The 61,390-nt window shown below is 39.9% G+C and overlaps 1 long non-coding RNA gene and 1 pseudogene across 1 annotated transcript; both read left to right on the top strand.

Annotated features, from left to right (window-relative positions):
- The first annotated feature begins 259 nt into the window (after positions 1 to 259).
- On the top strand, positions 260 to 1,250 carry LOC116558191 (annotated as a pseudogene).
- Positions 1,251 to 4,678: 3,428 nt separating this feature from the next.
- Positions 4,679 to 55,708, top strand: LOC116558292. Its single transcript, XR_004271944.1, has 5 exons — positions 4,679 to 4,923; positions 19,920 to 19,954; positions 21,186 to 21,248; positions 54,775 to 54,868; positions 55,673 to 55,708. It is a non-coding gene; the product is annotated as an uncharacterized LOC116558292 (long non-coding RNA).
- Positions 55,709 to 61,390: the final 5,682 nt, after the last annotated feature.

The raw sequence follows: 61,390 nt of genomic DNA on the forward strand, positions 1-61,390 counted from the left end.
TAAGGGACACAAATTTTGTGCTTTCACCAATTAACCACTGAGTTGCTATTGTTTCCTTTGGTTTTTACTTTTGGCCACATAGCCAGGTTTCTGGTTCCCCCACAGTAGGTGTTTTCACATGAGATTAGGGTCATTTTGGAAAGAATAGTTGCAAGGTTTATAGGGTAGTTGTAGTAAGAACTTAGTTTATTTTACATTTGGCTAATTGGCCCATGCTGTATGGTTATATACTCCTGAATTATAGATTAAAAGTCTCTGTAGTCATCTCCGAAGAGCAAGCTATCACTAAACATGCCTGTTTATAAAAATAAAATAAAATAAAATGAGAGATCTGAGCTGTCGGCAGAAGCAGCTGAGGCGGGGGCGGGGAGGAACTCGGGAAGGAGAGACATTTGCATTGGCGGAACCCTTCAAACAAGTAATTAGTTGTCCTGTCTGTCTAAATGATCTTGAAGAACCTGTGCAACTGAAATGTGGATATGCCTGCTGCCTCCAGTGCATCAATTCACTGCAGAAGGAGCCACGTGTACTGTGCCCCTGATGCACTGTGGTCTCTCAGAAGAAAGACATCAAGCCCAGGTTCAAGCTGAGGGCACTGGTTTTCATCATCAAGGAACTAGAGCCCAAGCTGAAATCGATTCTAATGATGAACCCAAGGATGAAGAAGTTTCAAGTGGATATGGCCTTGGATGTGGACACAGCCAACAACCGTCTCATCATTTCTGAAGATCTGAGGAGTGTCCGATGTGGGGATTTCAGACAGAATCGGAAAGAGCAAGCTGAACGGTTCAATTCCGCACTGTGCAACCTAGGGACCTCTTGCTTCAATTCTGGTTGCATTACTGGGAGGTGGATGTGGGCACCGGCAAAGGATGGGATGTGGGCATTTTTAAGGAATCTGTGAATCAACAGGGGGACATTGTGCTTTCTTCAGAGCTCGGCCTCTGGACTGTGAGTTCCAGAAAAGGAAAGATCTTTGCCACCAGCACTATGCCTTTGACTTTTCTCTGGATCAGTCCCCAGTTGCACAGAGGGGGGATTTTCCTGGTTGTAGGTATGCAGTTCATTTCCTTTTCTAATGTTAGTGATGGGTGCCATATCTACATTTTCAACAAAATTCCTGTTATAGAGCCACTGCGCCCTTATTTTTCTGATAAACATGAAACTCAAGATGATCAGAGCTTCCTATTTGTCCTGTGATCATTCCAGACAGTGCCAGTCCCCCAATTTATTCCGGGGAAAAGAAATAAACATTTGAACATAATCATCGATACAAAGTTTCTGTATGCACGTAGGCAGAGCTAAGAACATTTCTGCTAGATACACATAGGTACAAAGGGATAGAAGGGAAATGTCAGTCATTTTGTAAACCATGAACAGCAAGCAATAATATTAATTAAGGGAAAATTACATTTTACTTATAAACTTTGCCACTGTTTTCTTTTGGGCTTATGTTTATATTTCCATTCAATAAATATTTTGAAATTTCAGAAAAAAAAAAAGGAAAGAAAAGAAACTCCAGCAACTTGGAGCTCACAGCGGTACAGGCAGCCACTCCAGCTTACCAAGACGTTGAGTTAAGTTCGTGCAGAGGAGAACCTGGGCTTCTCAAGCAAGAGCGTAGTTTCCTGATTGTGATTAACAAGGCTCAGAGCAACTGTGTTGTGAGCTAGCTTTTTTTTTGTCCCAAATTTTCTGGTTATTATAGGAAATAGCTTACAAAACAGAAAATTTTTTCTGGTTCTGGATGATTTCTCAGACTTGTTTGCCATGAAATGTCACCTTCTCAGGTGAGAGAACAGAATTTATCACAATTAAAGAAAGATTTGACATGTGGCTTTAAGTGGTTCAAAAGTGTCTCTCAGCTTTCAAACTCTGCAGCATTTGTTAGACGTGCACATGTGCATGGAAAATTTGTTACGACTGTAAACGTTATGTGTTCTTCAAGAATGATTATATCATTTTTATTACTTTCTGCAGTGTCTGCTGCAAGAAAACTTTCTCGTCTTTGAGAAGCTAATGAACCGTGTTTATGATCTACAAATGTGTACTGTGTAGTAAGGCAATATTCACTGACCTGCTGGGGCCCTATTTCTCCACCTTGTGCTATATTACTATACAAAGTGAGCAAAACAAATTAGAATAATTATTTGAGAGCGAGGCATATGATGCTTCCGAATATAATTGTCTCCAACAAATCGATAAGGTATGAATACGTTCACATCTGATTAGAGTCGATTAGAAAGGGACTGCAATATAAGTCCCTGAACAACCTTTTACATCTGGGATCGTTACATCCACTTTCTAGCAAACTTTAGCAGAAAATATTGTTGCCCTCTAGTTAAGTTATTAGCTGTAGAATGTGGTTCTTGATTGTGTTGGCTTCTGTGAGAAATTTGGAGGAGCTAATGGCATCTTTCTTCTTTATCTAAACACATTGAGAAATAATCAAGGAGACAAACGGGAATTAAATATGGCGCTAGTTTTATCAGTGGATTCCTGATAGCTCTCAAAGCAGAGGGCTCCCTGGCAACATTAAATTAGAGAAGGTATCAGGGCTGACTACCTCTTTCCTCCAATGAAACTTTTCCAATGAAGCTGGAGAAAGTAGAATACTCCTGAAGAGAGAGACCTTTCCTTGGTGAGTTTATTACATGAAGACAAGACACAGAGCAAAGTGTCAGCAAACCATGAAGAACCAAGCAACTGACCCCTTTGTTATTTCGGTGCAATGACCCCCATTCCTGCTTAATATTATCCAATGGAAAGCAATAGTTTACCTCCCTGATCTATGGGAAAAAATGCGTAGTGGGACAAAGAGAAGAACCAGATCTGTACCTCCCCACCTGGCTCCTTCTTGTGGAAGAGAAGACAACACTCTGGTTATTAGCACTTTTCAAAGGATCCTCTTTGAAGCTTCAAGTACTCCTGTTTAAGAAATCCTTGGAGTGTGGGTTAGTCTTAAATTCAAATAAACAAACAAAACTTGGAGAAACTTTCCGATTATAATTAAATTCCATTAAGATAATTAAATGCATCATCTTTTCTCTTTGCCCTTGGAGAATCAAAAATCATCAGGTCCCACTCCTTTAGAAGGAATGAAATCCACATTCTTGTAAAACAGTGCTAACCCAAGACAGAGTAGACCGCGGAGGTGTGGGTGGCAGTGATCAGAGTGGAAGTCCTTCTCCCCTGAACTTCACACTCACATGACAGTTTGGTGTTCCTTATTCACGTAAAACATTTGAAATTAGTTTAAAAATGTTTCAATATCATACAACAATGAGACTAAGACAATTTTTTTAGTCCAAGAATAAAATAAAATCATGATAAAGTAAACCAAGGTCTGAATTTCACATTCTCAGTAATAAGCAATCTAGCCTAGTGGGAACACTTTGGAATATGATTCAGGGACTGAAATCCTTCTCTATGTTGACTAAATGTATGAGCTGGAGCAAGTTACTAAGGGCCTTTGCCCCCATCTGAATGCACTCTAAAAGAAAGCTACAACATTTCAGTTTTAGAAGAAGCTATATCTATAACCTATTCAAATGCCTTTTACTACAGATTAAAGATTAAAAAAAACACTAAGGACAAAGCTTAGGGGGTCTTTCCCAATATCAGATCAATTAAAACACACACACACTGTGGCTCACGCCTATAACCCCAGCACTTTGGGAGGCCAAGGCAGTGGATCACGATGTCAAAAGACAGAGACCATCCTGGTCAACATGGTGAAACCCCATCTCTACTAAAAATACAAAAATTAGCTGGGCATGGTGGCACAGCCTGTAGTCCCAGCTACTCGGGAGGCTGAGGCAGGAGAATTGCGTGAACCCAGGAGGCGGAGGTTGCGGTGAGCCGAGATCATACCATTGCACTCCAGCCTGGGTAACAAAGAGCGAAACTCCTTCTCAAAACACACACACACACACACACACACACACACACACACACACACACACGAATAGGACCAAAATCTCTTGCTTTACAAGCCTTTTCCTCCATTGCAGAGCTGTGAAGGGGACAATATGAGAATGTGCTATGCCAAAGAATGGCATTGTATAAATCTAAATAAGTATTACTAATGCTTGCCTGTGTATCATTGAGGAAAAAGACCCACAAAAATCAGATATTATACATGGAACAGAAAGCTGAGAAACTGAGTTTACAATTAAAAAAAAAAAAACACTCTGTAAAGATTTACTTTAGCATTTATAGATAAAAAGGTCCTTGGAAATGTTTTAAAACTATAATTGATGGTTTCTTCCCATTCAGCATCACTATGACGTTTTTGTCGCTTGTGTTAATTGTGTTTCATTGTGTTAATTCTGACTCCGTTGGTCTCTGCCAGTTCTGTTGAAAATAAAATGAACAAAGAAAAGCTGGGATACAAAAGTTTTCTAAGATCTGTGCTAATGATAGTATCTAGAAGAAAAGAAGAAATAAGACCAGATCTAAAAATCTGCACTATAAAGGCTCAATAGAAATAGCAGCACTTAAACATACATTAATGAGGGCTGTTATTATCTGGTGCTCATGACCCTTGGCCCACTGATAATTCGCCATAGAAAAATTAAAATGTAATAGTACTTTTCTGAGGAGACTGCAGTAACCATCTTTAACAGGCATCTGTGGCACTGTTACCGTGATCTGCAGTTTCCTGGTGACCGCCCTTCCGATGTCCTTCTGAAGAACAATCAACTCTGCCCTTCCTCCGAACCAGACTGACTCAGGCGATCTGTCCTCATTGAATTCAGTGGTGTCCAACCTTTAGGCGTCCTGTTCTTATCTCATTTCTGTTCTCTAAACCAGCCTACATGCACACCCACTGATACTTAAAGAATGATCACAGCACATGTAGCCTCGATTCCTGGTTTACTTGATCAGTGTCTCCAGAAATTGTATACACACCACAATCTGGTGAGTTAAATTACATCTTAAATAAGCTAGAATAACCCATTGTTTTAAAAAGGTTCACAGTAAATCTTTCCCTACCAAGTCTTTAATTTACCTGAATTACAACTCTGAATTGTTACATACAATATTAAGTCTATTTAAAAATCAGCTTAACTGAAAATATCCAATACAGTGAATAGTTTAGGGGAAAGAGAAAGGTATGACACATTGAAGAAATCTAAAGTTTTGAGTTTTGAATCAGCTTTTGGTTTTGCACTTATTAAGTAAGGTTTGTAGCCCCGTGCCTGACACTGGTTCTCGATTATATAGTTTATTGCACAACTAGTAATGTACGAATAAAATAAATTCAAAAAGAAATAAGTGAAATTGATCATGCGGAGGTAGATTCCCAAACAGTTTTCAAAACTGAAACGCTATCTTTATGTAATTTCACTTAAAGTAATCATAACTGTATTATTTATTACTTAGTGCTGGAAGGAAATAATGAAATCTTCTAGAGGAACGGTTTTCAACCATAGTTACATATTAGAGAGCTTTCAAATAATATTTATACTCAGACCTAAATACAAACAAGAGAATCAGGGGTGGAGCATAGACACCAGTTTTTTCTCTTCGGTTTTCTTTTCTTTTTTTTTTTTCCTGATTGTGTTACTTACCAAACTTTGTCATTCCAAAGTCTAACAAAGGTTTCAAGCCAATGGTCTAGAAACAACCAAATGAATTTAATTTGCTTTTGAAAATATTTTACTTCATTTAACTGTGATGATTGTAAAAGTTGCAGAATTTGCAGAAATATTTCATGATATTTGACATTTATCATTTATTTATCACTTTTGCCAACAACAGGAGGAGGTGCTTAATTCAAATTTGAAAATAAATATTGAGTGTGATTAGGCTGAATTGTTTGCTTAGCATGAATTAAATTTAAAGGACTATTCAATTTTATGTGAGGTAATGGAAATACCATTCTATGCCAATGGAAATATTAAGAAGAGGCTGGTTAAGGAAATTTCTGCGTTTTGAGGCAGATGGTTCTAGACCATTGGCTTGAAACCTTTGTTAGACTTTGGAATGACAAAGTTTGGTAAGTAACACAATCAGGAAAAAAAAAAAAGAAAAGAAAACCGAAGAGAAAAAACTGGTGTCTATGCTCCACCCCTGATTCTCTTGTTTGTATTTAGGTCTGAGTATAAATATTATTTGAAAGCTCTCTAATATGTAACTATGGTTGAAAACCGTTCCTCTAGAAGATTTCATTATTTCCTTCCAGCACTAAGATTTTGCCTTTCCTCAGAAGTGTTGTACTTTATTGTAGCTTAAAGAAGAGGAAAAAAAGAGTGCATATTTTAGTTTTGCTAGCAAAGATATTAATTGGGATTGAATGAATCTTCTGATGCAAGTGACCTAAATTGACTTTTAACGAAAAAAATTAAATCTTAATACAAATGTCTGCTATGTTCCATGCAGGTATAACTAGTTTACATATATAAACTCATTGAACCCTAAGATTACAGGCTATTAACTACTGTTAGAATGATTATATGAGGATGACAGCATCAGCAGCATCATTACCCCCATTACAGGTAAACTGATGGGGCTGTTAAGGAATATTTTTGTCTACCAGTAAGTGAAAAAACTGAAACCAGGCAGTTGGCTTTAGAGCTACATACTTACCTCAAACACTGTACTGCCTGTCACAGTTTCACAAACAGGACCTGCCACAACGTGTACACCCAAATCCTTCATCCAGCCCAGTGGCCTTTTCTTAGAACATTATAAGGCACTTGGGAAAAATTTGATTTGTTTTCAATGAATAAGTGATGAATAAGCGCAGCATTCAGCCCTGTCTAAAGGAATGAGCTATAACCTCCAGCATCACCTTGGCATTCCATTAGAAACACCTTGAAGACAGATGGAAATTCACCCCCGTTGTGAAATCCTCCAGAAAATGATATGACACAGTATCCCTGAGGTCATACATTTTAATAACTAACCTCTTCTTCCCCCAAGCTGCTTCTTATATGTAATCCCAATGTCTCATATTCTAGTTTTAACTGTTTTATCTTATTATCTTCTTTGTCTAGAGAGGAGCTTAAAAAATAAAATCTGAGTTGAAAAAGTTTTATTTTCCTTAGCCAGCAGCTGGAATATAGGTGGAGCTTTGTGCTCGGTTCCTACCAGATGGCCGAAAGTGCTGCCCCAGTGGCGGTCAACCATGAATGGGCACCAGCATTGTTCAGGAGCTTTGAAAAGTGACCATGGCCAAGCCCCACCCTACAGCAATTCCATGCCGTGATCATCTGTCCATGTCAAAATAGCCGCGACTTCCTAACTGTTAATATCTCTTCATGCAATGTCTTGTATGCATTGCTGGTGATTTTAATAAACTTTGGTTGACCCTTTAGACCGTATTTGCCAGTGTTAAACAGCATTCCATAGCTAGCTAGTCACTCTGCCTCCCTGTGGGGCCAGTTCACCCAGTGACTATGATCTCTTGCCAAAGGATCACAGACTTCCATAGACCTCAGAGGGCAGAGGGCAGAGGGCAGAGGGCAGAGGGCATTGTGCAAAGTCCCACCATTGCTGATGCTTAAAATACTGCACTCATGTTTAAATTCCTCTGCTTTCGTTAAGGATGGAGGTTCCGTCTGATGTTATCGGTTGTCTTGGTTGTGGCTGTAAGGTGAAAGAGTGCTGAAACACCAGGAGAAGGGACTCGGACTCTTTGCACGTCTGGGTCAAATTCTAACCAGAAAGCAGAGGACTGTGATGCAGTAGCTGAGCACCAGGAATGCAGTCTGCACATGGTGGCGCAAACTCAAATAGAGTTAGGTACTAACAATCAGTGCTTAGGAAACAAGGAGTATGAATTATGAAAATAAGTGTTCTCATTTCAATTGCTTTAAGCATTGTACTTTACTCATATAAATGTTTTATGTCTATCCCCAAAATGTCAGCTGAATCCATTCCTCCTTATGCTCTGTGAAAATGAGGCTTAGGAGAATGTCTCTGCCACTTCATTGCACAGGGTTCCCTTAAAACATGCATATGTCTTCTCCCCAAATAAAAAGCAGATGCTCTCCTTTATCTTCAGAACTGCACCAAGTGATTGATTGCAAAGCTCCTCCCAAATTGTATAGGTGAAAATAATTAGACATGAACTATAAAGTTAATAGGTTGGCAAGCCGCTAGATATTTTATTAAGCTTTTTTATTTATTTACTAGAAGTATTTTTGAAAATCGAAGAGTATAGAATATATGATTGTGCCAACCAACAATCAATGCACGTGTGTTGTAATAGAGGCTGTTTTGTAAAGGAAAAGAAAAGGGAAAAAGGGGCAGAAAAAGAGCCTTGATAGAACAACAGAATCAAAGTAACGACTTGGCTGTTTCAAACAACAGACCTGTTGATTTTCATTTTGGGAACATTACTGTCATTAATTGACTTAAGCCAAAATGATTCCAAGGTATAAAATAACAAACGAAAACACGCCTACCTGTTCCAGGGAAAGCAAAATATCAAGAACACAAAATCAAACAACACAAACATCACAACATTAACAGCAATAACATTAACAATGGGACACGCACAGTCTCAGAGTCAGAGAGAGCAGCCGCCTCTGAAGGATAGCCACATCGTCTGCGCTGCGCACAGGGTGGGGTGAGAACAGGAGAAAGGGTCCACTTCTCATTTCTACCTGTTTTTGTATTTCACAAGAGCTACCCATTCTCTCCTCAGTGATGTATCACTCTCACTTCAAGGTGGACATTTAATATTTGGTTTAGGAAAATGGCATGAAGTTAAAGTATGCCGAGAAATGCTCGAAGCTTCTCTGGGGATGGGAGGAGCAGTTGGGAGGTTTCTGTGAGCCGCAGTTTTATTTATTGGATAGTGGCAAATTTTTACAAAAAACTGCTTTTTAGTTTTAACTTTTCCTTTTCTGTTCTTAAAGGAAGAATAAAGTGGTTGGGTGGGCTCTGTGAGGAATCAAACCTTCCAAACAGAACTCATTTGGAGGCAAGGGCCACTCTGCGAGTGTGCCCAGCATCTCTGGGAGGGCTGTGTCCCTCGTTTTTGTTAGAGGGTCCCACAGCAGCCTTGGTGTTCTCCTGCATGTCCAAGCTGTGGCAACAGAATCTCTGGCAGCCGTTGCCTCTCAGCACCCAGATCACCCAGATCAGCATCTTCTGGCGTACACGGTGAGGACAGACCTGCATATCAGTTTTCTGTATTAGGAGCTAAGAATCTAAATTCAGACAACTTTCATTACTTGTGGGTAAACCACAGTCTGTCCGGGCCACCGTTATCTAGCTGAGGTAGAAGGCCAGTATGACTTATTTCCCCATCCCGACAGGATGAAGCAAAAAACCAGCAGGAACCAGCAGGTAGTGAAGAAGGCAACATCTAGTCACTGTCATTACTCATTAGCATAAGATGCTCCCACCAGCACCACGACAGTTTGCAAATGCCATGGCAACAACCTGGAAGTTACCGTCCCTTTTCATGGAAATGACCTGGAACTTACATGCCTTTCCTAGACAGTTCTGAATAACCCACCCCTGCAATTTGCATTAGCCTGCCCCTCAATTTGGATGTAATTACAGGTGGATATAAATACAGCTGCCTACAGCCCATGCACGGCTGACTCTGGGCGCATGGCGCGTGAGTTAGCCCGGCTCCCCAAGGAGCAGCACCCTTTAAGAAAAGATTACTTCTAACACCTCTGGCTCACCCTTGAATTCTTCCCTGGCAAAGCCAGCAACCAGCTCTGGCTAAGCCCCAACCTGGGGGCTTATCTCTTCTGAATCTTCTGGAACTTTTTGAAATGACAAGAAGTCAATGTGCAATAGATACAAGAGGGTACTTTTCCATCGTGTGTACCCAAAAACCCAGGGACCCTGGGTTACGGAAGGACCTGTAGAGATTATTTTAATTACCCCATCCCTAGCCATTGTTTTAAAGGTTAAAAGACAGAAAACCAAATACCACATATTCTTACTTACAAGTGGGTGCTAAACATTGGGTACTCACGGGCATAAAGATGGCACCAGTAGACACTGGAGACTACTAGAGATGGGAAGGATAGAGTCAGGGAGGATTGAAAAACTGTCGGAAACTGTGCTTGGTACATGAGTGAATCATTTATACCCCAAACGTCAGCATCGGCAATCTACCTTGCCAACAAACCTGCACATGTACCCCCTGACTCTAAAATAGAAGTTGAAAAAGAAAAAAAATGTGCCAGGAAGAAACAGCCTTGGTTACAGAGATTCCTGAGCTGGAAGTGCACTTTGGTTAACTCCCTTCATTAACATGGTAAAATCACTGCCCAAGGCAACGCTTACTCACCTTGTTCTATACATGTGACGTATGTAGAAGCATGATCAGCAGCTGCGCTTGTGCTGCCTCACTCCACCTCTCAGCGGAGAGCACAGTGGCTCATCTAACTGGCTCAAAATAAGTCCTGTTTCGCCATTGTTGGAGAAGGTACTGCTTTGGGGAATTATTCCCAGTGACCTCTTTACTTGCTGCAAGTAATAAGATCCCCTTGTTAAATGCTCCTTCGTTGTGGTGATTGGACAGTTACCCACCGAGCGATGGAACCCACCCGTTGTGTGGGTAACTCTTCCAGCCTTGACATTGTGTAATTAGTGACTTAATTTTCACAACAGTGGCCAGAGGGCGGCAGGATAGCGATCTTCCTTTAGCACGCTCCCATGCACACACGCGTAGTTCCACAGTTGGAGAAACCATGCCGTAAAGTGTTAAGGGCTGTATTTTTTAATCCATATGGACACTGAGCTGAGTCAAGCAGATGGAATTTTCTACGTTTTCATATTTGCTGATTCCATTTTAATGTGAAGCCTCCAGGATAGCTTACCCTGTACCTACAGCATGCATAAAAACAACAGGGTACTAGAATTTTTTTCAGCCACTAATTACGATGATTTTTGCATATTTGATATATATTTAGATGCAGCAAAGGTTATTAACTTGTAAGTGTTCCCATCCTTCTACCCACACCCAATTTTATCCAAAGAGAGTTTCATTTTTTGCCTTTTCAACTTCTTGACCATCCTCAGAAAGCCTCTCCCCTCTTCTAAGTCCTTGCCACACTTGAGTTTTTATTATGCAAAAACTAGGAACTTAGTTGAGAGAAAATTCTAGATGCCAGAGGAAAAGAAGGAGGATTAAAACATGTCAATTGTTTTTTGATTTGTTTTGTTTTGTTTTTGAAATGGAGACTTGAAGTCTCACTCTTTTGCCCAGGCTGGAGGGCAGTTGTGTGATCTTGGCTCACCGCAACGTCTGGCTCCTGGATTCAAGCGATTCTCCTGCCTCAGCCTCCCGAGTAGCTGGGATTACAGGTGCCCACCAGCACACCTGGCTAATTTTTGTATTTTTAGTAGAGACAGGGTTTCACCAGGTTGGCCAGGCTGACCTCAAGTGATCTGCTGGTCTCTGTCTCCCAAAGTGCTGGGATTACAGGTGGAAGCCACCACGCCCAGCCAAAACATGTAAATTGAATTAAATAGCACAGAGATAACAGAGAGAGGAGAGCAAACTTATCAGGATTGGAATAGGAAGTCATTTTGTTTGGGGGCTTTTAAGAGAGACTCATCTCAGTAGTGACAGATTATAATGGAAGAAAATTGGAAGGAAAAGGAGATTTTTTTTACGAAGCTATCTTGGACGGTGCATTCAGATCTTCTTCAGGCTTTTCAAGAAAAGTAAACAAAAGATTTGAGCTGTTTTTGTATTCCATTGACTGTTTCACAGCTCTGAGACTGCGCCACATAACACCTGGTAATTATAAGGGTTTTGGTTCTTTTTAACAAGAGGAAAAAGAAAAGGAGGCTCTGAAGAGAAAAACATTGTTTAAGGCTTGGCATGATGGCGCCTGCCGGTAATCTCAGCACTTTGGGAAGCCAGGTGCTAGGATTGCCTAAGGCCAGGAGTTCAAGAGCAGCTCTTTCTCTACAAAAATTAAAAAAAAAAAAAAAAAATTAGCCAGGTGTGGTGGTGCAGAAGCCTCTGGCCCCGGCTGCTTGAGAGGCTGAGGTGGGAGAATCTCTTGAGCCTGGGAGGTCAAGGCTGTAGTGAGCCATGATGCCACTGCGCTCCAGCCTAGGTGACAAAATGCAAGACCCTGTCTCAAAAGACAAAAACAAACACCCAAATTTTGTTGAGCTCACAATTTGTGCCAAACGTATTTATTATAAAAACATAAACTCCTCCCTCCCAAAGGCAAACTGAAGCAACTAATATTTATTAAATTCATTAACTCTTGATTTCAGATCATATTCTCCATGCTTATGGCATAGACTATATAAACACAATGCCCCCTTTGCTTCTTTCAAATGCTTTTTATTTTTCAGCTAAAAAGTGATAATTATGATGGCCATAGGGAGCTACTTTGTTATTCATGCTTTTGGCACAAATGCATGACTGTCATTATACAAATTAACAACCCAAGGCAAATGCTAATAAGACCAGTGCAGAACTCCGTCCAGTCTCACACAGTGCTTCCTGAGCGATGGGGCCCCAACTTGCCATTTGTAATTCAGAATAATGACAGGGAAGTGATCCCCGGAGTCTTAGCAGTGTCTGATTGGTTGAGAGTTCACCAAGATGGAGAAAAGCAGGGCTACATGGAAAGGGTTAGGAGTCCACCTCTCTGTTTGGAGCCATGGTCAAGTTAGCTATGCAGACAAGGGTGAGAGTTTACTATTTCTGTGAATTAACTATCTGCGAGTGAATTCTGTGATTTCATGTCTTTGGAAAGAAAAAGCTATTATATATTAAGATATTAATTAATAAATTCATCATTTATAAAATTAGAACTCACTGAATCACCTCTCTAATAACATTGCAGAGCAAGCCTAAAAATGTTCAGAGGCAGAATTACTTATGTGTAGTTGACAAGGGTGGTGTTGGAAAACTGCTAGAATCATGGACCAATGTCGATCTGGGAAGATTACTCCACTTGAAGTTTGAAGAAAATGGATAAGGATGTTGACATGATGGATTGTTCAAAAGGAAATGATCTGGGCTTAGAAAGATGAGAGAGGCCCTTGGGAAAATTGATGTATCCACTGAAGGCTTTTGTAAACATCTTCTATGATTGTTCTGTTAAACTTGAAGTGATTGGCATTGTATATCCCTATTATATAATTCTGTTTGAAAATCATGCTTTAAAAAAATCTACATTTAATGTATCCTTTGTTTATTCTAGAAATTAGTACAGAATGCAATTATATCCCAAATCTTTCCAAATATACAATAAAAACTTTTTTCTATCTGTAATGTTTCATTCCTTCCATGAGAATATCTGTTAACAAATCCACCCACGTATGTGTGTGTGTGCATTTGTATGTGTATATATGACTATTTTCTCTGACCAATTATCCCACATTATCCCAGAATATACCACTTCTTTGATCTGATAACTAGTTTTTGGGCTAGCAGTAACGGGAATGATAACGACGGGGTGGATAGCAGGAAACTAGTACCTCTCCTTGTCCTCCCTGTCCTCACCATTCACTCTGATCTTAAATTGCTTCTCAAAGCCTGACGACTGCCTTAGAATCCTAACTGCTGCTTTCCCATCGGGACACATGAATTCCCTACCGTGAAGCCTCGGGTAGTGTCAGCCGGTAGAGGGCACCAGCATTGCAGAATGTGTTGTCTGTTCCAGACAGCTGGAGTCCCTGGCATGTAGCAGTTTTTGTCAGCATTTTTCAGAAAGGAAGCAGTTGGCTTTTAATGCTAGCAGGTGATCATTGGTAGGTGACTGCTGTATGATGTAGCAAAACTTTGCAGGTGATCATTAGTAGCTGACTCTACTATGTAGCAGAACTTTGACCATTAATTTAAGATAAACAAATAAAAAGCGTAGCTAATTCCTAAATCTTAAACCCCTTGCTTGTCAATGATACTAACCCACATCCCACCAGACTCTTTCAGATTTTACTGACAAGGGCCACTCTGAAAAATTCCATGCTGTGGCGGGGACAAGATATGACAGTGTCATTAAAAAGATGAGGGAGGATAGAAGCATGTGTCCCATTAAAGAAAGTATCTTCAATATTGATAACCAGGAAACAAGAATATGTTCATTTCTATGAATGAGAAAACAAGTATGTTGAAGAGATTGTCAAAATACATCATTTCAAGGAGTTAGCGGCCTCAATATTAAATTAAAGCCTCACACCAGTGGGCTTTGAGTGGAACCGGGCTAGAGATTAGGAGGCAGATGACATTCCTTGTTGTGGTGCTCATTTAAAAATGTTTCATTTTGGGTCAGACACAGTAGCTCACGCCATAATTCCAGCACTTTGGGAGTCTGAGGCAGGTAGATCATGAGGTCAGGTGTTCAAGACTAGCTGGGCCAACATGGTGAAACCCCGTCTCTTCTAGAAATACAAAAATTAGCCAGGCATGATGGCATGCACCTGTAATCCCAACTACTTGAGAGGCTGAGGCAGGAGAATCACTTGAACCCGGGAGCTGGAGGTTGCACTGAGCAGAGATCTTAACACTGAACTCCAACCTGGGTGACAGAGCAAGACTCTGTCTCAAAAAAAAAAAAGTTCCATTTTGGCAATGCAAAATAATTGAATTAATGAATGTGACAGTAAGCAAGTGGCGCCCATTAGCAATAGTGGATCATTTCCTCTGCAGATTATTCATGAAACACTTTTTATTAGGTAGTCTGATGGATTTATAAGAGAGAGCCCATAAATTTTAATGGTAGTCTGAAAAAAAAAATGAATTTGGAAGAATGAATTTTCTTTAAATTACCATTATAACCCATTCCAAAGACTAAAAGTTAAAACGACAATTGGATTATCTGTTCCACAGTCCTGTTTCATTAATGCAGACAACTGATATTTGAATGTAATTTGGAAATGTTACTTGAAAAAAGTAACAGCCAAGCAGAATTAAGAGCAGATAGATCAATAGATAAGCCATTAGGTTTTCTATTCGAAATGTCACTGCGCGGTGTTATGGCCCACGTGTTTCTGATTCACTGCTCTTTTCACTCAGTTCATTCTCTTGGTCTCCTTTTCAGCTGATTAGTAGAGCATGGCGCTAAAAATAAAACCAAGGTCATGGGTTTGACTCCCATACCCTGAGGAAACTGAGGGTTTAAGGCTTCGAATTGCTGCATTTTTACAGTCTCCTTGCAGAGACTAGTCCCTTCTCTGCCCAGCTAGCAATGGCTTCTCTGTAAAAACCTTATTCCAGCAAGTCCAGAATTCATCAGTTTTTTTTCTTGTCTGTGGAATGTTTTTCCAAGCCTGTTATCTAGTGGTGAAAGCGTATTCATCGCTTCAGGTACAGGTGAGATACCACATTCCACAGAAAGCCTTCCCTGATCTCCACCACCTCACGAGGCATTTTCCTCCTTTGATCTCTTTCTGCACTGCGTGTCACTTCATGAAAGCTGTCACATATGCCACTTGCAATCACATCTTTTATCTTGTACTATATTATTTATGTATATTTATGTCACTTGAGATTTCATATTTTATCTTCTAATATGTCTTCTAATATATTACTTTTTGTATTTCCCACACTACTGACATGTTGCTTTATGAAAATTAGAGGCTCCAAAAGAAATTACTGGTCAGGTGCAATGGCTGACTCCTGTAATCCCTGCACTTTGGGAGGCCGAGGTGGGTGGATCACCTGACTAAAGTCAAGAGTTTGACACCAGCCTGGCCAACATGATGAAACCCCATCTCTACTAAAAATACAAAAATTAGCTGGGTGTGGTGGTGCACACCTGTAATCCCAGCTATTCAGGAGGCTGAGGCAGGAGAATTGCTTGAACTTGGGAGGAAGAGGTTGCAGTGAGCCGAGATCATGCCACTGCACTCCAGCCTAGGCAACAAGAGTAAAGCTCTGTCAAGAAAGAGAGAAAGAGAGAGAGAGATTATTGCTTATATTAATACATTAGTTAACAAATTCATTGATGTTGAGAGAGATTGACCTGGTTCAGCTCTTGAAAAACCAATTAAGTAACACATTAATGTAGCAATAGGTCTGTATGTAAAGGAAAGGGCTCTTTTTATTTTCCTTTTTCCTTAAATGACAGTTGCCGTGTGTACTCTGGACTGAGGGCTAATGAATTACCATGCTGATTACAGCAAACAAAGTCAGGAATAAAATATGAACACCCGCTATTCATACTTATGCCTTGATTTATCCTTAGCACATGCAGCATGCAAAGAACGAGTGGCAAGCTGGCTATTTTACATTTCAGACCCGTATTTTCTCTCTCTCTGGAGAGGAATAGAGGGAATTCTCTAGGAAGGAGGGCAGTTTGTATGGCAGACGACTGCATTACACTGAAAGAACACAAGAGGGAGCCCGTTTTCAACTCAGACGTAGGAGAAAAAAAAGTCTGTCCTTAGTTTGAAAAGGCTGAGTTCCCTAACACTTTTGAGGGATTCACATTTCGCCTTTTTAAATTAAAAAAAAAAAAAGGAAAATAAAAATTAACAGTGATATTATGATATATAGTGAGTTTTGAAGAAGTATGTTTAGCTTATATCTAATAAAAATATTTTCCTTAAATTTTGTTTTTCCTTTTTTATGCTAGAAGCAACAAACAGAATCCATTTTGTTTAGCAGTACATATGTATCTGTACCTACAAGTATGAATTTGCCCTGTGTTTGCGATCTGGCAGTTCATGTGGTTTGCTGTGTGCATTATGATTTGAGGGAAATTCAGGGAATTTCAAGGGAAATTCAGGGAGATCTGAATTTAATATTATTTACCCCATTGCCTGACTTGAGATGACTAATCACGTTCTCCCTTTTCTCAGTTTGCATAATCAGAAGGTCAAATTGGATGATTTCAAAGGTTCTTTTCAGATTAGTTTACTGCATCTGTGAACTAGGACTGTTTTATTAAATCTTTAATAAATATTTAGGATTTTTAGAATATGGCTATCAAATGGATATAGCTTAGTTTACTTAGTAAAAGAGTCAGAAGAAAATTACATATGTTGAAGATACAATGTTTTAGCAACCAGGAGGGAGTATATAGGTATGTGGTGAACTTTGAGGTCAAAATATTTTTGTGTGTTTTCTAAACAAATATATTACTCAACTGGTCTTGAGGTGATTCATTTTTGGTTGCTGGGTTAGTTTTATAAATACATGAAAACATTGCTTGATCTTTCTTTTTGATTAGAGTCTTGGGTTAAATGACCCAAGGAAACGATCGTTTCTTCTTCTTTTTTTAAATTTTTTATTTTTGGTAAGGAGGTCATAATGGCTAGGTTTTGTCGTCGTTGTTGTTGTTAGCAGTATTTTTTAAATGTCTGTATTTAGAGGAGTAAACACAGCTTCACTAGAGTAAGATACTGTTTAAAGCTCTTACATAATGACTGTCTGAACTGTCTAAACCGCTCACCACACTGCTGGGCTGAATGGCTTTGCTCGTGTCTTCGGCCCGTGGGCGTGGCCGTCACGCTAGCTCTTGCACTTGCGCTGCGCCTCGGTTTGCAGCAGACACGCTTCTTATTTTCGGGAGGAAAGTAACAGAAACGCAGTGGCTTTAGTAGTTTTGGGAAAGGAAAGGCGAAAGGAGAATCTGGGGACCACATGAGTGTAGCGCGTTGGTGATGTTATTGAAAGAGGAAAGTCGGCCGGGCGCGGTGGCTCACGCCTATAATCCCAGCGCTTTGGGAGGCCGAGGCAGGCGGATCACAAGGTCAAGAGGTTGAGACCATCCTGGTCAACATGGTGAAACCCCGTCTCTACTAAAAATACAAAAATTAGCTGGGCATGGTGGTGCGCGCCTGTAGTCCCAGCTACTCGGGAGGCTGAGGCAGGAGAATTACTTGAAACCAGGAGACAGAGGTTGTAGTGAGCCGAGATCGCGCCATTGCACTCCAGCCTGGGTAATAAGAGCGAAACTCCATCTCAAAAAGAAAAAGAAAAAAAAAAAAAGGTGGGTGAAAAATTACATATGGAAAATAATGTAAAGTATGTAACCATCATGTAAACAATTTGGAGCAGATAGTTAATCTAAGGCTTAACTGTACACTTCCTCCTTTCATTCACTCATTGCCCACTTGAGCACCTTCTATGTGTCAGACACTTTACCAGGCCCTTGATATTGACATTGAATTTGACTTGTTTCATGGGGCATCTGAATAGGAAAGTAAACAGGTAAACACATTAAACTGGAAAAGAATAAGCATATACCAGAGAGAGTGGGGCACACTTGAGGCCTACTGGTTTTTCAGGCAGGTTTAGGCAGGAATGGCATTGCAGGCAAAAGAAGATGTTTTGCAAGCACGCAGGGATAACAATGGCACAGCGTGTTCAGGGAACTAAAAGTTGTTTGGAATTGTTGAAGATCAAAGTTCAAGGGAAGGAGTGGAAGGGGGTGAGGCTGGAGAATCAGGGCTGGGTCAAACCGTAGGAAGCTTTGTAAGCCATGTTAAAAATGTGTGTCAGTTTATGTTAACAGTGACACGTCTCCCGTGGGGAAAATGTGTCTTATATGGGGGGAAAGAATGGTGAGACGAACACTGGAGAAGCTCTGGGAGATGGATGTGAGTGGGATAAGAATGAAGGTATGGAGACCAGATAGGATGCTCTAGACCAGAACTGATGAGGGGTGATTGAGAATAAGTTTTCTATAAGAGCAAGCTGCACCCCACCTACATTTACTGTCTTGATTTTGCACCAATATACTACTTATCACAGTGATCTTACATTCTGAGTTTGAGAATATTTTCCTAATTTTGAATGCCTTTTCACTCCCCATTTTGTCCTCTTATCTGGTAAGAGAGGCAAAAAGCCATCACTAAGCCCCTTTTCCATATGGGGAGACTAAGCAGAGAGTCGGGGGTGACACTGGGATTAAAACTTGCACTATTGCCTCTGAATTTGTATCATTTTTTTTCTTTTTCTTTAATTTTTTTAGAAGCCCCTCTCCCAAGCTGCCAAAGAAAGATGTTATGTTGAAGTAAGGCAGGGGCCAAAATGCCATTCATATGGTTGCTTAAAAAACAAACAAAAATCAAGAAAGTGAATTTCGCTGGGCGAAAACCTCAGCTGCCAAACACATACACACGTGTACATATATGTGCACGTGTGTATGTGTGTACATATATGCACACGTGTGTACGTGTATATATATGTGCATGTGTATATGTGTGTGTGTGTGTGCATTTAGGTGTGTGCTTTCTTTTTTCTTTTCTTTCTTTCTTTCTTTCTTTTTTTTTTTGAGATGGAGTCTTGCTCTGTTGCCCAGGCTGGAGTGCAGTGGTGCAATCTTGGCTCACTGCAACATCTGCCTCCCAGGTTCAAGAATTCTCCAGCCTCAGCCTTTCAAGCAGCTGGGATTACAGGTGCACGCCACCATGCCCAGCTAATTTTTATATTCTTAGTAGAGACAGGGTTTCAGCATATTGCCCAAGTTGGTCTTGAACTCCTGGCCTCAAGTGATCTGCCTGCCTCGGCCTCCAAAAGTGCTGGAATTACAGGCCACTGAGCCCGGCTGGTTATGTGCTTTCTGATACAGGTGAATATGGGTGTACATGGTCTAACGTTGTTCTTGATTTTCTTCATGCATGGATTAGGAAAAAACACTGTAGAGTAAGTTCAGAGGCACCTAGTCTCTTGGAAATGGAGTTCTGTAGGTAGCTTTCAAATGAAAAGCACTGAACAAAAACTGTTATTGCCACCCATGTGTTTCTCTACTGCTGGCTGACAGAGTCTAACCACCAGTCCTATTACCCAGAAAGAACAGTCCTATTACATTTCCTTAAAGGCCAAATTTGTCCATGGGGATTTTTTTTAACTTTTCTTCGTGTGTGTGCAAAACCTGCCCAACCTGAAATGTCTTTGTTAGTGTTAGCGCCTGGTGACAATTATACATTTTTCTCTTATTATTGGATATGAAGAGGCAGGTTGTATAACCAGGCATCGTTTTCCTTGCTAAAAATAACCTAATCTCCCTTACCAGGTCTTTGGGCACTCAACAAGGAAATTTCTACTTTGGTAAGTTTGCTTTTTGCTTATCTGAAGTCATGTTCCTGAAAGGGTCATCAGTCATGAGGATTCTGACACTGAGTGCTAGCAGTATCTGCAACCACATAGGTCAAGAAATAAAAATTCTCTGGAAAAACTAATAAATGCCTTACAAGCTTCCCAGATGTCTCAGTGTGCCATGTAATAACCAGCACCAACTGCTTTGACCTCCTGATTGAATCAGCTGTTGAGCCCCTGCTAATGTATGTTGGAATTATCTCAGAAATGCCACAGAGAAAAACAGGGACTGTCCTGGAGGTGTGCTGAATGTAGTCTCTCTTTCTCTCTTTATTCTAACTACAGTTAGATCAGAAAATAGTTTATTTATCTGATGAAGGTGGACCTGGCTTAGAAACACATGCTATACTGACTTAAAAATGTGGAAGGCATGATTTCTCTAGTGGTAAAAATATGCAGGGGAACCACAGCTGTGAAGCGTGGGGATGAAGATTTAAGGGAAGGGTTATTCTTGCCCTGGCTCCTTGTTCTCTTGTGTCTGCTTTAGCATCTCTGCACTTTTAGGACCCTTTTTACACCAAGATCAGAATTAATGGAGCTGTTTGCTCGAGCTCAATTATAGAGTGCTCACCTGAGAAAGTGTAAGGAACAGAACTGTAAATCTTATAATCAAATATTGAATTATGTCTAATTTATTTACTTAGGGAATTGAGAGCCCTGAGTTCTACCATCAAATGTGTAAAGATTTATGTTGAAAGGACACTTTTAGGAGCAAGAGGAACAAAGCTAGTAGTGGTTTTTCTACAGTAGAAATGTCTCCTAAATAGCAGAGTTGTTGAAGGCTAAACCTAATTTAGAAAGTAGAAGCGAAGCTGCCTCTCTATGCCAGCCTATGGGACACTGCAGCAAAATCACCTTCAAAAGTTATTGCCAACACTCTCTGGCCACCTGTCAAAAATGAAATGAGAACATGCATCTTTTCCTCATATGTAGAAACCACATAAAGCCGGCCAGAGACTACTATAGCATTGGTTTTTCTCTCTGACCTTCCCGTGTTAAAGGAACATAGAAATTATCCAAGACAGTATTTTCAACTACGTGTCATGGGCCTTTGAGATGATGTAGCCTTGATAAGCTTACCATATGGCTTTGAAATTGTTTCTTACCGTCCATGTTTTATAATCTTCTAATAGAGCAGAAAATTCTGACAACTGTATATTTGCTTCTTCTTGTTTCTTTAAAGGTACAGAATTACAGAGAGTGCTGGATTGGCTTTTGCAGAGGATCAATGATTAGAGAATCAAAGGTATTCCACATGCACTGTACCATAAATTTCACTCCTACAACATCTTGAATTTAAAAAGCCAGACCATATAAAATGTTCACCAACAAGAACTATACCAAGCTACTCCTTAGATTGTTAGAGGTGATTTATTATATAAAATATTAAATGTAGCAGTTAAATGTCTTAGTGACAAACAGTGGAGCCTCAGTTTACAGAATATAAACAAGAAGCAGTTGCTATGAATCTTGTACTTGTAAAATAAAACCGAAGTTATGATTGACAGATGAAGGTGAAGTTGTGTTTCTGAATCACCAGTGAGACTTCCTCACTGCTGGTGGTCCAGCATCTTAGCAGGGAGGGGAGGGATTGGAGGATGTGCCAAGACGGAGGCCATATAGTTAGAGAAAGTCCCACAGCTTATGCAGATGTGAACACCTACCCCCAAACCCACACATTTGAAACTTCAGTAATTTATATCAGTGGTTTCTCTGATGTCATTTCCCAAGGGACACTTGACAATGTCTGGAGACATTTTTGGTTGTCACATCTGCAGGAGGTTTGAGTGGGAGTGCAACTGGCGTTTATTGGACGGTGGGTAGGGATGCTGCTAAGCCCTCGCTCAAGACAGCTTCCACAACAAAGAATTATCTGGCCAAAACGCCAATAGTGCTGAGGCTGAGAAATCTGATTTAAAGAAACTTCAGATCAAGGGTTGGCAGGCCACCATCTGTGGGCTAAGGTCCATTGCATATTTTTATAAATAAAGTTTTATTGGAACACAACCTTATACATTCATTTTTGTATTGTCTGTGACTATTTTCGTGCTACAAAGACACAGTGGAGTAGTTGTGACAAAGATTATGTGATCTGCAAAGTCTAAGATATTTATTATTTTGCCCTTTACAATCAAGCATTTTGTAATGTAAATAACCATTTAATTTTCAGATAGATGTAAATGAGAATTAGGTGATTATTAGACAATTAAATAGTTCTGGATTGTCTATCTGTGAGTCATTTTTAATTCTTAACTTTCTTCTCTCAAAATTTGTTCTACTCAAAAATCATAATAATATTCAATGAAGTCTATAGGCAAGAGGTCCTGTGGTTCTAGGTAGGGTGGGGCCTCAATTGTGTATAATTTTACATGATTTCTTTACGAAAAAAATTATGGGCTAGGTGAAAAAATTTATAGGCTCACGCCTGTAATCTCAACTTTGAGAGGCTAAGGTGGATGGACCACCAGGCCAGGAGATCGAGACCATTCTGGCCAACATGGTGAAACCCAGTCTATACTAAAAATACAAAAATTAGCGGGGCGTGGTGGTGGGCCGGGCACCTGTAATCCCAGCTACTTGGGAGGCTGAGGCAGTAGAATAGCTTGAACCCCGGAAGTGGATGTTGCAGTGAGTTGAGATCGTGCCACTGCACTCCAGCCTGGTGACAGAGCACGACTCCGTCTCAGAAACAAAACCAAATAAGGTATAAGGATAAAACTAGGTATAACATTGCATGTTTGCTTATGAAGAGGAAATAAATCTCAATAAATTATTGGAGGCTTGCATATTCAAGTCCCTTTCTTCCAACACCTGTTGAGTCAGTTTTCCAAAAGTGCTTGCCTAAAGCTGCTTCCTGATTGCATCCTGGCATACTTGCTTCTAGAACACCACATCACAGTAATTCTGAGCACCTACAGGGGCTGGTGCAACTCTGGGGCTTTGAGTTATTGACCCGCTTCCTTGTATATTCAGCTCTGCATAAATGCGTCTGGCAGAACATTTTTTCCAATGATTAACCAGCATCTGAAAGCCTGGGCTTTGATTCTGACTTTCTGCTCATTCGCTGTGTGATCTTGAGCAAATGAGGCCATCTCTGTGTCTGACTTTACTATAAAGTGAGAATGTAGGCTGTTCCTTTAAGTGTCTAATCTCTATAAGCCACTGCTCAATTTTCTTTCATTTCAAATATTTGACTTCTCTTGGATTTGTCTTAGAAAGTTTTTATTATCTGTTATATTGCCATTTTCCCCCTAGTTAAAGGAAAATTGGTATCTTAAGACCAATATTCTTATTCAGTTTCAGCTCTATTCTAGACCTAGACATTTAAATAGTCCTGAATTGTCTGTCTATGAATCATTACTATTCCTTAAGGTTTCTCTCTTACAATTTATTCTACTAAGCCTGCTCCATCAAAACCTATATTTTCTTCTTTGTGGCTTATTTTTTATGCTTAGAAATATGCTTGAAGCCCTTTATGTAAGAAAATCAAATAATTCAGCTGTGAGAATCTAAGAAAAATATTTTCTTTCTCTTAAAATTTTTCTGGACATTCAAAGGACTACAAATCTTGTGTATTTCTCCCAGATCATCAGCAGATTATCAACTCCATTGTTCACTTTTTAAACATGAATTATCCCTTCACTGGATTTTTTCATCCAAATGAGCTCTCTAACACGTAACTTTAAACTAGAGTCTAATTTTAGTTTGGGTATTCAGCTCAAGAACTAAAGAATTGCCACTTCTGGGTTAGGCCAAGGATTCATTCTGCCCAAATTACTAACTCTGACAATGACTTCAAGAAACATAGGGTAGGGGGAGATAAAGCATCAGTGCAGAGTGGCGAGGTGGGAGAAGCAGGGGCTATAATGGGGGCAGAGAAAACAACCATCATCGCCAACTGCCATGTCCATGACATTTCTAGACATTACGCAAGATGAATTTACATGCCTGTATCCCTATCTGAGACCTGTTCCCACCTAGGCCTGATTATGTGAGGTAATGGTAAAATCATAGATGGTGGGCATTGCTATAGAGCACCTTAGAGAGAGTTTTCTATAGGGAAACTAAAGTGCAGATAATTTTTAAGAACTTTAAAAAATATTAATTGTAGCTGTTATCAAAGTAATATAAGCATATCAATAAAAAAGTATGGAAAGGCCTTGAAGCAATAGCTTCCCTCCCCTCCCCTCCCAAGCCTTCGGTCACACTCCTTAGAGGCAAATACTTTAGCTGAACTGCAGTTTCCTTTTGTGTTTGCCTCTATAATTCTACAAGACATGCTTATGTAATCATTTCTTGATTTCCATTTATGGACATAGGCTATTACTTGCTGGCTCTGCTAGCGGACTAGAAGAACAATACCGGGTAGAAGATACGAACAAGAACAGTGGAGCCAGACTGCGTGGGCTCAGCGCTTGAGACCACCCCTTTCCAGCTGTGTGGCTTTGAACCAGTTACTTTATATATCTCACGTGCCTTGTATGTTTGATGCATGAGAGCTATACTCATTGGGTAGTTGTGAGAGTCAAATGAATGAAAACATATAAAGCATCTAGAACGGCTTCAGTACACAGTGAGTGTCAATCAACACAAGCTGTTTTTATTTTTAATTAATAATTTTTGTTTTTTAGAGACAGGGTCTCACTCTGTCACCCAGACTGGTGTGCAGTGGTGCCATCACTGCAGCCTCCAGCTCCTAGGCTCAAGTGATCCTCCCACCGCTGCCTCCTGAATCGCAGGGAGTACAGGTGTGAAGAGGCTATTTTCAGATGTGAGTTTAGCAGTTATGCGCCACTCCCTGGCCTTATGTTCCATTCTCCCAATACCATTATTGACAGGTAAATCTCTAGTGAGTGAATATGTTATTATCACCTAAAACTACTTATGAATAACAAGCTCTGAGACTCCTGCAGTTACATTTCCATTCTTGACTAATGTATTGAGTTTTTTTTTTCCTCAGAAAATACTTATTCCCCCAAATTAGTAGCACCTTCATCGATTTTTAAAAATTTTTAAACATTTTCATGACACTTGCTATTTGAAATATTCCTAACCAACGTCTACTTACATTAAAAGGTTAAAATCATGGCCTGGTAAATGCTCTTTTATTTAGAAGGTTCTGTTTTGTGACTTCCATGCCCTCTTCCTTCTTGTTAATTTCCTCATTTTATGAGAGCATATTTCCCAGTAACCTTCACAGAAAGTGTTAGGGGAATATTCATTTTTGGCAGCAAGAGTTGCCTTTTTTTCTATCATCACACTTGACAGACAGCTTGGGGTATATGTGGAATTCTAGATTGAACATCATTGTCTTCAGAATGTTGAAGGTGATATTTTCCAACTTGAAAAAGAATTGATTACTGATTAGTGGTCTTTGGTTTTAACCTGTTTTTATTCTTCTGAAATCCTGTAAAATCTTTATCCTCCGTGACTCCTTATAATAATGTGGCAGATTTTGTTTGTTTGTTAATTCATTGTATTTGATACTTGATGAATCATTTACATTTAAAAACTCATGTTCTTCGATTCTAGAAAACTTTCTTGACTTGTTTCTGTGATAAATTTCCTCCTGTTCCCCTGGTCACGGTGGCTCATGCCTTTAATCCCAGTGCTTTGGGAGGCCGAGGCGGACAGATCACCTGAGGTCAGGAGTTCAAGACCAATCTGACCAGCATGGAGAAACCCCATCTTTACTAAAAATAAAAAATTAGCAGGGCATGGGTGATGCACGCCTGTAATCCTAGCTACTCAGGAGGCTGAGGCAGGAGAATCGCTTGAACCCGGGAGGCGGAGGTTTCGATGAGCTGAGATCACAGCAGTGCACTCCAGCCTGGACAACAAGAGAAAAATTTTGTCTCAGAAAAAAAAAAAAAAAAAATTCCTCCTGTTCAATTTCTCCATCCTCTTTATGGAACTCTTAATAGTTAAATAATGGACAGCCTGCAGTGATTTTTCTAACTTTTTTCTTTTTATCTGCCATCTTTTTTGTTCTTTTTCTGGCTAATTTCCTCAGCTTTATGCTCTGATTCTTCCACAAGAGCCTCCTGTTTCTGCAATCAGGTATTTTATTTTCAAGGAGGCTTACATATTCTCTGACAGTTTGCTTTTACTTAACATCCTGTTCTTATTTCATGGCCTTGGTGTGGACAAGGACTCACTGAGGTTTTAAAGAAACTTATTTATCCACCCAGTTTTGTATGATGGTGATTGCAGTTCTGCATGTGACCCTCCACTTTATAAATTAGAGAGTCAACAGGGTGTAAGAGATAAGGTCCCAGGAATAAAATTCATAACAAAATCAATTTACAGAGACAGATCTGCCTGGATAAGAGAATTGAGATATGCTGGCTAGGGCAGTGTTCCCCAGGATCAAGATTCATACAAGCATTATCTCTAAGTTTGATAAGCATGGAATTTTTGAGCAAATGAGTTGTATGGCATGAAATAATAATAAATTTTATTTACACATGAAAATGTTTAAATGTGTATTTATTTTCTAATTCTATTGTCATCCTTGCCATATTGACCTACTTTCCAATTCTACCTATACTCAGGCTTGAAAACAGCCATGAATAGAACAGAATCTAACTGGGCTTTAAGATGACCTGGGAAATTAGTTAAAATTGTGTGTGTATCCATATATGCATGTAAGTAGATGTGTGTGTACTTATATACAGTATACACATATGCACACATCAGGCTACATCCCAGACTGCCTGAATCTCACTTGTTAGGTATGGATCTCGGCATCTATTTCAAGCACGTCGCCTAATTCTGGTCCCATATACCTGAAAATTCCTGAAATAAATGTTCAAACTGGTCTCTATCTAATGTTTGTGGCAGAGAGGAGTTAACCTCAAGCCATAGCCTCTTGGGAGCTCCTCTTTTCCTTAAAGCTCTGAATCTACTTGGCTCTGAGCTACTTTATTGATTGACTTTATTGTCAGACAGAGATGGATTTTCATCTAAGTTCTGCCAAGATGGATGATCTTGGCTAGGTTATTTAACCTCCTTGAGCCTGAGTTCACTCATCTGCAAGCAGGGAACAATTAGTACCAATATAGTAGAGAAGATGCCTAATATGTGGTTGAACATCAAAAAATGCTAATTTCCTTCCTTTTTTGATGGCATTTTGAATGAGTGCTTCCTAATGAGGGAGGAGACCGTAAGCTCACTGATAAACTGTCTCCAGCTACCCGACATGATGACTTGCTCTTGGTAGATCTCTTGCACGTAGTGGTCTCCATCCACGGGTGTGGGTCTTCCTCAGATTCAGTCCGAGACAGTGGCACTTCCTGATCTGAGTGCTTTGTTCTTTTCCTGACTTTGTCATTTCCCGACCTTGTACATCTGAAGAGGCAGTCGTGGTAGAGGGGAATTAGCATTAGGACTTAGAGATTGCCACGGCTTTCTTCTCTGAATAACTGAATAACCTTGGAAGTTTCAAATATTTTCAAGGTTATATTTTCTCTTTGTGCATTTTTATACCACTTTTTGTCTATATAATGTGATTGAAGTGCGCATTTTGTAATTACTGTACGTAGCATGTGTTTATCGGCTTAATGTCTGCCTGTTCTTTGGAATGCAAAGCTCAGTATCCATTCTGCTCAATATTGCATCCCCAGCACACCTAGTGCAGGGATGATCACCTAATAAAATCTCAAAACATATGTGCTGAATGAATGAATGACTAAGTGAATAATATAAAGTCACCTGCTCTTTCTTCCTCATGATAATTATACAGTTCAAATGAGATAAAGTACATGCAAATACTTTGGAAGCTGTAGTAACACAAGTATAAAATACCTCACTTTTTTTTTTTTTTTTTTGAGATGGAGTTTCACTCTTGTCACTCAGGCTGGAGTGCAATGGTGCGATCTCGGGTCACTGCAACTTCCACCTCCTGGGTTCAAGTGATTACGTTGCCTCAGCCTCCTGAGTAGCTGGGATTACAGGTACCTGCCACCTTGCTTAGCTAATTTTTTTATTTTTTAGTAGAGACAGGTTTCACCATGTTGGCCAGACTGGTCTTGAATCCTGACCTCAGGTGATCCACTCACCTTGGCCTCCCAAAATGCTGGGATTACAGGCTTGAGCCACCGCACCTGGCCTAAAATACCTCAATTTTGTTAACCTATACCTCTGCCATTTGTTAAAAAAAAGCCCTGAGCCTATAAAAGTATGCTTTAATAGACAGCAACAACAGCAAAAGATGTTTAGACCCTACCTAACACGAACTAAATTTGAACCTCTGAAGATGGAACCCAGGAATCTGTGTTTTCACAATCCCTCTAAAAAGCAATTCAGATACATACGGAAGATTACAAATTATTTATTATTCTACAGGACATTCGTGACAAGGCTATTAGCATGGCATAAATTAACATTTAAAATTATTATTTTATTTATCTAAATATTTCCTTTAAATTTCATCTTCTTTTGATCATTTTGATCTCAGGAAAGCCAAATCATCAGAAAGGCCTTCCTTCCCTAGACATCTATTCTGGACATTAGTTCCTTGTTTATTAACTTCCTAGATCATAATTTATATCTACTTTATTGTTTCTGGTCTGTTTACATTTTTAGTCTGTTTCCTCAAAATAGGTAAGTTTCCTACAAGAAGGGATGGAGTTTTTCTTAACCAATAACTGTCCCTGGTGCCTAACAGAGTTCAAGGAATATTTGTTAACTGGAAATGTGCTCTTAACAAATATTAATTGGCAATGAGTGTCTGTGGATTGATCAAATACAGACTTCATACTGAGTCATGGTTAGCCTCATGTTAAAATTATTGCTTGCTTTCTGAGAATCCATGCAGATTTAACAGACTCTCAAATTCTCTAAATTTTAACTTCCCTTTTTCTTTCATAAAGGAAGTTCAAATTTCATCTAGTAATAAGGACTGAATGGCATCCCTGCTCTGTTGTCAATATCATTCAGTCATTTTTTTGTGCAGTAATTTGGGGACTTTCTCAACACAGTGTCTCCTGTAGAGTTAACTCTTGGTTGCCTGTGGGTAAAGTATTTTTGATGAATCTTGCTTTGAGGTCCCTGATGAAATTTTATCTATCTATCTAACTCTATATATATACTTTTATTTTTTTTGAGACAGAGTCACCAGGCACCAGGCTGGAGTACAGTGTCACAATCTTGGCTCACTGCAACCTCCACCTCCCAGGTTCAAGCAATTCTTCTGCCTCAGCCTCCCGAGTAGCTGGGACTACAGGCACATGCCACCATGCCCAGCTAATTTTTGTATTTTTTAGTAGAGACGAGGTTTCACCATGGTCTTGATCTCTTGACCTCGTGATCCGTCGGCCTCAGCGTCCCAAAGTGCTGGGATTACAGGCGTGAGCCACTGCGCCTGGCCTATCAATTTAAATTTTTAATCCCTCCATCAGTCTTAGCAGAATTCAACCCATCAGGGTTTCTTTTTAAATAAATAATCACCTCTCCTAAGAAATAAGTGTGTGTATAATAAATACAACAAGTTTATTCAGACTGGGTTGAGAAGAGCGACCGTCATCTGCACTTCATTAGCTGGTAACTAGGGAGCATCCTGAATGTTTGTACCAACCGGGGCAGTTGCTATCTTTCTAGCTCTGCTTATTTACCTCTTTCTCCAGTGTGAACTGCTTGTATTGGAAGAATTAAGCTCTAAATAGTCGTCAGTGAGGATACTTTCCATTCAGATCAGTTTTTTTAAAACACTATTTCCCACTGGATTATAGGTACCATGACTCTGTTCTATTTTCTGATAAGTCAAGGAAAGATAGTTATAAAACTGTATTTTCATTATTACCCCAAACAAGGAGACACACCATGTATTTAAGAATAATTCAGTTAGGAAGAAAGAAAGCAATTCCTAAGAAACCCAGTAGTATTGTCTCCCTAGGGAAGGAAATTACCTTTCTTGAGCCTGTCAGGCGATTTACTTAGGCACCGGTAGCCCCTTTTCACCTGGGAACCAGGACGGCGACCATGACTTTTTTTTTCCTCTCAAGCTGCAGACATCACCTCCTGGTCATTAGCCTGCTCCCCTTCCCTTCTTTTTAGACTACTGCCATCTATTCAAATCCTTATATGTCTGTATTTCCAAGATGGGCCGTGATGTTCTCAGTATCTCCTAAGGCAAGCACTGAGCACTTTTAGAGTGAAAAGTTTTAACTGCTACACTCTACAAGGAAAAGCAACAGAAAATATCAAAAATAACAGGTACGGATAAATTGGAGCATGGCTTAGAGCTCTTGAATTCTGGCCTGCAGTCCATGCTTCTACACTGGTAGCTGGAATCACACTTAGAATATTGCTTCTTGTTTTTATTCATGATGTTGTGTTTCATCAAACTTAGCCTTTTTTTAAAATTGAAGTTTTGAAGAAGAGCCTCATTTTCCAAGAAGATTCCAAAGTCCAGCCTAAGGAGGAAGCTTGAAGGATTTGCCCTAATGGATAAATCACATTTCTAATAACCTTTAGATTAGGCAATATTTACCTTAATAGGTCTCTGCCCCCAACAGAAATTATGCCTCTGGGATATTTTTGTATACTTAATGAAATAGACATTATCATTCCAATTTTATAGGAAATGAAATGCCAAATATACAAAAAGCTTAACTAAATTGAACAAAGTCCCACAGTTGATTTTCTAAGGGAGGATGGACTCAAATGAGGTCTGCCATGTTACAACTCAAAGGAGAATCAGATCATAGTCTATGTGGGTGCGCCCATAAGCCTGGGCAGAGCCTTAGTCCATTTGGATTGCCATTACAAAGTACCATAAGTGAAGTAGTTGATACATAAGAGAAGTTTGTTTCTCATGTTTCTGAAGGTTGGGAAGTCCAAGGTCAAACTATCAACAAACTCAGTGTCTGCTGAGGGCCTGCTTCCTGGCTCACAGACCGCCACCTTCTTACTGTGTCCTCACACTGAAGAAGGGGCAAGGGAGCTCTCTCAGGTCTTTTCACTAATTTCATTCATGAAGGCAGAGTCCTCATGACCTAATTTCCTCTCCTAATGAGGTCACCTTGGAGTTAGGATTTCAACATAGGAATTTTGGAGGGACATGTTCACCATGACAGGCAGTGTGCACCCTGCAGAACCAGTGTGCTGAGCCTGGTATGACCCGATGCCTTGAAATGCCACACTGCTTAGTGCTGTATAAAGCAGGGCGCTCCACAAATTGTTTGCACAGTGGGAAGGATCACCAACGAAAATAAAAGGAATGAGCAACGTTTATCTATCATTTATCTACCTACTTGTTTATTTATTCCCATTTAGTTAGTAGACTTTATTTTTAGAGCAGTTTTAGGATCAAAACAAAGTTGAGCGGAAAGTACAGAGTCCCTGTATGCCTCCTGACCCCACAGGCACAACCTCCACCAATATCAGTATCCCCACCAGAGTGGTACGCTTGTTATGATTGATTAACCAAGTTGACACATCATTATCACACAAAGTCTATAGTTTACCTTAGGATTCACACTCTTGGTGTTGTAAATTCTACAGGTTTGACAAATGTATAATGACATATCCACCATTATATAGAACAGCTTCTCTATTCTAAATATCCTCTGTGTTTTACCTATTCCTCCCTCTTCCCCTACAACTGCTGGTAACCACTGATTTTTAAAATCTATTCACTGTCTCTATAGTTTAGCCTTTTCCAGAATGTCATATAGTTGGAATCATATAGTATATAGCCTTTTCAATTGAGTTCATTTACTTTGCAATATACACTTGTTTCCTGCACATTTTTTTATGGCTTGATAGTTCATTTCTTTTATTACTAAATAATATTCATTTTATGGATGACAAAAGTTGATAACATTTTTTTCTGAAGAAATAGATAAGTGTTGCTATGAATTAGAGTATTAAAATCAGTTACTTTAAAAATTCTAACTGCTTAAACAATAAGATCATTAAAGTTTCTTCTTTTTCCCTTTTGCTAAGATTATGTCACAAAATAATATGTTTATGGCCCATATAACTTTTTAAAAATAATTGCAAAATGAAGTAAATGCCAGACTAGAAATTAGAAGACCAGAGATTAGTATCCCTTATACAATGTGACATTGGTAGAGGTCAAACCAAGCCACCTATTTGGACATAAATTTGCTAATTTATCAAAAAAGGGAAGCTGAAGATCTTTAATATTTCTAACGGGCAAGAAATCCAGTCCACAACCTGTATTTCATGATAAGTGAATATCGAGTACATTTTGTTTGAGTTATCTAGTAATTTTTGTCCATTATTTCCCTGGACTTCTCTTAACACACCAAACTTTTATCCAGGAATTAAAGACAGTATACTATAACATTTCTTCACTATCAAATGTTTTAGCTCTTTCTAAATCCATTCAACAAACAAGACTCTTTCAGCAGAGATGTTGTAGATATTAAAGCACCCCAGTAATTTCTTTTTGCATAAAGTGGTGGGTTTCTTCAGAAATAATAAAACTAGCATCTTCAAACTTCTGAAATGTGGTGCAGTATCCTTCATGAATTCCACAATACTTACAGAACACCTACTGTGTACTGTGCCAGGTAATGTAGTTGTGAAGGAAACAGACTGGTGAAGTGTGAAACATTGTGTGCTAGGAGACACACAATGAATACATAATTGCACAGTGTGAAAAACATGGTGAGAGAGAGAGACGATGCAACAGAGAGGCTTCATTTAGTCCAGCACAGTGAGGGAGACTTCTCTGAGAAAATATGATTCAGAACTGAGTGTTAAGCAGGTATCAAAACTTCCACTTAAAGTTAAGAGGGCCGGGAGCGGTGGCTCACACCTGTAATCCCAGCACTTTGGGAGGCCGAGGCAGGCTGATCACTTGAGGTCAGGAGTTCGAGACAAGCCCGATCAATATCGTGAAAACGGCTCTACTAAAAATACAAAAAAAAAATTAGCCGGACGTGGTGGTGGGTGCCAGTAATCCCAGCTACTCAGGAGACTAAGGCAGGAGAATCACTTGAACCCTGGAGGCGAAAGGTACAGTGAGTCGAGATCATGCCACTGCACTCCAGCCTAGGTGACAGGGCAAGACTCTGTCCCCCCCCCAAAAAAAGGAAAAAAAGATTAAGATCTTGATTTTGGATAAGTCTGAAAGTTATTTTCCTGAGTTATGGAAGTATAATTAGGAAATCTTCATCATCGTATAAAAGAAGCTTGGAAGAAAGATCTACTTTACAGCAAGATCTACAATAGAGTAAACATCTCTATGTACTCAAAGTTTAGCCTAAAATAGAGTTTGAACAAATATTTTAAAGGTGCAAAATGCTATTAGAGTATACTATTTGAGGCCAAGCGCAGTAGCTCATGCCTGTAATCCCAGCATTTTGGGAGGCTGAGGTGGGCCAATCGCTTGAGATCAGGAATTCGAAACCAGCCTGGCCAACATAGTGAAGCCCCACCCCTATTAAAAATGCATATTTCTTTATGTCTCTATTATTAAACACAATTACAGGCATACCCATTTTTAGACTGCGTTCTAGCCCAGGCAATAAAGCAACACCCCTGTTCTCTCTCCCTCTTCCCCTTTCTTCTTTCCTTCATTCTTTTTTTAAATTCTTTCTCTTTCTTTCTTTCTCTCTTTCTTCCTCAAAAAAAAAAAATACAAACATTAGCCATGCGTGGTGGCAGTTGCCTGTAATCCCAGCTACTCGGGAGGCTGAGGCAGGAGAATCGCTTGAACCTGGGAGGTGGAGGTTGCAGTGAGCTGAGATCGACCCACTGCACTCCAGCCTGGGTAACAGAGCGAGACTCCGTCTCAAAAAAAAAAAAAATACTATTTGAAATGGACATTATAGGAATATCTCAGCATAATGGGCAGAAAATACTGTATTGCTTGTCAGAAAATAAAAAAGGTCTCAATAAAAGTAGCACATTAGCATTGATGGCTGCTTATTTCACCCAGTATAAGCAATGCAGTGTACAAAGAAGTATATTCTGAGTACATTATTTCTATTCATTTAGCACAAATCATTTGGTTTCACTTTGCAGTGGAACATGAAGTCACCCTCTTCTTAATACTTGCAACATCTTAATTTTTTTTCTTCAGCAGTTGCTGTTTTGTACTTTGATAGTAATTTTAAGGGAAAAAAAATCCGTTTTTTGACAAATTAGCAAATTTATGTCCAAATAGATGTCTTGATCTGATCTCTACCAATGTCACATTGTATAGGAGATACCAATCTCAGCTCTCCTAATTCCTAGTCTGGTATTTATTTCATTTTGCAATTATTTTTAAATATCTACAATAGAACAAATATCTCTAATCAAATGTTAGCTGAAGCCAGAAATGACTTAGAGACGCTGAGCAACAATCTAAACTGCACTTGGAACAGTGTGGTGGCTTACACCTGTGATTTCAGCACTGTGGGAGGCCGAAGTGGAAGAATCACTTCGGGCCAGAAGTTTGAGACGAGCCTGGGCAACATAATGAGTTTAGCTGGGCTTGGTGGCACACGCCTGTGGTCCCAACGACTTGGGAAGCTGAGGTGGGAGAATCACTTGAGTCTGGGAGGTTGAGGCTGCAGTGAGCTAGGGTCACTCCTCTGCATTCCATCCTGGACAACAAGGAGAGACCTTGTCTCAAAAAGAGAAAATACATAAATAAATAAACTATAGTGTCTGCAGACAATCTGAGCCCAAGAGTTCACTGGCTGTGCATGAGGCTCTTCTGCTTTGGATGTTCCTTCGAAATTGCAGAACGGGAGAACGGGTACAGCAGCTGTCCTGGGTGATGGATGGCCAGGGCAAGCCTGCCTAGGTCCACTGTCTTCTCACCCTCTCTATGCCCATATTGAATCTATCCACTTTGGAGATTTATTTCATCCACAACAAATAAACATCTGCTGCCTCTAGAGATAAGTATTTGAAGCTCCTAACTATTCCATAGCATTATACGATCGTTTACCACTGAAAGCACAAAAAAAACCTAACAACAATTTAAATGTGAGCGTTTTTACTTTCAAGACAGTGATCCAATCTTGTTAATGACCTAAAAGTCATGTACTCTTAAATATTTACTTCTTTTAAAGGATGCCAAAAAGTAGTGTCAGCTTTGCTGTAATAAAAAAGCAAACAGATAATTACCAGGACACAAAACTCTGATTTTACAGGTGAAGGAATGACGGAACTGAGAAGTTAAGACTCCTCTAAAACTTTGTTACTACAGGAGCTGTAACCCAAATTATCTATTTCCTCTGGATATATAGGCCACACCACATGGTTCACAGCATTGCACAAGAGCATGTATTTTGCAGCAGAACAAACCAGTGTTTGAATCTCACCCCTACTGTGGACTTGTTTTATCACTTAAGCCCAGTTACTTAAACCCCTGAAACAAGTTGTCAACTCTACACCTAGAGTATATCTTCCTTTTTCTTCCTTGTTGCAGAATTTCATTTTGTTCATGTACTCGTGGTGGGAGTTAGGAAGAGCTTTTACTAAAAGGGAGAAATGATTCTTCTAAGCATTGTCTCATCTAGATCTGATTTCTAGAAATGTGGCAACCATCATGTGATATCGAAAGGAACTAGGCTAGGAAAGGCTTAAATACTAAGGATCCATAAGCAAAAGATGGAAAGAGCCCAGGTGCTTGGCACATCCTTGAGCCATCAGATTAATTAGCACTGCAGGGCCCTACCTCTGGGTTAACTGCTATGTAGAATAGTACTGGTTTCTGTTGTTGAAGCCATTTAGGGGTGTGGGTTGCTCTGTTTCTTCCTGTAGAAAGCTTCCAACTAAACTACACATTTAGCACACCATTCTAGATGACACCTTTTAAAGGTTTAGTTCCCTGCTTTATGGAATGAAGATCAAAATAGCTCTATCGAGTTGTTGCAAGAGGTTAATGAGATAATGTTAATAAATTATTTGGGCTAGACGTGGTGTCTCATGCCTGTAATCTCAGCACTTTGAGAGGTCAAGGAGGGTAGATTACTCGAGGCCAGGAGCTCAAGACCAGCCTGACCAACATGGTGAAACTCTGTCTCTACTAAAAAACACAAAAATTAGCCAGGCATGGCAGGTGCCTATAATCCCAGCTACTGGGGACACTGAGGCAGGAGAATTGCTTGAACCTGGGAGGCGGAGCTTGCAGTGAACTGAAATCACGCCACTGCACTCCAGCCCAGATGACAGAGCGAGACACTATCTCAAATACATACATACATACATATATACATACATACTTTAGCATGATGTCTGGTATAGAGTTTCACACATGATAGCTACTATCACCCTAGGTCAATGTTCCTTTTATTGTAATACCATGCCTTCTAGTTAATTTCAGAGTATAACCAGATATTAAATTGGAAATTACATTTTAGACACCAAGATATAATAGATATGATATTCTAAAGTAAGGTAACAGACGAAGATGCAAAATTTCAAAGGTTTTAGGTTTTGTTTGTTTTTACTAAAAAGCAGTTCCCTGACAGCTGAACCCCTCCTCTATATCTAAAGTACAAAAACATGAGGAAAAAATGTTGAGGAATATTTACTTGGGGAGAGCTGTGATGTGAGTTCTGCCCCTTCCCGTCAAAACATCCACAACCCAGATGGGAGGACATTTTTCTCACTCTCTCACGTCAAGAGAGGAACTTGAAGGAAACTGATCAGAGGACAGAATGTGTATGGTCTGAAGTATTTAGCAGGGTGGGGTGAGGAACAGAATTGACTGGTTTAACAAAGAGAAAGATAGAATAAGGAAATTTCCCTGCTGCTGAAAGATGAGTAGAAGCAAGGCTACACTGGGTTTGGCCCTTGGAGGGCAAAGGGTACATGAGAACTAGATGTGGACCATCCATACCCAGTAATATCTAGAACTTTCCAATAGGGCCACCAACCGGGAGGGGAGATCTGGCTGAAGGGGTGCTGTATTCCTAGAGGCTAAGGAGGGATGAAGTGACAAACTAGAAATGGGTAAATCATTCGTGTCAAGAGAATTGTAGTCACTCAGTGATGGGGGAGATAAACTCTCTAAAGAACCTGCAGACGGGCATGGTGGCTCACACTGGAATCCCAGCACTTTGAGAGGCCGAGGCAGGTGCATCATCTGAGGTCAGGAGTTTGAGACAAGCCTGGCCAACATGAAGAAACCCTGTCTCTACTAAAAATAAAAAAATTAGCTGGGTCTGGTGGTGCATGCCTGTAATCCCAGCTACTTGGGAGGCTGAGGCAGGAGAATTGCTTGAATCCAGGAGGTGGAAGTTGCAGTGAACCGAGATGGTGCCATTGCACTGCAGCCTGGGCAGCAAGAGCGAAACTCCATCTCAAAAAAAAACCCAAAAAACAAAAAAACCCTATAAAAGCAGCCATGAAAGAAACAGGTTGTAACCACCATCCAGGCCTAGAGAACACAGGCCCATCTTGTCAGAGCATCTGTCTTATTAGGCCTCACCAGCTCCCCTTGTACCTTAGCTGCCCAGCCCTTGCATGTTGCTGGCTGGTTGGAGACAAGACTCTACCTCAGTGAAGATGAACCCTTTCACTCTTACATAGGTTTAGTAATCTAAGTACTGAGTTGAGGCTGTTTTGCAACATAAAGGGATTCTAGGGCTTTTAATTTCTTGGGGCCTATCCAAATTTTTATCTAGGACTATTTCAAAAAATACTACCACAATGAACAGCCTTAAAGGGAAAATAAAAATCAAACGCTATGTTGCTTACGTGTTTATACCCCATGAGTTCAGCTCTTCCGATGTACCAGTTACACAATTTCCTATTATAGACTCGCTGTATGCTCTGCACTGGGATAAGTCTTGCAGAGATTAATAGAATCAGACACAATCACCAAACTGTATTGTATATTGCACTAAATTGTATATGGCTGGGATACAGAGACTGGTTTGTATCTGTTATTGAATCCATTACAACCGTTAGTACAAGACCATCTCTCTAAAACCGGCAAACTATTGGTAGAGATGGGAATGACAGTTATAAAAAATAATTAGAAGAATTGGGTTCTAGTCAATGTTTTTCTACTGAGAAGCACTGAGACAGACTATTCACAGCATTTTTGTGATGCTTCATTAGCATATCTGTAAATTGAGAGGAATGGGCCACATAAGCCATATGGCATCGTCTAAAATTCTATAATTCTATAGCAACGTTATTCATAACAGCCAAAATTTGGAAACAACTCGAATGGGTAAATAGAATGTGGTCCATCCACACAATGGAATATTATTTGGCAATAAAAGGAATGAAGTCCTGACCCATGCCTCAGCATGGACAAACCTTAAAAACATGATGCTAAGTAAAAGAAGCCAGAGACAGGTCAGGATCAGTGGCTCATACCTGTAGTCCCATCACTTTGGGAGGCTGAGGTCGGCAAATCACAAGTTCGGGAGTTCAATATGATAAACCAATATGATAAACCCCCCCGTCTCTACTGAAAATACAAGAAAGTAACTGAGCTTAGTGGCACATGCCTGTAGTCCCAGCTACTGGGGAGGCTAAGACAGGAGAGTCACTTGGACCCAGGAGACTGCAGTGAGCAGAGATCCTGCCATAGCACTTCAGCCTGGACAACAGAGCAAGCCACCATCAAAAAAAAAAAAAAGAAAAAAAGAAGAAGCCAGAGACAAAAGAGTGCATATCATATGATTCCTTATACATGAAAGTCCAGAATAGAGAAACCTATAGAAACAGGAAGTAGATTAGTGGTTGTCTAGGGCTGTGGAAGTGAGGCAGCGAAGTTAAGCGTGTAGGAAGGACGGGGATTTTTTGATAGGTGATAAAATGTTCTCAAATTTATTGCGATGGTAGCTGTACCACCCTATGCATATACTAAAAATAATTTCATTTACATTTCAAATCACTGAATTGCAGCATATGTGAATTTTATGACAATAATATTGTTATTTAAAAATTCTAAAATTTTTCGTATAAATTAGAGTAAGGAAGTCAGAAGACACATTGAATGTTGAATAACGTAGTAACAGTACAAAGGCAATTAATGTAATCCAATTGTTTTCTAACAACACTATATTGACTAAAAAGGAAGATACCTTCACTAAAAAGTGAATATTTTTATTTATTGCATTTCAGTAATCCAGATTCAGAGATAATTTATGAAGGGATGAAAGAAAAAATTTTAGGATCACCAGACTGATTTTATCATTCTCCTTTTAGCTTCTAAGTACTGACAGTAAAATTGTTATTAATTGTAATAATTTATTAACGGATGAATCATTAAAATATACATGTAATTATTAACCTTGTCTTTAATTTCACCTTTCTTCTGTTAAGGAGAAAGAAGAAGAGCACACATATTAAGCCACTACTATCAGGCCCTGTGCCAACTGAGATTATGCATAGCATCTGATTCATTCCTCAGGGCAACCCTTAACAAAAGTAAAATTATCCCAATTTCACAGAAGAATAACTGATGCTTGAAAAGTGTACATTATTTGCACAAAGGTACACCATAATACTAAGTAGATTTGGATTTAATTCTAAGTCATTAAGAACAATATAATACAGAAATCAACTTGAGTTTTAACTATGTTTGTCTTCAGTGGCTTTATACAGAGCCTATTAGGCCTAACACTGAATGCATTTGCTAATCTGGTTCAATTTTTAAATGATCTCTCAAAGCTTTAATCACAAATTCTCCAGCCCATTTTGGGGAGTTTTATACTGTTCTTCAACTGGAATTTCCTTTTTACATATAAATTTTTTATTTCTTTAGCAGAGGGTCTTAAACTCAAGCTGATATTCTGAACTATTTGAACACATTTGCTAAATAATGAACGAGGCCTTCAGAGATTAATTTTCATGAATACGTGCGACTGGCAGAGACAGGGAAACATGGCAATACTGTTTCACCTGGAGAAAAAAAAAAAAAACCCTGCTATGTGTATGAACATGAGTATTCACACACAGAACATCACTGTCACCAGCAGTGACAAGTGACCTCCCCTAAGTGGCTTCACAGGTGGCCAGCATCTAGAAGTTATGAACTGATGGACCCAAGAAGGTGATGGGGAGCTGTTGTGAAATCCCTGGTCACCCATAGAAACATTAGGAGGTGATTTTTCGAGACTGAGCTCCTAATGAGAGAAAGCACAAGCTCACGTAAGTCTCTTCTCCAACTTGCATTTTTCTTTCTTTTGTGCAGTTTCTAAAAGATAAATTATATATTCATCAGGGTTAGTAGTGTGAAAGAAAACAGAATCGTGGGACCCCAAACACACTATGCCAAGAGAAAGTCAAGCTTGGGAACTGATACTGTTTTCCTTTTGTCCCCAAACAGTTGTAATTTCACAACCCTGTGCCATAGCCCCATTTCCTCTGCTCCCTCTTTTCATGCAGTTACTTTAGCTTATGTCAAATGTAGTTGACTGAACACAGGACAATGCATCATTGACTTTTTCCCCTACTCCCTCTTGTTCTTATGTAAAATGTAGATTTACTGAATTTAATCAGAGCCTCACAAGAATGTCACCATCTGCCTCACTGTCTATCCTCCCTCTCTTCTCTCCCCTCCTGCTTCCTTTTTTCCTTTAAATACTGAAGTTCTGAAAGCTCCCTGTTGACAAAAGGAGTCAAACTCTGTAAAATATTTGAAGAGATTTTTTCTGAGCCAAAGTTGAGTTACCAATGGCCTCTGACACATTCCCAGGAGATCCTGACAACCCGTACCCCAGGTGGCTGGCTACAACTTGGTTTTATACATTTTAGGGAGTCATAGGCATCAATCAATACCTGTAAGATGCACATTGATTTGGTCCAGAAAGTCAAGACAACTGGAAGTGGGGCTTCCAGGTCATAGGTGGGTTCAAACATTTTCTAATTAGTTGCATTATTATCTACAGATCTGGAATCAATAGAAAGAGATATCTGGGTTATGATAAAGGGGTGTGGAAACCAAGGTTTTATCATGCACATGAAGCCTCCAGGTAGAGGCTTCATAAACAACACATAGTAAATGTTTGTTATCAGACTTAAAGAGTCTGTTTAATCAGTTTTGACATGTCTATGTTGATGTTAATACTAGTCAGCTATGCCTAAATACCGAAAGGGAGGAAGTGTATAATGAGGCATGATGGAATATCACCGCCTGAACTAGCTTTTCAGTTTAACTTTGGAATGCCCTTTCCTGAGAGGAGAGGTTAATTCTGGTGGCTGGGGGGGCTTAGGATTTTATTTTTGGTTTAAAACCTTTTGGGAAAAACCACAGATCACAGATACTCTTGGGACTTATAGTTTTTCCCAGGTATGACTTTAACCTTGGTAAAATACACCTCTATGGATTGAGACCTCCCCCAGTCACTTTTTGGTTAACAGTAATAATACACATTGCTTCCTTTACATCAGGGAAAATGCCTGGCTTCAGGATTTCATGCTCCAACCTTCTCAGTTTATGGTCACAGCTCAGGGGCTATGTCTCTTCCCTATGATAAATCACACATCTAAGTTTAGAAGAAACACCTGGATGGTTTTTGAGATCTCTTAATTGGAATTTTATACAAATTTCACATTCTTAGTCTATTCCTGTTGATCTGCAACTGAAAGTGCTATTGGTCCACAACACGGCCACAAAGCAGCTAGTACAATGGAAAAGGAGAGGAAATTAACATTTGCTAAGTACCTACTGTATATAAAAAACTGTTCTAGGCAATTAGCATGTTAAACTTGCTTAGTCTTCATAACAACACATGGAATAGTTGTTAATAGTGCTGTCTTATAAACGGGTAACAGAGGCTCACAAAGGCAGTTTACCTGCTCACTCAAGCCACTATTAAATGGTAGAACCAGACTCTGACTCCAGGTCTGTCTGATTTAGATTCCTTGCTGAAGAAGCCATAAAGGTCATCACCTGTCTTGAATAATCAGGAGGCACCATGGATACAGAATGTTCTTGTGTCTGAGTTTGAAAGATCTGTAGCAAAGAAGTTCAAGTAGCAAAAATCCGTCAAACATCCCTCTAAAGTGCATATTTCCCAGAGTAAACCCAGTGGCTATTAAGATTTGGCTGGAGATTTTGCCAAAAGATTGGGATGAATCCAAAAAAGACAGCATGAAGAACTCTTAAATTCCTTTCACATGTGTATCATTTTTATGTTAGCAAGGGAGCCACTTTGATCCTACAATCAGATAACCCAGGAAGTGATTTGGAATTCTTTTAAATATCTGTACCATCCTTAGGGCAGGACAGAAGGGCATGCCTTTTATTTTGATCCATGTGAAAAGGCCAGGGTGGACTCTAGGCAGCACTGAGCTCTTCAGTTTCGAATCTGAACAGGACAGGAAGTAGCTAAAGATTAACAAACTAAGCAAACTTGTTTACTGTGCAAACTATGCATAAGTTTGAGGCTAACTTCAGGAATTCTGAACCCTCAGGCTGTGCTGTGTAGTTTCCATAACAACTGTGACAGAAAATGAGGCAAACAGACATGACTCACACAAAATGTTTCGGTCCAGTTCTCAGAGGCCAAATTTAGTCATTGGAGACCTTTAAAGAATAGAGTCATCTCTGTCTTACTAATCACATTCAAAGGGCAAAATGTTCCTCAGTAAGGACAGCTGTCTCCATGGGCCACCAAGGAGGTCCGTTCAATCATCAGTGCAGAACAATGGGGAGTCCCTACTGTTCACATATGGCTGCTCCCTGCCAACTTCCCCCTGTAAAGGGGGTGCTCTTCTGGGTGTTCGAGAACGTCAGAGTGTTAGTGCTTGATTGTATTGTACATGGTGACTGACTGCAGTTAGCTCCACAGAGGATTGGACAGCAAGCTGGTGTCATGTTTTGATGGTTGGGTCAGCATTGCTTCATAGGCTAGATTCACATGCAGTGAATCAGGCGTGGGACAGTGGGGGTAAGGAAAAAAATGAGGGGGCTCTTCTTGACATTTTAAAAAAAGTGTCTGAAGCTCATAAACAGTCTACAAACCACTTCCTCCCCACCCTCGTCCTGCAACCACCACACGTTTGTATAAAGGCTGCCTCTCTGGTTTCATGCCGTACTGACCTGTTTTGCTATATTCCAAGGACTTTGTGCACAGCCTGTCTCTCAGACAGGTTCTTTGCCCATTTGCACGTCCCTCTACTCCTTCCATTAATTTCATCCTTTCCCACCATTCCCTTAATGCTTATTGCCACCACATTTCTCTCTCTTTTTTGAGACAGGGTCTCACTCTCACCCAAGCTGGAGTGCAGTGGCCTGGCATTGGCTCACTGCGGCCTCAACCTCCCAGGTTTAAGTGATCCTCCCACGTCATCCTTCTGGATAGCCAGGACTATAGGTGCACCACCACAGGATAATTTTTATAATTTTTTTGTAGAGACAGGATCTTGAAATGTTGCTCAGGCTGGTCTCGAACTCTTGGACACAGAGATCCTGCTGTCTTGACTTCCCAAAGTGCTGGGATTACAGGTGTGAGACACTGCACCCAGCCCCATTTCTCTTCTTCTCTCCATTTCTGCTTTTGCTCTTTATCCTTTCTCTTTCCCACACAGCAACTCAAATGATCTTTTAAAAATACGGACCCAGTTTGCCATCTTTCCCTTTGAAATGCTTCACTCACTGCCTTCCTCTGAGAGTAAAACCAAAACTGCAGGACTTCCACTCCTCACCCTCCAGGCTACAGTACATGGTCTAAGTCTTTTGCACACCCAGATCCTTCTGTTTCATCCTCCTGTTTTTCACCTGGCTGACTTATTCTTTCCATCTTTCTTTTAATACCTTTTTCTCAGTGAGGACCCATGCAAACATAGTGGAAGAGGACAGAAAAGTACTCCTAAGAGAGGAGGGTAAGAAGTACTCCTAGGTACTTGCTTCATCCTCCCTATATACTCCCAAAGTTCACCATGCAAGAGACATCCCTTATTTCACAATTTTTGGAACCTGTTGAATCACTGAGTAGGCTATTCAGGCAAGGTTGGTGATGCAAGCTACTTATTATCCCATGCACAGAGGAAGCTAACACACTTGCTCTGGCTAATTCTGGTCTTGGATCATTTCTCTTTTAGCTCTTGAGACTCCCTGTGTGTAGTACCAGCTTGCTGAGCGATGATCTCAGATTTTAGCAGGTGGGTTTGACCTCTGGGATGTCCGTCCTGTGTGGTAGAGCCATGATCCAAGGAGGTTTCCCAGGGAAGCCCTGGGATTTGGAATTGGTGAGTCAGTTGAGACTGACAAAAATCAGTGTGTCAAAGAGAAGCTCTTTGAAAAATATTCTGCATGGTGATACACTGCCTTTTTCTTCCCTTAGAGCAATGCTAAAATTACAAAACAGAAATTCATTCAGAAGAAATTTTAATCATAATAAAAGATGAAAACGGAAGTATTAGGAACCTGAAATGTTGATTGTTTCTGTTCTGATGCCTTCAAATTTAAATCAGAGCGTGAAAGGAGTGGAAATTCTTGGAAAAGTTACTGACAGGCTCATGTATAGAAGAGCAAGCCTCTGAAATAGGCAAAAGTCTCTCCATCATGCCAGTAAGGAGAATGAAGCCAAGAGAGGTTAATCGATGTGCCCATTGTCACAGAGCTAGAGAATGATGCACGAGGACAGGTCCGCACAGCCCAAGCCCATGCAGGGGACAAGATGGTTCTGACTGCCATGTTCTCAGGAGAATACAAGCTTCCTATAAATCAAAGGAACTTTTGTCTACATAGCCAGTATAATCAAAATGCTGGGAAATCACACAGAAATCTGTTTACTTTTCTAAAATATTAAGTTGGAATAATTGGAATAAAATGTGCCATTCTCTTTGTTGGGTAACATATTTTAGTATAAATCATATAAAGTTAGCATTTTTGTAACTCAAAAGCAGCAAAACATTAGCAATTTGAAATTGCCTTTGTCTTTGAATTGCTGTCTCTCCTGATTCTACTATATTTTATCTCTGGTTTTAGCACTCAGCACATTGCCAAGTACCTAGTAAAAACCCAGGATATGTTTATTGAAGAAGTGAACAAAATGAGATTCTGTTATGTAAGATACAGACAGCCTTGTGTGTTACGCTTCTTACACGGAAATGACATTTTAATAAAATAGATGGTAGTTTTATAAAAGCATCTTAGTAGAGAGAGATGTATGCAGGCTTTAGCAATGAGGAGAGAAGTTAGATTTTCACCTTCAGTACTTACTATGAGAGACCACAGGCAAATTACTTAGCCAATCTGACACCATTTCCTCAGTGCAGAATGGGAATGACGATAGATAACTGCAGGGATTATTATGAGAATCAAATGAGACTGTGTTTACCCTGAATCAGTCTTACAGTAGGCACTCAGCAAATGTTATTCTTGATTCCAAATCCAGGATTTGAATCAAGTTACCATTTAATTCTTTACATAAAAACGAGGAGTTCTAAAAAGGTGGGATTTTTTGGTTTTTTGTTTGTTTGTTTGTTTTTTGTTTTTTTAATGCTGGCTTCAGCTAAGCAGCGCTGACTAAAATGCTTCTCAGGCAATAAATATTTTTGAATTATTTTAAAAATATCATTCAAATAAAAATATACAATGAAGCAGCATTTCCCAAGTATTAATGACATGAATGCCTAACTATATTAATACAGCATAGTAATATTAACAGATTGAAGAGAGTAAAAATCCTAGTTGCTTTTCCTTTGTGGAAGAGGCATCTGTATAATAAGAAATTCTATTTTAATACTGAGAAATGGTAAACTTCCTGTGTTCTAGTTCATTATTATTGCGCTGCCCTTTGAAGATGATAATGGTCTGCAAAACAGAGTTATTTTGGTACCAAGTAAAGCTGCAAAATCTCCCTCATCAGCAAAATTGAAGGAGAGGCTAGGAAAAAGCGTTTATGTTTGCAATTAACTGGGTATCTCTTGATGTCCAATAGTAAAAAAAACAAAGTCTTTGTTGATTTAAAACAATTTGGTATTTTAGGGGAAAAAAATTCACATGAAAATAATGTCTTCAATTTTGTTTTGCTGCCATGTATAAAGATATTCTTAGTGAAAAAAAAATGTAATGTGCATTCAATATAGGGGAAGATTTTCAGATTTATTTTTTGGCCTGTCTTTATTATTGTTTATTTTTGTTTTTGTTTTAGATTTTAAAAAAGCTTTAACCACTTCCTTTTCCAGGGGTTACAATTGTGTTTATTCGTAGAACTAAAGTTCAGTTCCTTCTCCCTTTATTCATTTAGAATTCCACAAATATTTATTCATTGCCACAACCTACACGACACGGGCCTAGACTAAGGGGACCCAGTGACCTACCAGAAAAAAAGTGTTGCCTTCATCAAATTTATATTGGAGGTAATATCCACCACCCTGATAATTATCATCCATATTAATTCATATTTTATTATAATTCATGGTGACACAATGCTAAAATGACCTGGTTTGTGTGTGTATTCTGATATTGTCACTGTGTAGTACATTGTATATATACATTGTATCTATAGTATATTGAATATATACATTTTATCTGTAGGTACATTGCATCTATACATTGCATCTATAGTATATAGTACATTGTATAGTACATTGAATAAGACATATGCACACACAAACACACTTATATAAGCACACAAGTACACATTTAATCCATATACAATAATTTTTTTTTTTTTTTGAGATGAAGTTTCGCTCTTGTTGCCCAGGCTGGAGTGCAATGGCATGATCTTGGCTCATTACAACCTCTGCCTCCTGGATTCAAGTGATTATCCTGCCTCAGCTTCCCAAGTAACTGGGATTACAGGCATCTGCCACCACGCCCAGCTAATTTTTGTATTTTTAGTAGAGATGGGATTTTGCCATATTGGCCAGGCGGGTCTCAAACTTCTGACCTCAGGTGATCTGCCCGCCTTGGCCTCCCAAAGTACCAGGTTTACAAACATGAGCCACTGCACCTGGCCTGTCATTACGTTTTAAGTATGATTCAAATTCAACAGAACAAATATTTAAGGCCCAACTCTACAACAGACACCATCTAGGGGTTTGTATGAATGTGACCAAGTCCTTGCCTCAAGGATCCTTCAGTTCATCGAGGAAAAAGATTTGAAGAGAAAGATTTGCCAGGGAGTGAAGAGAAAAACAGCGCTGATGCTGCATCCTGAAATTGAGGTGATATCATCACAGGGAAGACATTTGGCTTGGCTCACAGAAATGTAGAGGATTTGAGTAAGAGTGTGGGGAGGAAACAGAATTTCAGGGCAGAGACAGCAGCCTTGCCGTTCTAAGCTTTGGTTTGCAGAGCAGCAGCTTTGGCATCACCCAGGAGCTTGTTGGAAATGCAGATGCTCAGGCCTCAGGGCTCACTTCCCAGACCAAATCAGAATTTGCATTTTAGCAAGACCCCCAGATGATACGTAGATGCTTTAAAATTTGAGACGCACTGGCCTAGAACACAGAGGATGAAAAGCTGGCACCTACTGGAAGATGGTAACGTGGGCCAATGTGGTTGGAGCACAGCCCCCCAGGCAGGGTGCAAGGAGGAGGCTGGAGAAGCAGAGGGAGAAAATGCTGCAGTGGAATCCAAGTAGGTTTCTTCAAAGTGGATGAGGGTAAACTCTAGCTAGTCAATACTTTCTCCTGGAAACATTAACTGCTTCCTCCTCTGATTGATGACTGTATTTTTCTTTTGTTGTACGTGGACCTGTCCAGTCCATGTTAAAGCAATTGGTTTATGTGTCTGCCTTCCTCCCTCCTCCCACTTTCTCCTAATTCCTCCATTCATATTTTAAAACAGACCTATTTGTCTTTGCATCTCTTGAACCTAGTACTCAAATGACTGAACTGAAGTGAGTTGTGACGACGAATTACTGAGTCACATATTAGCCTATCCTCAAGTTACTAATAATTCAATATTGTAGACCAGACAGAGTTGTCAGTTATTCCCTAATTCACTTGTTCAACAACTACTCATGGCATGTCAGGCACTTCTACCTCCCTGTCTGGTTCCTGAGAATATCTCCCTGCCACCACCTCTCGGCACCCTGGTCCCTCAGGCCATCTGATCGCTCTGAACAAAGCACATGAGTATTAATCCCATCAGCAGCACCAAGCTCTGCATACCATGCACCTTCTCAATAGAAAATGAGATTTCTGCTTCCACTGACACATAAAAAGATTACTAGCATTAACAACAGAATGTACTGGCACCCATGGGTAACAGAGACAATGCTAGCTGTACTTAGTAAGAGCCAAAAGCTTCGGAAAAATCTTTCTAAGTTCTGGCCCAGGACAGGGGAAGAATAGTATTCAAGCAACAAGAAGGGCAAGGGCATTCCAGGAAGACAGAATGGGAATAAATATAAAATCCAAGATAATGTTTAGGGGACTATAGGAAGAGGAATCAGAGCACACAAAACTTCAGATATGTTTAAAAGGGTCTAGTCTTAAGCCAGATCACGTTTTTTATAGTAGACTTTAAGCTACACCTATATTTTATATTTTTACTTTATACATATGGTATATTTTATGTATTTCTAACAATCAAATATAAATAAGATAGAAAAAGAAAATGAAGCAGCAGGAATGCTTTGTAACAAGTTAGTTAATCTGGCTTGTGGTAGACGCTGAAGATTTTTTTGATTGACTGAGTCCATGTTTATTGATTTAATTTATGCTTTTGCAACAGGGTCTTACTCTGTTGCAGTGGTGGCATGATCACACTAACTCCAGCCCCGACCTCCTGGGCTCAAGCGATCTTGATCCTCCCACCTTAGCCTCCCAAGTAGCTGGGACTACATGAGCGCACCACCACACCCAGCTAATTTTTGCATTTTTGTAGAGATGGGGTTTTGCCACATGGCCCAGGCTGGTCTTGAGCTCTTGGGCTCAAGGGATCCACCCACCTCTGCCTCCCAAAGCACTGGAATTACAGACATGAGCCACCGTGCCTGGATAGTTCATGTTAAGACAATGTGCTAGGTAGGTTTAGAGAGACCAGATCACAATGGGCCTTGAATGCCCAGCTAAGGAAGTTGGATTTAACACTGTAGGCAATGAAAGTGCTGAACAGGGAAGTGATGTGTGTAGAGTGGCACTTTAGAAAGCTCAATCTAGCTGTAATGTAAAAGACACACTGAAGGGTAAGAACAGAAGGCAGTGAATTCCTTTAACCATGGCAACACTCTAGTGAGATGGTAGGGGCCCAGTGAAGGTGACTATGACCCTGGCAGGAAATGATTAATTTGAATAACATAATGCAGAGGATGAAGCCAACACATCTCCAAATTCTGGTGATACTTCCTCCCTAATTAACACTCAACTACTTTCCATCTCTTCGTCATGTGCTCTAATCTACACAACTATAGTAGGTGTTTAAAGCATGATTTGCTCTGTACCCTCTGATTCTTCCCCAAAATGCTGCCAGTTTGACCTTTTAAAAACACAAATAAAAATATTGCTGTTCTCTAGCTTGAAAGTCTCCAATGGCTCTATTAGCATTGTATATAACACGATGTAAACTCTAAGCCAGCCTCAAGTGCTTCAGCATTTACTTTTTCTTCTTACCAGATAGTTTCAGAATTTAGAAACTATTCATGAGCATTCTTATTGTTATGGCAATGCAGTTATTTGCACATAAATTCAATAAGAATCTCTTTTCCTTGTAATAGTAAATTGTAATCAATAGTAAATAGTAAATTGTAATAGTAAATGATATATATCATGATCATATATATTTTTATATATGATAATGCTCATATCACATATATCGATATATAATGCTTATATAGATATATATCATATGTATCTATGATAATGCTTATAGCAATAGTAATGACCCCAGTCATATATATATATATACATATATACATATATGTATATATATATATATATATGACTGGTATATCATATTTTCAGATATAACCGAACTTTTTTTTTTTTTGAGACAGTCTTACTCTATTGTCCAGGCTGGAGTGCAACGGCATGATCTTGGCTGACTGCAAACTCCACCTCCCAAGTTCAAGTGATTTTTCTGCCTCAGCCTCCTAAGAAGCTGGGATTATAGGCACCTGCCACTGAGCCTGGCTAATTTTTGTATTTTTAGTAAAGATGGGGTTTCGCATATTGGCCAAGCTGGTTTTGAACTCCTGACCTCAGGTGATCTGCCCACGGCCTCCCAAAGTGCTATGATTACAGGCGTGAGCCACCATGCCCAGCCCATAAGCAAACATTTTTAAGAAACAAAGTTTGACAGCTCTTCTTGGAAAAGCTGGTTTGAGTGTTCCCAGTCTCATAGGTGAGTAAGGGATGTCACTTCCTGGTAGACTCAGGAAACGCAGGATGTTTTGGAGATCTTGAAAAGAGAGTAATTAACTCAAATATATAGATGTTACAGACACAGCCTCATGGCAAATCCTTGGTTTAATCTTCTATCCTTTTTCCTGCTCTCTCAGTTCAAGCAACATTGCTCCAGAAAATTGCCCTAATTTTATTGAACATGTTATGTTTTTCCCAAAATAGAATCTTCTTCCAAAATAGTTTCCCTCTTTAAATTGCTCCTTTCTCTAGCTTTTGCCAGGATAACTTCCCATGCTTTTCATTGTGGCTTACATTCCATGTGAATGTAATGTTAGTCCCCCTGTAAACCTGTAAAGAAGCAATATTTTAAAGGTCACTAAATAATTCAGAAATTGTGTGATGGTAACATTTCTAAATAAAGGAATTCTTTTCTGAATTATTATGTTTTGTTACTGAAATTCAAACCACATTTTTTAACTTCCTTTGTAAAACTGTAGTTTTATTTACCACTTCAACTATATTTAGGTATATAGTTTAGGGATATAAAGCACATTTAACTGCTGAGAAACTATCACCTAACTCCAGAGCTCATTTCTTTTCCCAAACTGAAACTCTGTACCCAGTAAACACTAACCCCTCACCGTTTCTCCTCGCCTGAGACCGGCCTCTATGAATTGGCTACTCTAGGTATCACATATTAGTGGAATCACACAGTATTTGTTCTTTTATGATTGACTTATTTCATTTTGCATAATGTCTTCCAGGTTGACCCATGTTGTAGCTTGTGTTAGAATTCTCGTCCTCTTTTTTTTTTTTTTTTTTTTTTGAGATGGAGTTTCACTCTTGTTACCCAGGCTGGAGTGCAGTGGCGCGATCTCGGCTCACCGCAACCTCTGCCTCCTGGGTTCAAGAGATTCTCCTGCCTCAGCCTCCCTAGTAGCTGGGACTACAGGCATGCACCACCATGCCCAGCTAATTTTTGTATTTGTAGTAGAGACAGAGTTTCACCATGCTGACCAGGATGATCTCGATCTCTTCTCCTCGTGATCCACCTGCCTTGGCCTCCCAAAGTGCTGGGATTATAGGTGTGAGCCACCGCACCCAGCTCTCTTCCTCTTTAAGTATGGATCATATTCCATTGTATGTATATACTATTTTTTATTTATCCATTCATCTGTTGATGAACAAGGGTGTTGTTCTCACCTTTAGACTATTATGAGTAATGCTGCTATGAACACAGGTGCATCTATTCAAGTTCCTAATTACGTTTTTGGGGTGGATAGAACCAGAAGTGGAATCACAGGAGCCTATGATAATTCTATGGTTAATGTTTTGAGGAAGTGCTGAACTATTTTCTACAATGACTGTACCGTCTTACATTCCTGCCAGCAGTTCACAATGGATCCAGTTTCTCCACCTTCTTTTCAATACTTATTTTCCATTTTTGTAGTAGCCATCCTAATGAATGTGGAGCCCATACCACATTTTGTAACACAGTTATGAGTTTAGGAATTAGAAGGACTGTACCCTCATCTAGTCCTAGTCTCCGATCTTCCAGAAGAAGCTGAAACCCAGAATGTTAAGTGACTTATCCTATGTCACTTACCAGAATGGGGCTAGTAGCAGGTCTCTTGCTTGCCAACGTTTCATGGCGTCTCTTAGACATTGTACACAAGAGTAGGGGAAAAAAGCAGCAGCTAAGCATCAGACTTAGGAATACATCAGGGCTGAAATAAAATCATATGTGAAATTGAGATAGCAGTCTGACTTTGCACTCTCCTACCTTAGAAAGTTAGGCTGGCACAGAAAACTTGGTGAACCTCCAGAGCTTCAGTTTCCTATCAGATGCAGATAATAATACTTGCCTTGTAGCAATTTTGGAAAGATTAAATGAAATTATTCAAGATCCTATATAGTCCTGAAGCTATTTCGACATTGAAAAAATATTAATTTTTCTTCCACCACCAACATCTAGCATAATTTGGGATACATGTCAAGTGCTGAACCAGAACTCTGACAACAGGGTCTAAAACTGCTTTAGGCTTCAAATTTCTTCTGGCAATTTCTTTCCAATTCAGGGTGGATGCTAACAAAAGGTCAGAGGAACAACAGAAGCAGATGGTCTTCCTGAAGCGTGTGCCAAAGGGATTTGTGAGTGTGTCTTGGGGTGACGTCTCCACCCATCGCACAGCTTGGAGGCTCAAGGGCAGATCCCCAACATTGTACTGGTCCCTTCCTGAGCACTCCCTGGTGCAGACTCCAAGTCTGACAAGGAAAATGTGCTGTGATCATCCTACGGGGGACAGGGCAGCTGCTCCAAGGTGGAGTCTATTGTCAAGGTTCTCCTGGTAACAAAAAGAGGAAAAGGTCTATCAAAGCATTTCCTGCCCGCGGGAGCCATGTGCTTCCATTAATTCTTTTCCCTGAGTCAGTCCGTCTCCCTCAGCTCATGTCTCTCCGTGTCCACTGTCCCAGGAAAAAGAACAGGCATTTTTAGCAGCTGATTTAAAAACCTTTCCACAAAGTGAGGTTAACAAGAGGAGTAAGCTCAGATATTCAGTGACGTGCACCTATATATTTCATAAGGAAGCTGGCACTAAAAAACGGTTTGGGGCAGTTACAATTTTTCAGAAATCTGCTTATGGTCTTCAACTGCTTTGGCCATGGATACCTGAGGATAAGAGTGACGTCTTTGCTATCCCTGCGCCATCAAGAAATCATAGAAAAACAACAATGAACATTCTCTTCATATTACACTGATAACATTCACACCTTATAGAAGAAGTTAGCTAGTGATGGGATTCAGTAAAACAGTATTTCTAAATGAGTGATGGAGTATGGTGAATCAAATTTGCTAGCCACAGGAGTCAGTAAAAATATATTTCTAAATGGACGACTGAGTTTCATGAACTAATCTGAATCTCAGCTCAGGAAAGAAGGCCTGGAGTGTGACTCTCATGAACAAGGTAAAATGTGGTCACTTATAGTGCACCCTGTTCTGGAAAAGATATTGTCACAAAGAGAGAGGATGGTGAGCATGGTGTCTACTAACAGAGCAGAGAGAAAGATAGAATTTGACAAATGCCTGTCCAGCAGTGTTATGATGAAAGCCCCTAAGTGCTAATATGGGAAATTGCAAAAAATGGTGGAAGAGAATCAAGAAACCCCGGCCAATGACCTGCCAATTGAACAGCTGAGTGAAGTCATCCTGTGTCACTCAGCCACCACCTGACCACAGATGCCTGAGAGAGCTCAGCAGACAATCACTGAGTTGGCGCAGGCCAGAAGAACCTGAGCTTATCCACAGAATCATGAGTTAAATTGAATGCTTGTCGTTTTAAGTCACTAAGTATTGAGGCAGCTCGTTATGTAGGAAAAGGTAAATGTAGTGGTCAGTGGCTAAGAGCTCTCTGCTGTGAAGTGAGTCCTTCAGACCTTGCCAAAGTCAGGGAGAAATTGTCCCTAAGACTCTAAATTTTGCTTGGCTTTCACTTATAATTTTTCCTCCTCCTTGGCACTTAAATTTCTCTTATAAATGAATAAATTAATGGTTCTAATTTACTTATTTATTTATTATGATTTGAGACATGGTCTCACTCTGTCACCCAGGCTGGAGTGCGGTGGCATGGTCCTGGCTCACTGCAGCCTCCAATTCCTGGGCTCAAGCAATCCTCCCATCTCAGCCCCACGGGTAGCTGGGACCACAGGCACGTGGCACCACTCCTGGCTAATTTTAAATTTGTTTTTGTAGAGATGAAGTCTTGCTATGTTACCCAGGTTGGTCTTAAACTCTCGGAGTCAAGAAATCCTCCCACCTTGGCCTCCCGAAGTGCTGAGGTTACAAGTGTGAGCCACCAAGCCAGGCCCTTGTTTACATGGCAGGCTGTGAATTTAGCTGGCATGAGTAAGTCTTCCCATCTTTCAAGCACAGTGCCCAGAGTATTGAATTTCTGGTGTTTCTCAGCTGAAGAGCAGAGTTTTGAGTGGTTATGCCTCTGGCATGCATCTGTCCTGCCCAAGCAACCAGCTCTATATTATTTGTGTAGAATTTTTACAAATCTAACAGCAAAAGTGAGTCCCTAAAATTGAAAGATAAAAATTTAACCAGTTTTTTATATCCGTTTAATTTTTTTAAAGGTATAAAGAAATAGTAACTGAAATACATATGAAATCTGTTCAATATATATAGAATCCCGGTGTTGATGTCCCTCAAGGATACGGAGAGTCCACATACCAGGCTAGATAATCATTGAAGAATCCCAGGCCTCTGTCCTCTTTGATCCCGTAAACAAGGTGAAGATGTAGGCATCTTCATCTTCCAAATATATGTAGAATGAAATGACAACACTAGCTTATGCCTACTCAGTGTGATCATGTGATCATTAGCAATGTCAAGTTAAAAACCAGACACTCAGGTTGTGGTTTTGGCTGCGTAGTAGCCCACGCTTGCTTGACTAGTTTATTTTAGTCAATTTATTTAATTATTTTTCTGTGTCAGAGTTGATATGATATACACTTAGTAATTTTTTTTCAAATTGAAATTTGATAATAACAAACGGCGTTTGATCTCTAGCAACATCTTGTAGGACTCCATTCCACCAAGATTCCCACGCTTCTCAGGCACAGATTATGAAGCCCTCTAAACCCATTCTATTCACACTGAAATTCTTACTATATAAGGTAAGAGGATAGAATTACTTTTGTGACCAGCATAGCCTTTTTCTTTGTATATCACTGGAGTTTTTAAACCTTCCCAGCATTGCTCCCTTCCCTTCTTTCACTCACCAAATGAAATGCCCAAACTGTGACATACGACTCTGAAGCTGGAAGGAGAATAAGAGAAAACGATATGAGAACTTGTTCCCTTCCACTTAACATTTGAAGCCATTCCTGTATAATGAAAACCACACAAAGTTTTTAGTGGCAGAAATGCGCCGTTGCACAATGCCATTTTGACATGGCTCTTTCGGCATGAACTGCGGTTCGCCTCTGGGTTCAGCTACGTAATTGCTAATGGAACACTGTTGACTGAGCCATCCTTCAAGATGCTGAAGAGACAAAAAGGATGCAGATGTTGACTCCAGGGGTTAATAAACAAATACCTATTTTTAAGTGATATGTGTGGGTTCATATTCGAAAACTCTTAGGAGGTACCTACCCCACACTAGAGTCTGTACCAGAAGCTTTGTAGCATTCAACCATGAGCAAAGTGCTGTCCTAGTCCCCAGTGAGCTTACTTACAGATATCATATTTAACTTGTGGTTAAATGGTTTGCACATGTTGCCTTATGTTATGCTTACAATAAGCAAGAGAAATAATTACAAAAGATGTTATGAGCTGAACTCTGTCCCCCCAACCAAAATTTACATATTGTGATCTTGATCCCCAGCACTTCAAAATGCAACTGCATTTAGAGATAGGGCCTTGAAAAGAAGTAGGTTACACTAAGGTCTTTAGAGTGGGACCTCTTTCAATGTAACAAGCATCCCTATAGGAAGAGGAGATTAGGTTACAGACACACACAGAGGGAGGATCATGTGAAGCTTCAGGGAGAAGATGGCCATGTACAGGCCAAGAAGAAAGCAACCAGCTGACAGCTTGATCCTGGACTTGCCCCTGCAGACTGTGAACAGGTAAGTTTCTGTTGTTTAAGCCACCCAATTGGTGGCATCTTGTTACAGAAGCGTTAGTAAACTGATACAGAAGGTATTGTTATCCCTATTTTATTAATGTTAAAGTGAGGTTGTGAGACATTAGGTAATTTACTCAAAATGTACACATACCTCATAAACGGCTGAGACAGGATTAGAATGCAGGTCTTCATCAGCCCTATAAACTGCTCTCTTATCTACTGCCTTCCACACTGTAACACACATGGAGCTATCCCACTAACAGCCAAGGCCAGGGCTGGAAAAAACCCAGATGTTCTTCTTCAGTCAACTACCTTTGGTTGTTTTCTTCCTTACCAATTTCAGATGCTTCCTATCCTCGGTTTCAATCTTTCTGTTCTTCTGCTACTCTCCCTTCATGATTAAAACTACATGATCTCAGTGGAATATATTCGCTGTCAGGAAGAAAGTTAAATGCTGGTATTTTAGTTCATAGAAGTGATTGCTAGTGATAAGTACTACTCATTTTTTTTTTTTTTGGACAGGGTCTCACTCTGTTGCCCAGGCTGGAGTGCAGTGGTGCCATCACGGCTTACTGTAGCTTCGACCTCGCAGGCTCAAGGTCTTGCCTCAGCCTCACGAGTAGCTGGGACTACAGGCACACGCCACCATGCTTGCATTTTTTTGTAGACAGAGTTTTGTGATGTTGCTCTGGCTGGTCTTGAACTCCTGGGCTCAAGTGATCCTCCTGCCTCAGCCTCCCAAAGTGCTGGGATTACAGGTGTGAGTCATCAAGCCCAGCCTAATTCTTACTGTCTAAAAGACAAACTTGTCTGGACTAAGAAATGAATCTCTGTAATAGCAGACAGTGGTAAATATATTTAGGGGGAGACAGCCCTTACATTCTTTTGAAAAATGTATTTTAATTGCTGGAACTGTATGCTTTAGGGGAATCTGAAGGGAGTTAGAAAATGATGTGATTGTTGTGAGTTGGTAAGATTTCTTGAAACAAATAAAATTTAGAGCCAAGTCAAAACAATGGTATTATCTGAATTAGAGATAATAGGAATAAGGTATTCCACAATAAAGTCCTAGTCACATTTTGCTATAATTGTTCAGTCCAAAAGGTATTGAGGCCTGCAATATATTTGGGGAAACATGGATGAATTGAAGTGAGCCATGTCCTCCCACTGTGCACAGTAGGTGACTTTAATCTAGGTCAGCACTTTTCAATATGACTGAGCAGCAAAATCACCTGGGGAGTGATTGAAGCATGGAGCTAGCAGGTGCCCAGCCCCAGAAACTCTGAATCATTAAGTCCAAAGGCCTGGATTTTTAAATGTCCCCAAGGCGACTGTGATAAGAGTAGGCTTGGAGACAATTGCACTGCCCTAGGAATTCTGCAATGTCAGGGGAAGGCAGTCCTCAGACACAGCATTTCAGATACTGTGGCTGCCAGTACTCTTCAGGATCATGGGGCTTCTGTCAGATGATAAAACCTGGGCATAAATAATAAACATAGACAAATTGCAAGAACACTAAAAGGAAAGGTAATGATAAGAAACAGTACTTTTCTTTCTGGTCAAACATACATGTATCAGGGTAGATAAATATCAGATTGAAATTCAAGAAAGAAAAATACCTGAGACTGGGTAATTTATAAACAAAAGTGGTTTAATCGACTCATAGTTTCACATGGCTGGGAGGGCCTCTGAAAACTTACAATCATGGCTGAAGGTGAAAGGGAAGCAAGGCACGTCTTACATGGTGGCAAGAGAGAGAAAGCCCAGTGGAAACTGCCACTTTTCAACCACCAGCTCTCATGAAAACTCTCTCATTCTCACAAGGACAGCACTGGGGAAACCGTCACCATGATCCAATCACCTTCCACCAGGCCCCTCCCTCAACATGTGGGGATTACAATTCAAGAGGAGATTTGGGTGGGGACACAGAGCCAAACCATACCAGTATCATTTTCAATTAATGGCAGAATTAATACGGTAAGACAAATTCTAACTAATGCCATGAAATCAAATCCTCTTTCTTGGTCTTTATATTACGAAGTGATACCAACAGAAGAGCCAATGTAACCTAAGAAATGGTATCATATCTCTCATGTTCTGTTTAGCTGACTATGGAGCTTTGTAAAAATACCTAGGTACTAAAGACAATGCCTGGAGAGTCTGGGACCATGAATCTCTATTTTTAAAACTTTACAGATGAATTCAATTCTCACCAACAGTGGGGGTTGTCTCAGCGACTCTGTCATTGCTTGGCTGTGGAAGAGATAGTCAAAATAATGAAAGCCAGCCTTGGCACAGTCACCAGCCAACCAGAACGGGGGCAGGCTATTAAAAAGGACAGATGCATCTACAAAAAGTAATTTTCCTCACACTGTGCCTTCAGCAACCACTGACTAAAGATGAAAACTTTTAAATTAGGCCTTTATCAGACTTAAGAGAAATTCCTGTCATATGTGGAATACCAACTGATCCAGAAAAAAATCCTGCAGCACAGTTGCTATTTCCCATTGATGAAGAATGTAAAAGCTGATAAAGGTCACAGACATCATCCATCTGGTCTAGCTGTTTTTTTTTTTTTCCTTACAGATGAAACCCAGAGATAAAAAAGGAATTTGTCTAAGGCAGAGTCGGGAAAAACCCCAGAATTCCAGGCTCAGTCTGGTATTGTTTGCTCAACACGATGCTATTGTCCACAGGTGAAGGAACAAAATCTCAGGGAAGAAAACTAATATGTTCCTATAGGACTATGTATCTGTAGTGTGTGCATGAGTGTGTGCATGTGTGTGTGAACGTGTTTGCACATGTGTGCATATTGTGTGCATGCATCTGTGTGCATGTGTGTGCATGTGTGTGTGCACTTATCAGCATATGTGTGCATGTGTGTACATGTGTGTGCATGTGTGTACATATGTGTGTGTGTGCATGCACTTGTCTGCATATGTCTGTGTGCATATGTGTATGCATGTTTGCGTGTGTGTGTAAGAAGTAGAGAGGGGAGAAAGCGGCTACCCTAAAAATCTGACTACTCATCCAGTATTAATTTAAAAAAAACTGCTAAACCTTATTGGGACAGAATGCTTACTTCCAAAAACTCTATAACATAGTTTTGCCAATACTTAGCTGAACCATATTCACTGTCAATATGTATGAACATTGAAATAGAACACATCTGCATTACCCATGATAATCACTTAAAATATCTGGAAACTGTTGGCAGAAGAGTTTTTCAAGTAAAAAAAGATCTTATACCATTTATTTATAATACTTGTTAAATAATAAGACTCATTCTAGGTATCAGGCATAGTCACAATTTCTTAAATATTTAATTAGGTAATATATTAGTTTTCTGTTTCCACAATCTGGCCTCACAAAGCTTTTCTTCATAATCTTTTACTTCTGTTTAATCTTCAGCTGCCACATTGCTGCTCATTGTTATTGAACTTTTCCAAAGGTCCTGTATAGCTTTTCATTCAGTACACCCACTATGAGGCTACAGACTTCTGCAGAATCTAACCAAGTTCAACTGCTAGATGGTGGATTACTTTTCAAGCTATTAACCATATCTTTTCCTAGGACCCAATACACCATAGCTAGACACTAAATGTTACTTATCTATTTAAAGATCTTAATGTTTCTCTTTTACCTTCAAAATAAAATTAATACTTAAACTTGTCATTTAAGACCCAGGTGCCTTTCTTTTTTTCTTTTATCTCTCTCTCTCTCTCTCTTTTTTTGTGTGTGTGATGGAATCTTGCTCTGTAGTCCAGGCTTGAGGACAGTGGCGCCATCTTGGCACACTGCAACCTCTGCCTCCCAGGTTCAAGTGATTCTGGTGCCTCAGCCTCTCATGCAGCTGCGATTACAGGCATGCACCACCATACCCTGCTAATTTTTGTATTTTTAGTAGAGATGGGGTTGCACCATGTTGGCCAGGCTGGTCTCGAACTCCTGACCTCAAATCATAGGCCCACCTTGGCCTCCCAAAATGCTGAAATTACAGTCATAAGCCACTGCACCTGGCCCCATCTGCCTTTCTAAACATTACCTGGGAATGCCTAGGCCCTTGATCAGACTGAACTGCCTGGAAATTCTCAAACACTCTTTCCTGCCTCCTTGTCTTTGCAAACGCGATAGCACGGGCTAAAACAATTTTTTTTTTCTCTACTCCCCCAACTCCGACTTTCAAATATGGAAAATTCTCTGTGGAATTTTCTATGGTCTCCTCCAGCTGGGTTAGGCCTCCTTCAATTCTCCTGCTACTCCCCAAATACACACTCAGACATACAGACACACAAATGCACACACACACACATGAACACACACACACAGTTTCTGCCTTCTGCTTCCAAAGCGTTCTATCTAAATTCCCATCACACTTCTCACGGTATGATATCCCTTTAAAAACCTTTTCTGTTCTTCTGATATGGAGAACGACAATCCATTCTGGCCATAGCGGCTCCCACCTGTGAGTGCTTACTATATTTTTGTTGCATGAATAGGTAAGATACTAATGCTTCCCCCCAACACATCACCAACGTGTGAGAGCAGGGGTTCACAAAATTATCTGTTAAGCTGGGAATCCATACAGGCTGTGATGATAAACCCTCATATGGAGTATAGAAGGGTCACTGAAATACCCTGAAAAAACATACAATTCCCAGACCATGGCTTCATTATTAGTTTATTAACAGATGAGACTTTCCATGGAAATGTCAATTGCATACCTTGATTAGCCTCTGATGATGAGAAAAATATAGTCAATCATACACCCTGGACCTATTTCACAAAAAAAACCTATTTGTTGGATAAACCCTCTTTTGCTGTGAGCCAGGTGATGAACTGAGTGAATAAAATATTGAATCCATGGTTTCTGAGCTCCTTCAATGAACAAAGTAAGACCCAACACCTTGACTGACTAGAAGAGAGCTTACGTGCGGCCTTGTGTTCCAAGGTGCTAATACAAGTGTTATTTTAACTGCAGACTTGAAAGGCTATATCTAAGCACATCCTTGATACAATTAAAACTATTAAACTAAGACACTTTCCCTATGTAGTAACTGTAGTAGATAAGTAGAAAAACATACCCAGATCAGATTAAAGTGATTCTTCGGAGGCCAGGCCTTCCTGTCTTCAAGACTGACTAACATAGAAGTAATTGTCACTTAAAAGAGAAGGAGAAACTTAGTTTCTCCTAGGGAACAAGTATAGCCTAGTGGCTACAAATGAAGGCCAGAGTTCCTAGATTTGATTTCTGGAGTTATTAGCTGTGTGTCATTGACCAAGTTACTGCACCTCTCTGTGCTTCGGTTTTATTACTGTATTACACACACACACACACACACACACACACACCCTTAGCTCCTACATCATGGCACTAATTAAGTGATGCATTAATAATACACAAAAAACCCACTTTAGAAAATTGTAAATACTCAGTGAAAGTTTACAGTGATCTAATGATACAAATATGATTAATGAGCTATTCTTTGATGCTTTTATTTCTTTAATTACAGTGAGATGTCCCGAGACATATTTGCTTATCCTTGTGCCATAGATACATTTCTGAACT

This window comes from Sapajus apella, unplaced genomic scaffold (assembly GCF_009761245.1).
Source record: "Sapajus apella isolate SASKATOON/1434 unplaced genomic scaffold, GSC_monkey_1.0 scaffold21, whole genome shotgun sequence".
NCBI classification, from domain to species: domain Eukaryota; kingdom Metazoa; phylum Chordata; class Mammalia; order Primates; family Cebidae; genus Sapajus; species Sapajus apella.